This window comes from Lonchura striata, chromosome 2, assembly GCF_046129695.1.
Source record: "Lonchura striata isolate bLonStr1 chromosome 2, bLonStr1.mat, whole genome shotgun sequence".
NCBI lineage: Eukaryota > Metazoa > Chordata > Aves > Passeriformes > Estrildidae > Lonchura > Lonchura striata.
Window position 1 is genome coordinate 7,813,246 of NC_134604.1, and position 72,089 is coordinate 7,885,334.

The window sequence follows — 72,089 nt, forward strand, 5'->3', positions numbered from 1 at the left end:
CAGCAATTTCCTCCCCCAGTTTTATGGTTTTCAAACCATAAGGCCAGCAACAAATGAACTAGCTCATATAGTTGGCAAAGATATGAGATGTTGACAGAATGAAATTCACGCGTAGAATGTATAGAATGTAACAACCCAATTGTCAGTGTCAGCTGAAATCCCAGCTTGCTCAGGTAACACCAGGGGCAGGGAAATTATATTAATTTCTAATAGGCAACAAAAGGGACTGTTGAGTATAAAGGCTGTAACCCTTCTTCCAGCCCTTTCATCGAAGAATAAAGGATTTTAGTAGGTTGGTTGAGATTCCTACCTGCCCACACAGTTCAGATGTGCAAAGATCATACTTAATACACATAAAATACTTCAAGTAACAGCATAACCTTGATTTTAAAAATATAAAATTGCTGTCTAGAACTTTGATGCCTTTCAAGTATGCAGATCTAGTAAGAACACAGCTGTAGGTTATCTGCAATTTTCATTGTCTTGCTGCTAAATGAAAACCAACATACACATTGATGATTGAACTGAAGATCTTTTTTTCCCCTAAATGAGCTGCAAATGAAGAACCATCATTGATGACTTTAACTTCAGTCTGAAAAATACTGACATTTTAATGAGTAGCTCTAAGGTTTGTTTCATACTAGGCAACTGGACAATAGCTGCACCTATTTTTTTGGTAAGTACAAGGGATGTAGAACTATGTACTTCAATCCTAGCAACAGTGTGTATACAGATGATATAAATATAGTGTTTCTCATCGCAACTGTTAAAACCTATCAAAAACTACATTCATAACTCAACTGTACATTTCTAGAGCTTTTTGTTAGAACTTATTAAAAAAAAAAAAGGTTTAACTGATGCAGATTTCTCACCTCAATTACTTTCCTGAGTAAAGAATAAGAAAATAACCATCTGGCACCTTAGAAGATTCCTCAGCTTTCTGTTGCAAAACACTCTTAGAAAGTCACTGCAGAGCACCAGTTGGTCACATTTAGTCACAGAGAGATGGGGACAGAGGCTGCCAAAGCATCAGCCATGGGGGACACTCAGAACTCCCAAAGACAACAAACATTTATTACTCTGTTTCCATACAAAGCACTTATATTTAGCCATATTTTTTTTTTCCAAATGGGCTGAAGACAGTATGGTAATCCACAGCATTTTTTGTTTTTTTAAGTTCTGTGTTTCAAATACAGTGAGTTTTCTCATCTTAAACAGGAATACAAGATCATTAAATTTAAATAGGTTACTTAAAGAGGTCACCGCAACTCAGGTTTGAAGCAAAAGAATATTGCAATGCCTAAGCAACTTCATTTTGAATTACAGAGTGCAAGGATGAAACCAGGGCAAGACCAAACAGCTCATTTCAAGTTGTGTCCTTTTACTAAGTCTGAATTTTTCTCATGTACCAACAAGCAAGAGGAAAGAATATGTAAAAATAAACTAATTGTAAGCTTTATTTTGTATTTTACAGATTAGATGAACAGTTTCTGGTCTTGACAGTTATAGGATTGGAAGTGACGTGGAAGGGCATTTTATTTATCTGGAGAAGATGTGCAGTGCTAGCAGCCACAACATAAGCTTTTTGACATGTTTCACAAACCACCAGCTGTGCCCCAGAATTGGCATCTTCTTTAGCAGGCAAAACAATTCAGTCATTTTATGCATTCCCACCAGTTGCCTTTATTCCTAGTCTAAGGTATCGGCTTCCCTCCCACCTGAGCTATTATACCGGGAAACAGAAATCCTAAATTAATTTTATCTTAATCTCCTACAGCTAAGTAAGGCATAGCATAAGTGTTTTGACTTCAGCAAATAGTTTCTTTGAAACAACACCCACTCAGCTGCCTGAGGAGTCATCTGTGAGTGGCTGGGACTGCAATCAGAGCCCTTAAACATCAGGAACAAATGCTGTGCTGCACAATTTAACTTCCTCGAAATCTGACTAATCCAAATTAGTTTCGCAGGTAAAATATTACCAAGTGACACAAAATAGGGAGATTCAGATCCCTTGATGGGATAATAGTTTCAATTACAAATCACTGACCAGGACAAGTCACAAGTTGTAGAGAGGCATTGTTTCACTTGGACAGCAATGACTGGCCACAAGAAACAAAAGCTCAAGTTGCTTTCCTACTCACACAGAACATAATTGGAAACTATTTACTAATGGCACTAAATAACTTTTATAGCTCTTTACCATCTGATTCAGTACTCCTTCATAGCAAATTCTAACCCAAGTGACCACTGCAACCTTGGAGATATTTGTGCCCAGAGCACCAGAAAGCTGAGCTGGCACCATTTGCCCTGTTTGGAGTGTTCAGGAGAATCTACTTTCTTCTGCTTCCTTATAGAGTACTGCTAGTAATAATATAACCAGAGTCATCACCTGCAGAGATTATGGATGATAGGCAGAGTACAGGTCTCTGCTATTTTGGCAGTGAATGTATGCTGGCTACATAACTGGCAACTCTGAATGTAAAAATGCTTTGTCTAAAGACCCCTAAGACAGACATTGCTACAAAACAGAGTAGGGAAAGGCTTCAAGAAGTTGGAAAGCTCATGCATGCTTCTACAATTCCCATTCCACAGAAACTGATCAGACTCACTGCTTTCCTCTCCCCAGTTTGTAATTAGGAAAAATTCTGTGGGAAGCAGAGTACAATACCCTTCAGGTATTGTACCCACTTGGCTTCTGCCCTGCCTGCAGCTCCCCAGAGCCACAGCATCCAGCTCTGGAAGTGGGACAACTGTCAAGGCATCATGCAGCTCCCTGCGCTTCCCAGCGGACACACTGCCTCCAGAGGTTTTTCCCCTAGGAAAAAATTAGATTAACATCTGAAAGCACATCATTTTATCTTTGGTAATGTCTCTTCTAATATTGCCACTTTTTAAAACTGTTACATAATCAAGTTGTGTAATCAACAAGCTCAACTTCCTTACAAAGCTGCTCCCCTCCCTCCCTCCTCTATCCATCCATCAACCCTGGAATCATGCAGAGCTCCTGTATGAATTGCACTGCTTTGTTTCCCAGATAATATGGTACAATTGTCCTTCATCTGTTTCTCTAGGTCTCTGTTGACCAAAAGAGACTTTACTAAAAATGAGGATGCAAATAGCAGCTGCTGCCACTAAATACTACTGATCCTGCATATCCAAAGCAACCTGACCAGTGCTTCGACAGCTGAAAGCTCAAGTCTTCAAAATACCAACTCATGAGGGTGACACTGACTTTGATTTCCAATGATATAAAAATCAAAAGATACTTAAAGGCTCCCTATTTCCAGAAACTTGACTTTGAATGGAAGTCAGAAGCAGGGACAACACAATCCTCTAGGCCAGTTTTCTGCCAGAGTAGTTATTTTATAAAATTAAAGGTTCATACTCTTCTCCTGGTAGCTGTGCCTGCACCATTCCATAAAAAGCCTAAAGCAAATTAAGAAGAGCAACAGAATCATTGTAACTCAAGTACACACATTATTTTTATATTAAGATGCAAGTCTTCATGGTTTGAGAAATCACCTACGGTCATACACAAGCTAAAAGTAGTTTTAGAATAAGCTTACATTTGGAAGGGTAGGCAACATTCATAGCTTTGTTTCATCCTATTCTTATTTCTGCTACTTAATTAGCTATTTTCTTTACAAACTATTCAGTTTTATGAATTTTACAGATGGGAAACAAGGCTAGGTTGCTGTCATTATCTGCTTTTTAAAAGAGCCTAGCAATTAATTGCCTATCAGTATTATAGAGCTTTGAAACAACTCAACATCAGGGAAACAAATTAGAGACAGTAAGCTCAAAAGACACAGACAAGATGTTCAGAGAAGCAAACAGGCAGACTTTTTATGACACTTTATCCACAGCTTTGTCTAATACACATATAAAGGACCACAGAGGTTCTGTAGAGCTCCCAGGTGCCCTCTTTTCTGTCAGGACACTCAGGAAAGTTCTAGTTGTTTTGCTGGAATTCCACAGACAAGCTGGAGGTGTACTCAGCTTCTGGTTCATGGTCACCTATTCTCCAAATAAAAGACCTGAGGAGCAGCTGAGGCATGCAAGAGCCATCTGTGACAAAACTGCCACCCGAAGTTCAACACTTCCATCCTCTCCCAAGTCTTGACATGAATGTTAAAAAGAGTGTAAGAAAGGTTTCTTACAACTCTATAAATAGAGAAAAATCCAAACTTCCATTTTTATTAGGTTTCTTTTGGTATTTAAGCATAACTCTTAATCTGAAATAAAAAAACTCCTAGAGGTTTATCCACCAGTACTCCTTTTAACTTCACATGCTTGTGCACATATATACTGGGGTTTTTATATACACAAAGAAGTAACTGGAACATCTGGCCTGGCCCAGAACGCATTAATATATGAAGATAGGCATGCATTATAACATATGAACAGCATATATTATGAGCAAACATAAGCTAATTATGCCTCCAATTATATGAACTTAATACATGCCATTAATGCAGATAGAGCCCATGCCAGACTTTGGCTCTCCACCTGAGATGACACTGGAGAAATCACATCAATCTCAGGTAAAATTACAAGGACAGCAATCAGTTGGTTTGCAAGGTCAAGCGGTGCAGATTATCCTGAGTCAGCTTCATCGAAATTGAAAAAGATGCAAAGTAACACATTAAAAATAAAACCCCCGAGCATTTTATCAACATACTTTGAGTGCTGTCAACCTGCTTGTTTGAACTTTAAAAGACAAAGATTAATCAATTTCAGGAATTTTTCGGTTCTACCTAAAATAAAGAGGGATGAAATCTACTCTGAAGTTCCTTTCCAGGCTTATGTTTCAGAGTAACTATACCTACAATTAAAAACCCCACCTAAAAGTGCGTATTTTAAAATATCTGAAGTTTTACTTGCCTTGGAAGGGGGCAGGGGGGAAAAGCAATAAATAAAATTATTCATGCCAGCACGGTACACACAGCCATATTTATTAGTTCACTTCCAATTACATAAAGAAAAAGCTGAAGACATATACAAGTGCTGCTTCAAAATAAAGACAGACTACTGTTTTCTCCAACAGTTTTATTTCAAAAAGTACACAAGTCTGTCATGGAACTATAGCATTTTAAAATTTTGGATTTTGTTTTTTTACAAATCCACTCACAATACTTTTATTTTAAAATACCATTCCCCCAAAAGTGTGAATATAAAACCTCATACTGAAATTCATATCAATGTTCAAAGTCCATGCTTTGTGCATGAGAAATGTAATGTAACATCATAAGATTTTTGATCCCAGGAAGTTGTTATTGCTCTGATTTCAGCTGAGCTATGCCTCAGTGCTAGGGGACTATTCAACAAAGGGCCCCAAAAAGCACCTATCAAGTGTAAAAAACAAGGTTTAAGTGACACAAATAGCATAATATCTTTAGACTGAACAAAGAGTGATCCAGAATATATACACTGCTCAGAACAAAACTAAAAGCTTGTCATGGGAACCAGTAATATACAATATTCAGCATTACATAAAAACTTGCAATTCAGAAGTCTTACTTGCACTATTAAACAGGAAGCATACATCTAATATGAATGAGACTATCAAGAGCTGAGAAAGATGTATACATTGTACATTTCTTTCAAAAGTCACGTTTTACCCCTCCAACAAGGCATTTCTGTGCACCACACAGTTTTGGAAGAAGTATTTGTTTTTAGGGAAGGAAGTTTCACACAAGTATTTTTAAATACCCACTGCAGAAAGTTGATGAAAACTCTTGTAATGTATGGACAAGTGTTACATAACCTCTACAGTATTACAAGTCTAACACTTTATTCACACCATGCTAAAATTGAGGGGTTTCTTTCTATATATAGTAGTCCTCAACAGGCAAGTTTACAGTCATGACATTAACTAGAGGTTTCTTGAGTTGACTTAAGAGTATTTACACAATGGTACCACCCTCCCTCCCCTTCCCCCCCCCTCTTTTTTTTTTTAACAAAATGAGACTTTAAAAATGCCACCTCCTAACTGGTATATCAGCTGCCATTACTTCCTAAAAGTGTTCTGTCAGCAGAGCTCTCTGTCACACTGGACACCTCACATGTTTAACCAGTTCATCTCCCACACAGCTAGAAGTTATTGTTAAAATATAGTAGCTGCTTTTGAGAATCATAATCCAGTGTAAGTGAAAAATCTAGTTACAAAAGAAATAATTTATAGTAGTAGTATTATGTTTTCATAGTAGTGTTGCATCTACCCAAAAAGGCATGATGATAGCAACTTGAGGCAGAGTTTACCCCAAGTCAGAGGTTCTATACTTCAGATAAGGACTGTGTCAGATTCCATTTCTTTCATTTTTCCATGCAATTACATAAATAGACAGACTCTGTCAAGGCTGCTAAGCCTAACAGCCAGGTTCTGAGGGCATACCAGGCTGTCCTTCTGCCCATTTATTATTTTGCAGAAGCTGACAGAGCATCAAGCATGTGTAAACTCTGCTCCGTGTGCTTTACTGAGACAGGTTTCTGAGTTTCAGTGTCCTAGGGCTTACCTGACTGTAAGTTACAGGGTCTCAGGCCAAACCAAAAACAAAAAAAAAAAAAAAAAATAATTAAAAAACCTCAAACCACCAAAAAACACATAGGTCCACAGATGGCTTAGAACCAAATTTAGTAGGTTTGCTGCCTGGTTCCTTAGGTTTATAGCTCTCTCTCAGTCTGTGATTCACTTTAGCCTTGCACTCAACTTGTATTTTTAGGAACTATACCCTTTTCGTTAAGAAAGGCCTTAGTTTCAAGGTAAACAATCAGTGTATGATTAAAATCTTGGAAGTCTCTTCTATCACAATAATTGGATGCAAAAACATGTCTCCTCATCTATATTTCGTCAGAAGCTATGTTTGGCACATTTACCAAGCCTATTATTTACCACATAAATGAAAGTTAATTATCTCTCTCATTGGTCCAACAACTGAAGAGCTTTCAGGAACACACTCGAATCATAATTAGCAATTGAAGGAGTTAAGTGACATTTTGAAATACAGAACAATACAGAGAGAGACACTGAAGTTCACATCCAAAAATAGGCATGAAGAGGTATAAATAGTACATAAGAATCAAGAAATCAGATCACAGTGTCATGTTTTAAGAACTGTACCATCATCTAAGCACCTGTTCATACAGTATGTTTAGGCACCAGAAATTTAATAAAAATTGAAGTTACAATCAGGCAAAGTTTATTGACAAGGCACACATGAAAGATAAAAAATTTGATCTCTAACAGCATCAGTTTACAATCTAAAAAAGTCCCAAATGTGTAAAACTAACTCTATATTACTTAATAGCCACTCAAGTTTCTAAATTCAGTATGAAGGGTATGTTAAAATAATGAAATTGTTTGGGTTGTAAGGAGCTTAAAGATGACCTTGTACCAACCACTGCCATGGGCAGGGGAATTTCTTTACATTAATAGTGCCAGCCAGAAAATTGTGCACCTATTTACAGATAGGACAAACATTTAGTAGCAAGCCAAAGAATTCATCACAGATGTATAGGCAGCTACAGATAAGCAGATACTAAACTTAGAAGTCTGGGGTAATGCTGTTTTCTGTCACTGTTGCTACACACAAATAATCCTAATATCTTTCAACAGACTATTCAGGTATTTTCTTCATCAACATCAGTGCACATACTATAATGAATTTACAGTTTTCCAAAATACCTTGCAGTTCAACATCTCTAGCTAGAACAAGCTAAAAGAACTCTCCCTCACCTGCTCCCCAGCATAAGACAAAGAAGGCAGAAAACTGGAAGAAAGAAAGAATTCACAGATTCAAACTGTACTGAGTTTTAAATTGAGCTTTTGCAGGTATATAACAACAGTCATCAGAAGCTACCAGAAATCCTTAAATACATGTGAAAGTAAGACAAGGAATTGTTGTGTTTCTCCTTTATTGCTTTAAATTTGCAAAATTGGAAAGAAGTGTTTTTAATCTTACAACATGAGATTTGTATCAACAATTCTGGGTAATTGTTTTCTCTCAGTTACATGAAATGCTTGCTCTCCACAGTCTGAACATTAGTTCAGAATATTCAGAGTTGTTAAAGAGGAAAAAAAAAAAAGAGCTTTGAACTCCTTGCAAATTCATACAGTGAGACATTAGCATCTTGAACAAGGACTGACTACTGCTTAGGGACATACGAGAAAAGTTGTTTCCACAGTAGTTAGAGCAAGAGGACAGACATCAAATACCAGTTACTTAACAGAGCTTCTATGTTACTTAACATAGAGCTTCTAGGAAATTACATTGGAAAAAAAAAAAACTAAGAGCACTGCCTTAGTATCTAACCAGGCAATTGTACCATGCAAGGTACAATTAACTTAAAGACCTGTGTAAAGATACATTAACTCATTATTACTGTGACAGTAACAGTGGGTCTGTAGGTTTTAGAGCTTAGATACCTCTACCAAGAATCTGATAGGAACTCTTGCATCAGAAAACGTAAGTATTAAGTTATCTGACAGGACCAGAACTAGTTATTGTAAAAGAATTTGTGTTTCAAAGAACTTGCAAGGTTTCCTGTCACAATGAGTGGAATGTCCAATGAGTGGAAACTCATTGCCCTTTTAAATTCAGAACAGATTAATTAAATTAATTGAACCAAACAAATGACTGTCTGCCCCTGAAATAAGAGCTCAAGTACTCCAAACAAACATCACAGCTTAAAGAACCACATAAATACTCAATTTGAATAGAATTCAAAGTCATCCTTGGTATTTCAGCCCCCTGCAACTATACTAGAAAGTGGCCAAGTTAAAATATTTCTTTTATTCCACAACTGAGAATAAGGTCTCAGAAACTCTGAGAAACTTCATGGTCTACACATGAAATGCTTTTGTTACTTCTCACCTGTGTCTCACTGTTACACATTCAGAACTGCACATTAGCTGACAGTGTCAGAACCTCCTCAGCAACCTACCAGAGGCCCAAATACCTTCAGTGTCCAATATTTATTTATGAACTTCAATGTTTTTAGCAAATAGTTCAACTACCATATATGAATAAGTTTAAAATTAAAATGAGAATTGGTGGCTTTTTAGACTAACTTGTATATTTTCTTCAAGGAAAACTTCATGCCAGTGTTTAAATGAGGGATGAAACACAGTATTTTTCTCTAATACTTACAATGAACACTTTAAAAAACAGCTTTTAAATTAATACTATTTTATACTATCGACCCATCTTTGCTTTGTGCTGGAATCATCACAGGAACAGCTCCCATTCTACTTAAATTAGGTGCAGCTACCTTTGAAGGTGCAAAGGCTGGGTTTTGAGCAGGAGCACGTTCAAAGTCTTCACTTGGGACTTGGCTATATGGAGTTTTGGTATATCCTTCCATGTTAGAGGGAGACATTGAGCCCAGGGAAGAACGATTGCTGCCAATGTAGCTGCGAGCTGTAGAACTGCGACTCTTTGGAGGTGGAACATCTTCTCTGAAATGAACAAAACACCAAAAAAAAAAAAAAAAATCAGTTGCAGAACAAGAGTTCAGTCACCATTACTTTAACACAAATATTCAGTTAGGTTTTTTCTATTCAACGTAGTCAAAAATATCCTTATATTTTCCTTTAAAGTAACAAAAGCCTCCCCAAACCCTCAATATTCATTCGCCCTCTAAAATATTTACTGAAATTAGACAAGCCACAAGAAGCTCTGACAAGCCATTAGTGTTATAATAAACTTTCCAGATTAAGACAGAAATCTCAACTGTTAAGTAAGTTATTTGCAGAAAGACACACTTAAAAGTTAATCTTCCAATAATACTGCTCAGAAACTAGAGAGACACATTGTTGTTACCTGATATCATGATGTACTTCTTTCTCGTATTTCTTCTCTCTGTGCTTCTTACAAAAACAGAAGATGATAGAACACAGTACAGAGAGACCCAGCAGGGTTCCTATAATAGCTCCAGTAATTATACCAGCTGTATTTACGGCTAGAATAGACAAATAACAATACTGTTTGTCAAATGTCAATGTTATAAGACCTTTCTTTAAACATTAAGCCCAGTATGTTTCACATGAGGCAGGTCAATAATACATCACTGAATCAGAGGGGGAGTGCTCAATCACATGCATTTAAAACAGTAAGACTTGAAGTGGCACCCCCAAGTTACATAAGAGTATTGGGGTTTTTAACCACTTAGGAATTTAGAGAAACAGACTGGTCAGCTTTAATACAAGAACTCTGTGTGACTCTTACACCGTAAACACTTACGAGGAGTGACATTCAGCTGAACAGAACATTCATCCGTGCCGACTCTGTTTGTGGCCACACAGTTGTATGTACCAGAATACTCTCGAGAGGCATTTTTCAGAAGAAGCTCTCCTGTATTTTTATCTACAAACAACAGAAGGTAGAGGTTTACCATTTTCCTAAATATAATTCCATATTTAATATCACAGAATTATTAAACCAGAATATACATGCTATCTTAACTTTACAGCATGATAGAACTGTTTTAATCTGTTTTTTTTTTTTTTTTTTTTTTATATAGCATTTTTAAATGCTACTATTTGTAGAAGTCTTACCCCATTAGAAATGTATTCCACAGCATTTGACTTGCTCTATGTGCTGAACAAATTAGATATGGTCTAGATTCTACAGAACACATTCAGTGTCCCCAAAACTACATTCACAAGCCCAAAACTAACATGGTTTTTGTGAATTACAAGTCACTCTTGCATAATGTCCCACTCATTCTTGTCCAGCAGTGATATTGTCAATTTGTCTTTTTGTAATCACAAGACAAATTTGGGATGTGGAGAAAGAAGGGGTATAACAACAATAGCCTAAAGTCTTGAGTGGTACAGAGGACATTAATGATCAACAGATTCACTGTCAAAACAATAAATAAGAGACATCAAATAGGAGACCGGGAGTCAAGTCCAAAATGAAGAACAGTACTAGGTTCTTCCTTTGTAGTTGGTTTTTAGGAATCTGTGTTTTAAAATATTACATACGCTAATAGAATGCAGAAACTTACAAAACACTGGAGATTTTTTGCTTGTTTTAAATCATGTTGAAGCCACATCTGAATTCCCTACTGTCTGCTTAAGCATGAAAGTAAAACCATCAGCAAGCAGGAGAACTAACACATCTGGGCACAGGTGAGCATGATACTGCAGCCTAACGGTAAGAACCTCAACTTGAAGCCTGAAACATTTCCAAGCATGAATTAAAAACCAGAATCAACTCCAGTTTGTTTCAAACTCAGTTTTGTTACAGGCCAGTGGCGATGTTTAATTTTGACTACTCTATAGTAATACTAACCCAGAGATGCTTACAAGACAGGATAAGCCAAAAATAATACTGCAATATTTTTAAGTATTTCAGAGTAATAAATGAAGTTTGACAGTACTCAGCATGGAAGTGGCAGGAAGATTCTGTGTGCCAGATACTCTCCTCCAGTCATAAGACAAAAGTGGGGATCCTTCTTGTGACACGCATTTCAAGGTAACGTCTTTTCCAATCTCCTGTGATCCTTCAATGGAACATTTAGTCCGTGCTGGCTTTACTAATAAACAAAACATCACTGAATTAGTAACAGTCACAATCAAAATGTTTCCTAGTTTTGTTCTAGGAGCCAGTCCATTCTGTGAAAGATTGGACCATTTCTATGAACAGAAAGATTTTTCTACTAAATACAAGTCAGACGCAGAACTTCTAGAAATGCTTATAATTCTAAACATCATTCCCTTCATTTCCCAGAACAGAACTATGCCCATCCTTCCCAAGGCCTCAGTAATGACCATAATCACCACAGCTTCAGTACAACACTGCCCAACTGAAGCTTTAATTTCAGACATTGAAAATAGGGTGGAATAAGCACATAAAAAACATCACTGAAAATTTAAGAAAAGAAATTATCTTACCAAGTACAGTCAACTGTATTTTTTTGCTTTGAACTCCAGGAGCCTTCTTCACTTTGCACTGATATGTGCCAGTGTCTGATGCCTTTAAATTCAGGATATCCAATGAACCATCACCAGATTTGGGATCAAGATTAGTAAACTGCATTCGCCCAGTCAAGCCAGCATAATAATGATTATAAACCCTGTCTACAGCATACATAATTATCTATAAAAAAAAAAGAAATATGATTCAGAAATCCACTTAGGATGCAAACATTTAATATCATTTCATCTCTTTGAATTCTCAAGTTTCTTTCTATAGTTTTACTCCAGAAATAAAACAGAGCGATTCAAATATCTCCACCTTCAAAATATCACCACATACAGCATTTTAGAGTGAATACTCCAACTAAACACTTGACCAAGTACCAATGTCAGCATTGACTTGTGACTAAAAGAAAACTGTTTAGAATTGCTCCAATTTAACTCTACAAAACCTGCCTACTAATATGAATAATCTTACTTATAAGGCTTTCAAGGACAGGCAAGCATTAATAACTAAAAGCTCATATATTTAAAATTAAGTCCTCATGAATCTATTTTCAATAAGGAAGAAAATGCAGGTACCAAAGCAAAGTTTGCTTTTTAGAACTGAAGTGTATTTAATTTGGAAGTTTATAGTGAAAAATGTCTTAACATTTCATCCTTAATCTGTTATTTCAAAACTTCCACTAGATTTCATGTGACTGGTACTTCAAAGCAATTTAAGATCACAAGCATCCCAACCTGAAAAGGTGGAACTTTAAAAAGTTAGTAAAAACCTCATACATTGACCTACTAAAATGACTGAATTAACACTGTCCAAAGAGAAGTCTTTACTTACTATTTCTTCCTTCTTTTGATTATCTGCTGGTATCAATACCCACTCAATATCTAGTGGGCCTATATCTTCTTCCGAGAGTTCAAAAGTACATGGCAACGTAACTTTCTCTCCTTGTGCTTTTTCAAACATTGACTGGTCAACTGAAGTTATAGTTAGGCTTCTTGTCAGACCTATAGAAATATATTTTTAGATTTTGAAAACAAGTCATGTGCAGCTGTTCACTGTAAGTGCTCTATGACATACTTTTCCTGTAGAGAAATCATGCCATCAGTCAGACTTGTCACCTCTAAGGAGATCCTGTGCAGATGCTGTCACCCAACACAGTGCAAAGTCCTGTGTGCTCATCTGGAATTACATCCAACATCTTTCAAGCCATAGTTTTTGGGTTTTTTGGGGTTTTTTTTCCACAATTCGTATCCCACACAATCCTAAGCTAAACATTTTCAGCAGTAGGTTTTCAAGTCGCTATATAATCACCTTACTATTACCCCCTCACTGTAAAATGAAAGTATGGATCAGCAATGAAGTCTGCCAGGATAGACAGAATTCTTGAGATGTCCTGGGTTGCAGTAAGTTACTTTGCCTTCAGTTATAAGGCCTCCTCCATCTACAGGGGGATAGAAGGCAAATTAATATTTTCCAAAAATCTCAATGAGTTTTTTGCATTTGTTTGTTCTGCTTGTCTTACTCTTCTAAAAAGGCTGTGCAATCCTTATCTGCATGCCTCTAGGCAAACATGCTTCCAAACAACAGATTTTCCTCAATTCAACCCTGAAAAAGAATTCATATAGTGACACAAAACGAGCTACTCAAAATGCCTAAAGCAAGATTCCCCATTTCACCACAAACCCAGGCTTCCCTTATATCAAGTCTACAGGCTTGCACATCACAGCCAGGACATGGACAGCATACCCTTTGCTCATGATGGAAACAGGGTTGGCACTGTTACATCCACTGTTTTGTCCACCTTGCTGGGAACCAAGCTCAGATTTTTGGTCAGTTTATGTGTGCAGGTTGCTGTACACACCCACAGATGTGACCACAGCCACGAGAGCTGCAAGGCCACCAGGGGAGCGGACAGTGTGAGGAAGATCGAAGGCTTTGGTGCCTTTTACAGAGGTGAAGTAACAGCCTCAGATGAAAAAGTTTAAAATAATTTCACACAGTGCTTTTATGCTCTAACTTGCACTTCTCCATATAGTAGAGGAGCTCCAGTGAAGTAGAGGAGCTTCCTGCAGTAGATCATTGAATATGGTGAGCTGGAAGGGACCCAACAGATATCCTTCTGCTTTTTTAAAATTTTGCTCTCTAGGAAGTCTTTGCATTCTCTTCCTGGTGACAAAACAACGGGATCTTTAACAGCTATTTTAAAAAATCCTTCAGAAAGAGAAATCACTCAACATACTAAATTCCTAATTCCAGATTACAGCCTGCAAGAAAAGCCTTTCACAGTAGTCAATTACTAACAAACTAGGGAGGATTATTATGTTTTCTACCATTCATGGTATTACTTTTCATGGCATTATCCTCAGGCTGGGGGAAGGAAAAAAAACTAAAGAAACACCAACCAAAAAAATCCACATCAACCTGAGGTAGGAAAGAGATTCATGTGCAATGTCTCTTACCAACAATATACACCTTTGCAAAGACAACTCCAATAGATTTGTACCACCTCTTTTTTGACCACAGTAACTGGATCTGAACAATTAATTCTCTGATACTAGGTTGAATTAATACTGTCCCTTAATTAATAGTGATCTCCATTAATAGTGTTTGACTTGTCACAATCCTATCCCCTCCTAAAGAATCTTTTCAGATTTTCAAACTAGCCATTCTAAACCTCTGAATAAGCAAAGACAACACTAGTACTACCTCTGTTTATGGGTAGATTTAAAGTACATTAATGTTTCTATAACACACAGTAGCATTTACATTACTAATGTATATTCCTGAACTGTTTTTCAGCAACTTCCATACTCTTCTGTTTCCCTGTCTCCCATGGCCTGATTAGGGAACTGTACTACAACATTCTCAAGTTCATCTCCAAATTGCATTTCTGCATCTTCAATGTTACTATATTAAAGAAAAGGGATGTGAACTCAAGCGCAGTTTAAGTAACTGATAATGAAATACTTCATGATGTTACTTCCTTAAAAGCCTCAAATCTGGGAAATCGGAAGCTTTCATTCTAAAGTAAATCACTGAAGCAGAGCTGCTGCTCTGTGGCAGCATCTCCAGTCACAACCACTTTGCTATCTGAAGTTCCACAACAAAGGACCACAGCACACACATTTGCTTCCCCCTTCCCACAAGAGAGGCTGCTGAGAATTTCACAAATGGGACAATAATTCATGTAAGAGCAACACTGTCCCTTTTCACAGCAGATAGTGGGCAGTAGAACTCATACTCTGAAGACAGTGTGACACATCCTTACTACTAAAAAGTATCAACACCTCTGATTTTCAGTTGCAACCTGCTAAACACAACATGGCCAAAACAAAAAAAACTGGACAGATGAGTATCCATTACTGTTTTTTTCTGACTACTTTTCTAAACAAATGGGACTTGTATGATCAATGTTTTATTTCTCTCCCTCTTCAGCTGTTACATGTTCATCTCTTTGACAATTTCAAACAAATACAAAAGCAGAAGTAACAGTCCAATACAACCAGAAGTCCCCCAAGTACTCATTTGTACTGACATACCTAATAAGCATTAGATTCTTCAACTGCCTCTTGTCTCTTCGTTGCCAGACAACTCATGTGAGTATAAATCAAAAGGGACATTACACAGTTTCATGGCAAAACACTGAGAAAGTGACAACTGGGAAGAAAAATTAAAAGCTGGAACTACTACCTTTCAGAGACACACTCCTAGGAATCTAGACTCCAGTAGTTCCACCTATCACTGCCTGGCAGCTTGGTCCCAAGTGCTTTAAAAGCCAAAAATAGTAAATGTTTCAGTTTCTAATACAGCACTCATTTCTCTGATCCAAACATACAAATCAACATAGTAACCACGTGCTAAATAAAAGCAGAACCCAACAGCCTGAAGAGCCTTACCCAAAAGAGAAGATTTAAAGTTTATTTTTGATACTTTTCAAGACCAAGTAGAAATTTCATGCACATTGACTGCTTGCAAACACGTCAATGAAAGCTAAAGCACACAATCCTTAAGATAACACCCAACAATCATTCCTGCACGTGAAGCTTCCAGCACACACTAGCTGCTACAAGAGGTACTCAAACATTAGTCTGAGCCTTCTAATTATCAGAGTTCTCCATAAATCTCAATTCCTTTCTTACTGCACATCTCTCAACACCTCTTTTTCATTATACCAGTGTTCCACAGTATTTTTCTTACAGTAAGGCTGCAAAACCAAAGCTTTTTCCCAGTTTGTTTTTTTTTTTGGGTCAACATCAGTATGCAGAAGCAGCAAGCACCTCAATTGAGGTACATGTCAGAGCTAGCTGGGCTTGGACTGAATATTAGCAACACAAGGGAGGGACAGGTAATACTAGCTGGGGATTCCCTTCTGCAGGGAAGACACGCATCTCCTGCCAGATATGCTGGGAAAGGAGGCTTGGCCAATTTGACATGTCAGAGATTGTCAAGGGTACTCCAACCTTTATTATCATCACCACTAATGCCTTTTTCTTCTCTTTTTTATTCCTTTCTCACTTATTACCTGTAGAGACCTGGATAGAGAAAATCAAGTGTGGCTTCAGGAGCAAAGGAAGACATAGGATCCCGGATGATGCTTGCTCTCCTTGCTCTTTTCCTGGGGAGGTAAAAGGTTTGTAGAGGCACATCCTTGAAGTGAAGAACTCACTACAGCAATGGCACTGCAAGAAGCAACTTTTGTGGCCACAAGTACCCCTGAGAAACAAGGGCTGCTAAGTTAGAGATGGGATCCACTCAAGGAAGCAAGATATGAGCAACCACACCAGAGCTGGTGACGAGCCATGTAAATGAGAGATCTGCCAGAGAATGCCAATTGAACTTGGCAGTCAGGGAGGGAATAGAGACTGAGCCGTGGGAAGAACCTGGGCCAGGCTGGTGGAAGAAGAGAGACCCTGGTGAGGATAAATCATGCTAAAAGGGAAGCCACCTACAGCACCTGTACAGAACTGACCCCAGAGTGAGGCATGTGGGACAGCTTGCATGACTGGCACTTAGTCATGAGTGGACACAAGCTTTTAAACAAAGCCAGGAAGAACAGCAGGTGACCTGCTCTCTACTTGTAGGAGCAGCTGGAACACAAAAAGCTGTTCTACAGGACAGACAGCAGGTTGCCTAAGAGCTTGTGGGTCAGGATTAAAGGAAACATCACAGTCAAAGTTTGTTACAAATTGCCTGGTTGGCATAAGAACCTGATGAAAACTATTTCAGCAGTTCCAGAAAGTTTCTAAAAATGACAAAGACTGGTTATTATTTCACCTCTGTAACATCTACTAGAAGGTCAACATAGCAGGAAACAAAATCAAAGGTTTCTGAAAGATTTTAGGGGAAAACAGTACTAAATGAGTCAGTCCCCATTGATACTTTCTGGAGATTGCTTTCAAGGAAAAAGCCCTAAGAACTTGCCAGGGATGAGATCAACAGCAGCCTTGACCATGACCACTTGGCCATGAAATACTGACATTTAAAATCCTAAGAGGAGGAAGGCAAATCCAGCACAGGCCCTGCACTTCATATGAGCAGACTGACTTACCCAGTAGCTGGAAATCTGTGGAATCCAGTTCTAAAAAGCAAAAGAGCTCAAGAAAACTGGGGAGTATTTAAGGACAATTACTAACCACACACAAGGAGTACATCCCAAACACAGCAAAATAAACAGATTAATCAGCATCTTATCCAAAGGAGGAAGAAGGAAGAACAGCCTATCAAGGGAAAAATACACAAATATTGCCCAGGCATGCAGCACCCCTGCCAGGGAAATCAAAACACAACTAAAGCTGAAAGCAGCATGGGACTCCAGTGCCACATGAAAACCTTCTGCTATTACATGAGCAGTAAAGAATCAGAGAGAAAAATTGGACAGATTATAGCTGATGCAGAAAAGACCAAGGTACTCAGTGTTGCTGCTGTTTGGAGCAGAAGCTTGGACGTGACCAAGGTCATGTCCAACACAAACAATTCTGCAACTGCATTACAGATCTACATGAAGCAAGCACAGTGACAAGATGAAATTTTCTCCATTTTCCCAAGATTTACCCCTTCAGTTTCCACTCAAATCAGGGAGATTATATTTATTTGATTCCCTTAGTATGCTCCTCAAAACAGAAGAGGATCCATTGTGGTATCCAGCTGCTGGTACATGACAGGCAGATGTTCTATCACAGGCTGAAGGAAGGTTTGTATTTGTTTTGGTTCACATGGTTTACTGGATAAAATTTCAGATCCTTCTCAGACACCTTTTTTTTTGTTTAGACACAGGTAAGTGACTCAAGTAATCCATCTCACTTACTCAAAAATGCTTAGCATTAAAATATCTAATTTCTAACTGCAGTAAATAAGTCACTGCAAAGTGTAGACTCAGAAGCACACAACAAGCTCTCAAGAAAACCCCTGAAAGTCAACTTTGAAGTGCACCTGATCCAAATGACTGTATATTGTTTTCAAAGTGTTTTGCAAGGGAACATGTGCCATATTCAGCTGTGGCAAATGAATATATATTTGTGACTGGTTGAGAAGAGCATCCTTCCCTTGTTGAAGAATAATAAGTATTATCCCTTACAAAAGTTTGCATTAGAAGAAGTAAGAGGTCAATACACTATTTGGATTGTGAACATTCATATTTAAGGTAGAATAAAACACTCTTTTGCTGGGGAACTGACCCTAAAGAGCATTGCAAACTATATAATATGAAAAACTCATTCAGTCATACAGATTTCTGAAGGGGTGCAAACCCATAGCAAATCCTTAGAAAAACTCTTCCCTTCTGAGTATCTGAACTTGAAGTATCACTCAAGTAGAACTAGTTTAGCAAACTCCATTATTATTAAGAATAATCTAGGGAAAATTAAATATTTTATGGAATCTGATAGAAGTTGCTTTGTAGTATAAAAGAATCTTCAAAACAGAAATCAGACAAAAAATTAAAATGGAGCAAAGCTTTACTCATTCCAACACAGACACAAGCAGAGCTGTAATATATAATAAATAATGGAAAGCAAATTAATCAATGAACTACTTAGGCATTTAGTATTTTCTTATTTAATTGGGGCACATTGAAATTCTGCATTGCTGGCTTACACAAATTTAAGTGTGCATCTAAATTTGGCATGAATGTTCCTGGTATCAGATAGAGCTGTGCTACAGAAGGGTTATGTAACCTGGCAGACAGTCCCCTACATGGGCAACAGGACAGTTTCTACACAGAGTAAGAGTTGAGTTCAGAGATGCTGCTCTGCTTAGTGTGATCCACCTGCAACTGCATCTTCACTTTTACTAGCAGGCTTTCCAAAACGACTCTTGTTTGCCAATACCTGACTGCAAACAAGCAGAGGCTTTAAATATATAAATGCTTTTTCCCACAGACCGTGGCCTTAAGTAGCAAGTAATGATCACAACCAGAAACGCACAGTAGTGCTTTGAGAACCATAAGCTGTAAAATTCATTTAAGAGACTTCAGCTCAGACTTGTATTTCAAATGCAGATTAGAGATGTACCTGTGATCAAATCTTTCCACCTGGCAGATTTCAGTCTCAAGAACTACCTCCCCAACAACCCCACTTTACTTCTGGATTTGCCTCTTCTCAAGAGTTCATCTCCTACATTTCTCAGCTAGCTGCAATGACTTTACAGAACAAAGCTGCCCAACTCTCCCCTTTCCCACCTTCACTAGGTCAATTCTTCAACATCTTACTTCAGACCTGCACTTTGGAACTCAGGCCCTGTAGGAGTGAGGGAGTCAAGTTTCCACCCTTAGCAAGCAGGGAGTGTGCAGGGAGGAAGGTACACAGGGAGGAGGAGTGCCTGGCCAAGGACACTCCCCGGTATTTAATGCTACAATCTAACACAAACACAAGTCACCAAGGCTGAAATTCCCACAGGCAGCCACTGTCCCACAATCATCTCCTGCTTCCTCACAATACCAAACATCAGCATCCTCAGCAGCCAAGGGAATGCCTGCAAGGTAGGGTCCTGCCGATCAAGTAACTGGATTAAAAACTGTCTTCACAAAGGAATAAAGGGAAACAAATATTTGGCATTGCTTATTTTAGTGGTTTTTGCAGCACCCAGGAGCTAAGTCACATCAGCACAGCTGAGACGGAAACAAAGCTGCAGTTATGCTGTTTTGCCACAAGTAAAAAATAAAACAATATCCTAAATTTATCAGTGAGACCCCTCCCCAAAAGGTTAAAAAAAAAAAGCTGAAAAAGAAAGGCTCAGCGTCAGATTTGGATTCTCAGTTTCTACATCATATCCCCAAGAGCAAAAGGACCCAACACAGTTACAGATTTCAGAAGTTTGGGCTGAAACACTATGAAGATTTGCTGAATCTAACTCTTCATATGTTATAAACTCTGCAACATGAAGAACAGTCCCTAAACAGTATCCTTTAGCTTAGTAAACATTAAAGAAACAATGTCAATAAAACAGAAGTTTAATAGAAGGATGAAAAGAATGAAGTCTTCCTTAGAAAGCAAATTCAATGGACTTGGGGATTTTTGATATGAGAATGAAACTCAAAAATGGTTCATGACAGATTCCAAAACACATATTATTCAATACACATCCTATTAATTTAGCCAGGTATCTAGGTATCAAAGAATACTCAGGCTTCACCATAACCTCAACGCAGGTAAAACAAGCAAGAGGTGAAAGACAGGAACAAGCAAGCAATTGGTCAAGAACTAACAAAAGCTAGGTAATAAAGCAGCAGTATATAAAACAAGAGAAGAAAAAGTCACACAGCATTACTATATCTGAATCCATGTATGTAAAGAGGTTTGGTTTTAGTACATTCTAATTTTAGAACTACACAAAGAAGTCAGTTTTTTAGGATAATCCCATTCTGATAAAGGCAAATCACAAAGCTTTTCCTGACAAAGAAAGTACTATCCTGCTAATATCAAGTGTTAAACAGTTACTGTTTAACATGCTCCACAGACTACATTTTTTCCATGCTTCACACTCTAAGTGTTGTTATCATACAGTGCAGTGACACAAATTTCAGAGATAAGCGCAGTTCACTGTAGTGGAAAAAATACCCAAGAACACATTTTAGCAAAAGGAACAAAAGGAACAAAAGGACCAAGCCTACTTAAACCTAACATTTCCAGGGCTAGTGACATTACTCTTCCAAGAATTCTTCTACTTAAACCTCAAAAAGGCCCAATACAAGAAGGTTAGATAGAAGGTAAAAACTTGCCTTTCTACACCAGCCTAAGTCCACTAGGCAGAACACTGGTTAATCCTCAAAGACAGTAAAATTAGGACAAAAGATGTTCACACCTGCATTTCAGAGTTCCCAGGTCAGTGCTCTCTAAACTGGAGTCACAGATCTTAGTGAAACTCTTCCACTGTGCAGAAAATATACAGTTTATAGAAAGAGTTTAGGAAGTAAACTTTCTAAAATGCAAAGAAAGTAAAGACAGCCCAGGAATAAAATCACTCACCTAAGAGAGACTTGGCTGCACACAGTCTCCTCCTTCCTACTTTAGTCCCAAACTAAATAGAAAAACAGTTCAGGAAATTTTTGTAGAAAAGAGGTAGAGTTTTATACACTTAATGTTAGTAGGGGCAAGATTTTAAAACACTCTTGCATATTTCATCTCGGCCACCTCATCAATAGCTCAAAGAGGCTGAGCGACCAAACCCCCAGTTTTCAGAACACTTTTTCCTCCGACGGTGCAGATAAATAAAAGACTTATATGCATGAAATAAGTTTTTGCCATAAGCTACAACAAGAAGGCTGATGAAACAGCAAAAAAAAAAAAAAACAAGCAAACAACAAAATAACAATAAACAAAAAACTAAACACAACAAAAACCCAAACAAAAAACAACACCACCACAAAATTAAACACACGACAGAAAAATCCCCCTCCAACATCCATTTCTTTTTACATATAAGAATAAACCTGGGAAACTTCTACTACCTGGATAGGCAAGTCTGCTGCTGGGTCTCAAATCACTGGGCTTGTATTTCCAAATTTTACTTCCTCTGAGCAGGTGCGGGAGAAGCACCACTTTTCTGAGGCACATTTACTTGAATCCACAAATCCTCTGTCAAATCACACGAGTTAGGAAAAACAAAAAAAAAGCTAGACAGGAAACTGATTATGCACACTTCTTCAAAGACATAAAAAAAATCTCTATCAGTCTAGATGTCTTCAGACAGCATTAAATTAATAAATAGTTCCAATTCATGTAGTGTAGCATACCATCCCAGTTTAAAAGGCACTGCAGAATTAAGAATTTTTCATTAGATTGAGAAGACGTGTAGTTTGTAGCTTAACTTAAAGGCTCATATAAACAAAACTATCAATAACCCGAACTCTGCAAATACATAGCATGAGCTTGATTTCACTCCCCACCAGTTTACTGAGATCAGCTGAAACAGTTACACTACAATTAAAATCTAAAAGTCACAGGCTAAAATGTGAATTATCTTTTTGTTTTGTTTTACCCAGAACTTTGTTTTTTCCTCAACACACCCTTTGCCTTCATTCTCTCCAACATCCCTTTCCTTTTACACAACTGGCCTTGTGCTCCTTACTTGTTCAGCACATTCTTGAAGCTTTTGGGTTGCTAAACCCAAAGCCACCAGCCAGTATCCTAGCAACTGCTGGCTGATGACCTTCCTGAGAGGGACGTGCTTATCAAGTGGAGAGAGGGGGCATTCAGATCTCCTTACTGAAGGGAAGGATAAGCTTTCGGGAGGCAACCGAAAGGGGGAGGGGATAGTGTAACACAAACTGGGATTAAGATTAGTTTTAAGCAGAGGAGTAGCGTTTAGCCCAGAATCTACAGATCACAATGAGTTCCAAGTTTTCTGTGGTATCAGCTGGATGGACTTTGGCAGCAGCTGCAGGAGGCTGCTCTGACACAAGGAAGGGGAGAAGGAATCCAATGGCACGGCTGGAAGGGGCAATGAACACAGCAGACATTAAGCTACACCACCAGATGTAACCGCATCACATCTGTAATGGAGGCAGGTGTAATGTGACACTGTACCTTCAGAGTCTTTAAGGAACCATCTAGAAACAGTAGTGAGAAATGCAAAATGAAATGAAGGCCAACCTTACAAAGACTTTTTTCAGTGAACACAAAAAATAAAAAGATCAGAGCCGAAATCCTGACATGACTTCCTCACACAAAATCCTGCCCCACCTCTACCAAGTCTAGGCCAGTTGCACATGTTGTTTTGCCTTTAGCTCTGCAAGACACTTTCCCATTACGGAGGGATATCGGAGGCTTACACAGTCACTAAGCAATCAAGCCACATGATTCGATCTTTTTCCTGCCAATTTGATGGCATTTAAAAGGGAGCTGAATGAAGCAGCTCACTGGCAGTGTGAATGCATTGGGCACATCTGTCAGTCGATGCATCAGGGAGTTCACTACAATCCAACACTTAACTGAGCAGCCATATTATTTTCACTTGAGTAAAGAGGCTTTGGCTCTTCTGAGCTATTGAACATGCAATGTTTTTTTCCCAGTATATGCAAGTTCTGCATTAAGATTGACAACTATTTGATTCGGTAGCACAGAGTTGATTTTTGGGCTCTTTTCTTGTTACTGTTTCATTGTTTTTAAATGCAAAGGTGAAGCATCATAATGTCAGAGAAAAGCATCTTGTCTGCCCGCTCTTGTTTCCCTCCCTGCCCCACTCCCACCATGTAACAGGCTGAAAGGAATAAGCTCAAAGAATTAGCCACAAAGTTAACTAATCATTTAAAAAATTAGGGAGACTAAAATATATTTTTTACATATACACACACATACAGGTTAATTTTTACATGTCTTAAAACAACTGAGATTCAATATTCCTTGTAGTTTATAGTGTTAATACATCTAAAATGCAGAACTGAAGGGGCAGGATAAGTGAATACAGCAAACTTCCTTATGCAAACTAATCCTGTACAAGTTCAAACAGTTGAGAATGTATCAAATCCTCATCTTTCCCTCCAACACACCAAATAGTTCTTGTGGGCTAATCATTTTTCAGCATACTAAGCATACAGGCTTTAGCTGTAGGGCATGAAAAACAAATCTGTTAAAAAAATGTAGCAGCAAGTGCAACTGCAAAACTTGCAACCATCAAGTACCCCAGATGCTTCTTGACAGCAGCTAAAGGACATCAGATCACCAGTGAATGGCTGCAGTGTAAAACCAGTAAAGCTCCAAATCTTGCCTCTTTATCACATTTTGAACACATGACCCAGTAAGTAGGTGACGTTTAAAGAAATTAATAAATAAACAATAGAAATAATATATTCCGCACACGTGCATTTCAGGCTCCAGCTGACACCCCCTTGCTATAATTCAGACTTGATGTCATTGAGTTGGATCAGGAAAAGGCAGAAAACTGACTTCACAAAAATTTATTCTTTTTATAACTTTTAAACTCCCCGAACTAGCTCGCTATGGAGCGGATGAATGCCAGGCACAACTTCAAATGGGGTGCAAAAAAAATCTTTGAGGTGACATCTAGACATTTGACTGATTGCCTGATTTAGCCATGTAGTCTTACCCCTCAACTAAGGTCTCTCCAGGCCATTGTTTTACAGATATTTCCCTGCTTTGGGAAAATACTGATCAAATGGAGCAAGTTTCCTCCTAATGCTCTTCTGCCATCCTTCCTGTCACACATTCATGCCCTGTACCAGGACATATTGGTGGCAAAACATTTTCTTGTTTCAAATCATATGACATGATCGTTAAAAATTAAAGTTTTCAGCAACTGAGACTCATTTACAACTGCAGTAAAGGACAGCACCAGCTAGGATGCAGGGGCTGCTTATATTGCAGCTGCTTCTGAAAGAGGCTTACAGAGAACTGTGACTTCCTGCCACTTACTCCTGTGGAAACTGGCTGAAGAGGCTTTTCTCTGAGCCATCTCCTGGAAGGTGCAAAGGAGTAAAAGAGGAATTCCCTAAAAAGGAAGGAGGGGAAAGAAAGAAACAGAAAAAAAGGAATTGTAACTAAATTGCTGTAGTAGAGGGGGCAGGGACACATACATCCTTCCATGCCGGTGAGCCACACAATTGTAAAAATTTCTCCATATTTATAACATTTTACACAGCATCAAAAAGCTTCAAGAAATCAATCAGAAGTTGCAACAAGACCAGAAAGGATCCCTGTCATTACAAGCTTACGAAAGCATGCAAACAAACAATTGATTAAATTATTGTGGAAGTATGTCAAAACAATACTGGCCCCAAAACCAAGCTTCCTAGTCTGTACAAATTTCTGCAGGCACTGTGGCAAAGGAGTTTTAATATGCACCAATACTGAAGCAGATTTAAAGATATTCAAGATTACTTTCTTCAAGTGTGAATGGAATTACAGCAAAGCATACATGTGCTCATATAAAAACATGAGGACATATATTTTTCATAAAGCAGCAATAGAAGTTAACCAGACATTCAGGAGGGTTAACTTCCCTCCTGACAACTCCATCTGTCAAGTGGGCTTTGCTGTGGAAGAGGCAGGAACTGGAAGTGAAAACACCCAGGCAGCTGAAGTTTGATGCAACACAGGGGGCCAGTCAGAGGAGACCAAAGTGATGAGTTATAATAATCTCTGCAGCAGCATTCTCAACACATAAAATACCTTCTGGGAAACAGATTAGCCAAGGCAAAATCGCTAATTCAGATGTCATGGTTGATGTCACAGCAGTTGACTAACAGTTGATTAAGTAATCTCTGGTTAAAGACTTTCATACTTCTTAAAACTCTAAGATGCAGGAAACAGGTCCCAAATTTCAGGTAACTTCTCACATCAATGGACACTTTAGAAGAACCTGAGCCCCGTACCTCATTACAATTACTGCCCAACAGATGAAGTGCCCCAGGTTTAGCAATTAAAAGACTGGGAGTCATCATTAAACTCCTGTGGTAGTCACACTTCTAATTTAAGGTTCTACAAGATCCTATTGCATGCATAAAAACATGAACAGGCTTAAGTTCCTTATTATACTTATTTGTCAAGATGTATTAACCACCAAATGCTGACTTACCATGCCTGCACTGGGTTCTCCTCCTGCCTGCACAATATTGGAATTAGTTTTGCAAGTTTAACAACAGGGCAGTAACTAAAGATTTTCCTACGGTTTACCAGAACTTTAATTTTATTTAAAAGCTTACACTTATATTAATAAAGCATCACACATTGTAGAATTTCAACAGAGTACAAAATTACCAACTATTACCAGTGCAAACAAAAAACCCCAAAATGCACATAAAAAACCCAAAATGCACATAAAACAAGAGCAGCAAGAAAATATATCACTACAGACTAAAGAAATTCCTGCCCCATTATTTACTTTAACACTCTACTCAAACTCATCCTTAATTGCATCATTTGTATGCACAGCATTACTGTTTTGTAAAATCTTCCTCCAAAGGTTAAATGGGCCACTATGCATGGAGTATCTTTTTTAGCATCTATTTTTGTATAGGTATAATCTCTCCATGTTAACATTTTCCATTATTGAAAATTTGTGTTATGACATTACACATTTTCAGAAGCTTAAAAGCTGTAAATTATCGCATTTGTTAAATAGGGGTCACGAGTTCAGCACCTATATTTCTTCTCAGTCATTGAAAACCCTACACAAATTTGAATTTGCACCAAACGGAATGAGATTCCTCCCCCAGCACTGTATACCCAGGGAGATAGTGCCACACCCCATGACCACAGAACACAGCTGGGTGAAGAAGGAAGTGGGGATGTTCAGAGTGACAGTGTTTCTCTTGCAAGTCACCCTTAGGTGTGACAGAGCCCAGTTTCCTGGGGACAGCTGAGCATCCCCCTGCTCATGGGAAGTGGGGAATTAATTCCTTCTTTTGCTTTGCTTGCATGCATGGATTTTGCTTTCCTCAATAAACTTTTCATCTCCACCCACAAGTTTTCTCATTTTTACCCTTCCAATTCTCTCCCTCAACACAAGGGGAACAGTGACCATGTAGGTGGTCCTTAGTTTCTTACTAGGGTTAAACCACAGCCACCACAAATTCAAGTAACTTCAGCACCTAGGAGACGCTTCACTGACAATAGCTCTCACCCAACTGCACAAAAACTAATTTCCTCTAAGTTTAGTCCATATGGAGAACAGCAACTTACTGACATCTGTTCCTTCTGTGAAGGAAGCAATGTCTATCTGCAGCACAGACCCAGAAACAGTAACTCAATGCGATGGGAAAAAACACAAGCTAGCTCAGAGGATATATCAACTCCTACGATACACAGATTATTCAATTATTTCCTTCAGAGGACCATGAAATATATATGCTTTAGAATAGAGTCACTCAAATAACTATATGAAAGAGGTATGTGTGTTTTTATTAGGAGTATTCCTTTATTTATAAATCACCCAATTTCACACTGAGGTCTGAAGACACCTATATCCTTCAGCAGAACTAAAGTGTAAAATTCTGTTCTGGATTGACATTTCCTCATATATTAATTATTCCTAATTTTTATAATCATAGCCTTTGATAACCTATCAGTGCAAGTGCAGTACATATAATTCTACTTTTTTCACAGTTTTTGTTACATGAAGTGTTTCAATATAAATCTTGATGACTGACCTTGTCAACTAAACACTAGTAACTCACAGATCTTACCCAGCATCGACCTTGTTTCTAACTCTGCTGCAGGAAACACATTTAATGCAGAACTACCTATTCCCTTTCATCCAGGAGATCAGAGTTCACCATTCCATTACAGACACACAGTTTTGATCCCATGAGTAATTTCCCAAAACAGCAGTGACATCAACACAGGCATTAACATTTCAATAGGAAATAAAACCTGACCTCCTGACACAACTGATACACATTTTACTGTGAAGCTGGACCTCCAAAGGTGTTTTGTCACCTTTTATAGTTTCACATAAGTTTGGGTCAACTTTATTGAAAACTTACTTTTATTTTAGCGATATGTTTAGGAAACACTGATATGGCATCCAAGTTCATTACAGGAACCTAATAACAGCTAGGATTTGAGATGAAAAACATCTGCCTACTTTTTAGCAGCCGAAGCACGTATGTGTGGGTTCTGTATATGGGTGATTGCTTTTTTTTGTTTGAGAATATCTACTCCTTTGTTTTCTTTCACCATGAAAAACAAATGCGTTTAGGCCCATCCCGTTCAATCCAATCCTTTCCTCCCACCCTCCAAACCCTCTCACGTTTCCTCAGCAGGGCTCAATTGTCTCCATCGGGTACAACAACCGAGGGCTCTCCGGGAGCCACCCCCTCAAAAGCAGAGCCAGCCTGGATGCTGGACGTGCTCCACACGCGGGTTTGAATTTTTCTTTTTGCTCCTCGCACGTCGGTTTTCCCCGACCCCGCCGTCCGTGGGAGCCGCTCCGGCCGGGAGGCAGCGGGCGGGCACGGCGAGCCCGGCAGCAGCGGAGGCTGCCCGGGAGGGCGGCGGGGGAAGGGGAGGAGGCGGCAGATAAAGCTGGGCGGCCGCGCCGAGGGCGAACAAAGCCCAGGTCGGCTCCGCGGCGCGGCCGCACCGCCAGCGCCCGCCCGGGCACCGCACCCCGGGTGAGGGGCTGAGGGGACGGGGAAACAGACGGGACAGAGACCGCACACGGCCGAGAGAGAGGAGCACACGGCGTCGCACACACACGGCGTCGCACACACACGGCGTCTCACACACACACTCGGCGTCTCACACAAACACAGGGCGGAGAGCCCCGCACGCCGGGGATCCCCCGCACGCCGGGGCGGAGGTGCGCCGCGCCCCATCCCGCGGGGCGGACACCGGGCGGGCGGCAGCCCCCTCGCAGCCCCGCCGCCGCCTCCCCTCTCTCCCTCTTTCCCTTCCCTCCCCGTCGGTCCCTTCCACCTGCGCCCACCTGCGGAGCAGAGCAGCACGAGGGACACCCCGAGCAGCGGCAGCGGCGGCTCCATGGCGCGGCGGGCACCCGGCGGCGGCGGCTCCGTGCCCGGGCAGCGCCCCGCGCAGCGCCCAGCAGGTGAATCGGCCCGGCCCGGCCCCGTCACTTCCGGCCGCTCCCCGCCCCGCCGCGGCTCCGCAGCGCCCGCCCCGCCCGCGGCACCTGCGCCCGCCGGGGCCGCCCGCCGCGCCAGCCCGCTGCGCCGCCGGGGCCGCCCGGGCGCGCCGCGAACCGCCCGGCGCCGCCCCGACCGCCCGCCCCGCCGGCAGCGTGCGCGGGACACGCCGTGCGAGCGGCGGCACGCTGCCCGCGGTGCCCGCAGGGATGCCCGCGGTGGCCGCAGGGATGCCCGCGGTGGCCGCAGGGATGCCCTCTGTAGCCGCAGGGATGCCCGCGGTGCCCTCAGGGATGCCCGCGGAGGCCGCAGGGATGCCCTCTGTAGCCGCAGGGATGCCCGCGGAGGCCGGAGGGATGCCCGCGGTGGCCGCAGGGATGCCCGCGGTAGCCGCAGGGATGCCCGCGGTGGCCGCAGGGATGCCCGCGGAGGCCGGCGGGATGCCCGCGGTGCGGCGGGCAGCGCTCCGCTCCCGTCGGGAGCGCTTGTCCCTTGCGATTACTGCGAGCGCCGGGCGGACGTGTCTCGGTCCCCATGGCAACGCGGCTCGCTCCGCAGCAGTGCCTTGTGCGCTCCTTGTGCAGCGCACACGTCTCGCCCAGTGAAAGATCTGGAATTGTGGAAAGCTAGCTCGGGAGACAAAAGGGGGACGAGAGCGTGTGCGAAAGGGCACAAAGCAGACTTTGATTCTGTAGCATGGTGTCCAAAATAGCAGCCCTCGCCGGTTCCAGAAAGACCCGGATCGTTCTTCACGTACAGCAAAACCATCAGATAATGAAAAGTGCACTTGACAAGCTTTATTTTCTATTAATTTATTCCCGTGTGTGTTACATATACTGCAATATATATTTATACTGCAGTATATATGTTTATACTACAATAGCAAAGCTATTTGCCATTGCAGTATATATATTTATACTGCAATAGCAAAGCTATTTGATATAAATGTGCTTCTGACACTTGTAAAGGGTTAAGTAGTTTTGGTACCCTTTGTTATGTCCACAGCTCTGTCTCTATTGGGAAAATGCCGCCATAACCAAATATTTACATAAAGGTTGTGCAATCCAGATTTTCATTCCAAACAAATTTTGAAGGTGTAACCACTTGTTATTTTTCTGTGATGCCCATAATAAATAAATTTGGAATAAATTTTATAACATTCTGTATGTATGAAGCGAGACTTTAAAAAACAAATTTTTCTGCCCTTGTCAAAAGCATTGGATTGAATGAGTATCATATAGGGTTTGTTTCAGATGCACTTAGCTAAAAAGGAGGTGCTACACCTTTCATTCAGTGAAGGGTTCCTAATGCTGAAATCGGCAGTGTCTCCATTTCTGCTGGAATTTTGATTATGTGAACATGCACTTATGTCTTTCAAAATGGTTGGTTGCTCTGAGTAAAGCAGCAGCTTTTACCTGCCAGCTCAGAATTAGTTTTTTGATAAGTAGGGCAAATGCATTGTCATTTTCCATAAAGGTTCAGTTAAGTAGTGCTTACATCTTGTAAGAACAAGACAACTCACAGTGTCGGTTAGATCTCCTTTTAAAAACAAATCTACCCAATAAGATGCTGGATACTATACGTAAAGAACAGCATTTCAATTCTGGAGGTTTCAAGCATTTTATTTAATGATAAAACAGACCTGTCTTTTCTTGCTGTGAGGGAAAGAAAATATTCATGTAATCTGAAGCTAAAGGAACCAGAACCTCAAAGTAGGGGTATTAAGATTTTGCACACTTCTGGTTTTTAATATGTGCTGCAGACTTTAAAGGGTAAGCTGAGTCGAGTATCCCAGGCTGACTGGATGAGTGAGGTTTTTTGCTGTACATCCACTTGTGTCAACACAGAAATTATATACCATGGAAAGTATAATGAGGCAATCACAGTCATTACAGAAAGAGAAAATGATTCGTCATTAGAATGGAGATGCTCACTCTCCTGTGAAATAAATCCTAGCTAGTAATTAAAATTAATACTGTACTGCATCTAGAAAACATTGTGACTTGCCTAGACAGGCCTATTCCATGTCCTCTTTAAATGAAAAGCAACACTCATGCAGTCAAGTTCACACTCCTGAAAATTTTTCATACTCAGCAAATGAACATTACAGGGTTTAATAATTATTAAAAAAAAAAAAAAAAATCCCTGCTTCCCCACTGCAAACATTGGTCCAGCTGAAAAGACATAAAACTAGCAGGTTTATTAGAGGATATGTCATTCTGTAGATTTTTATTGACCTAGACTTCCTGGAACAGTTAACACAATGGGAGAAAGAGATAACTGTGAAAATGACCACTCACAAAAGAAAAGGTCAGGTTCAAAACTTTTTAAACAGATTTCTACTATGCTAGCATTTTGGATCAAGCCCAAAGAAGGCTTCAGGATGAAGGCAGAATCCAGTCAAAAAGGAAAATGTATCCATTAGAGTAGAGGCCTGCAGACCAGACCCACACACAATTTGCAAATGGAAAATTATTTCTCATCTCTCTTATGGATAAAGCTGTCCCATGCTCAAGAATCTTAAGTTTTATTTTAAATATAAGATATCCATCTCATGTGTTTAATGGTAAAAAAAAACCCTTCAGTATTACCCCTACATCACTCTCAGCCTGAACTTCCACATAACTTGAAATAAAATGCAAAATCAATATAATCTTCTCTAAATTTTATATAATTACTTATCTGCCTGATGTTCCATGAAGTGAGATTACTATGGGTTTAGTTTCTTGAGGGGATGGGTAAAAGAGCACCAAATGAAGTTACTCACAGGCTTGACGTACAGAAGCAGTGAAATGGAAATCATCCGTGCTTGTGTTACACAGGTCACACAGGACATGTCCGTGCCATACAAGGAAAACAGGCTTGTTTTCTGTTTCAGTTTCTGTCCTGTACAGGAGGAGCTGCTGTCATCAGCCACTGCAATACCTGAGACAAAATTCCCCAAAGGACTACATAGTTCCTAAAGTGGATACCAGCATCTCTCAAGAAGGGCAAGAGGAAAAAAAGATAGGGAAGAAAACTAAAGAGGAGGAGAAAATAGTACCCTTGAGGCTTTGGGTCTGTATTTCTATTTGTAGGAGGAAGTCACATACGGGACACATATTCTTCTGGAAAAGGGATGGATCAGCAAACTCCATCTCTTTACTCTGTAATCCAGGCCAGAGTAGGCACGAGGGAGTATTTGGCTAGGATTTGGGAATTGAGGTAGGAGGACAGGACCATTTCTGTTGCAGGCTGTTGGTGTTCAGTGTAAGCCTACCTGGAGGTTGGTCATTTAAACTGGAGGTGCCACAGTCCTGCTGTCCTCCAAGCCCCAAATTCCCATGTATGTGTGCACTTGTGCTGGCCCTGGAGTTCAGGACACCAGTGGGTAGTTTGGGAAGCCAGGCTGCCCAAAGATGAAGACCTTTTGTTTTCAGCCAGCTGAGCTCCATGAAGTGTTTTCCTGGTTATTTGCCTGCTATCAGCCAGCTTTAAAGAAGGGGAGTGGCTGGGTGGCAGGGGAGGAAAGAGAAGGACTGAAGGTCAACTGGGTTCAGTTTCAACTGGCACCATATCTAGAGCTGTGTGAACGAAAACATCTAAACTTGTGCAGACATTTTTTTCAAAATAAATTTTGTCATTGCTTATACTGGCATCTGTGCCCAACGTGAGGAACAGGCACTTGTCCTATTAAGCTTTTTTGGCACTAACTGTCCTTATCGGCAATAGTTAAACCAGCCCAGAACAAGTCAGGCTGATATGCTGAAAATAGCTGCCAGAGTCAAGAGATAGACGACATTAAGTTCTCATCAACTCAGGATGGTTACAGCAAAGGATTTGGGAGGGCAAAGTTACAGAGTGCTGAGTATTTGATCATAAAGCTTAGAGTGCAGCTCTCATGTTCAGTCCCAGCCAGCAGAGCCCGGAGCAGTGTGCTGAGAGCAGCTTTCCAACCTCCCTACTGGGACAGGACCTGTGAGGGATCACCACCCCCATCCTCGGCTTCCCCAGGGAGTGCTGCACCCTGTGACCAGGGTTTGCCTTTTCTTTAACAACCTTGGGCTGTTTCCAGCTAAGCTTTCATGCACTTACAGCCTTTTTATAATGATAACTAAGCACAATCCATTACTGGAGAAAATAAGGAGTAAAGGAAAAATTATTCAAAAATAGCTGAGGTTTAATTGTCTTTAATTCGACTTAATGTTTTTGAGAGCCAGTCTTGTTTCTAATTCAAATAACAGCTTTCCCATTTAGCACCTCAGTCAAGTGACAGTTGTACTCAGGGTAAAATTCACACCATGTGTGCTCCTCTTTTTAGAGAGACAATTTTTAGCAAAGACGCTTTAAGAGGGCAGCAATTTACACCTTTGTGTCTATATAATATTAAATCTTGGAAAAATAATTTGCCTTGAATAATTTTTTTCTCAGTGGTTACTTGGACATTTGCATCATTTTGAAACAGAGACAGGAGAAAGAAGGAAGAACTACCAATGGTGGTTAGACCCAGGCTTAAAGTTTTGTATTTTTGCTGTGAAAAGGAAGCAAAATCCATGTAATATAAAATAGATTTGCTTTGTTTGCAGCCCAGGAGTACATCATGTGATTCATTTTTATAGAAATATGAGTGTTATCTTTTCTTAGTTATATATTTGTATTCAAATTTATTTGTGTTCAAATTTTCATTGTCCATGCAGATGGCAGCAAAAGTGCAATGTCTGTTGGCTGGAACATTAATGCAATAGACAATACAGACCTGTACTCTTGTAAACTATTTTGTCTGATCTTATATTGACCACAGTGATGACTGAAGAACACTTTCCTTAAAAGGACAAAAAAATTGATTTGAAGAAGAGATGAGGAAATGCACCATTAGCAGCTGAGCTGAGGATTTTCAGCTTGAACCCATTACTCTTTGTCCTATCAGTATATTTCCTGATGAAAAGTCCCTCTTCATCCTCCTTGTAGTCCCCTTCAGATGCTGGAAGGAACTCTTTGGAGAGTACAATTGAATGGGAAGTTAATCACAGGTATGCCAGAGGCAATGGGATTTCATACTTAATCCTACTCAGGTCAGTTTTAGTAGTGCAGAACTAGTAGCTGATGGTGGCTTAGACTGCATTATGAACTCCCAGGTTATTTTATTTGTGCAAGGCATTCATAAAGGGTACTTTAGCACTCACCTGTCTCTTTGGTGTCTGTACCTACCACTTAAGACTCCTGTGACATTTCCTGAACTGCTACTCAGCTGCCACTGTCCGGATAGGCAGCCAGGTTTCTCCTGGTTGGCACTGCTGACACTGCCTGGTCACTAGCAAGCGATTCAAAGCCCTTTCCTGGGCAGAACCCCCGAGGCAAGGTTCTCTGTAATCTGTGGGAACTACCCCTTCTTAGGAAGCATGAGGCCTGAAGCCTGTATGTGAAGAGAGCTCAAGAACAGGCAGGAGGGTGCCATGTCAGCTCTCCTATGGAGTCAGGAGCTGAGATGCCTTCACTCCTTGTCTCACACTTCACCTCTCACTCTTGACCAGTGTGAGACACTCTGCTCAGCTGGCTGCATTCTGACATGCTTCTTGCGTGGGTGCCTGGCACTCCCTTTGCCTGGGAAAGCCTAGATGGATAGCTCAGGGCTGTAAAATCTGCTCCTCCCAGGAGCTTAGGTGTTTTAGAGTAACTACAGCAGTTCTTACAGCCAAGCTCCTTAAAGGTAGCTCAGAGTTAACTGCTGTTTTTTCCAACAAAATAGCTCAATAACACGGAGGATCTGTGTGCTGGGGCCCACAATTACAGAAATTCTGACAGCACTTCTACTGAATGCCTGTTGTCACTACACATAAGATTGTTGCAGGATGATAATTTTCTCCAATTTGATTGAAGCTTTGTGCTCCTCAGTCTTCTAAATTATCAGCTTCTGCTGTCACGAAAAACAGATCTTTTATTAAAAATGAAAAAAAATATCAGAACCTGTTTGCAGCTGATAGACTGGAAGACTTGCAGAAATCACAAAAATGACCTAAATAAAAGTACTCTTAATTGCATTTGTTTCTATTAGATTTTTTTGTTTGTTTGTTTTAATTCAGCCTAAGTATTTGGGGGTATGTGGAGAAGAATTTGACTCATAAGTTTTTGGTTAGTTGTACTACATAATTTTCCTAGCCCATTTTGAGGTGTATGCCACTTCCTCCTCCTTTTCCTGTACCCAAAAAAGAAAACTGCTTTTCAAATTATGTCATGTACCCTCGGAGCAGGTCCCCTTTACTGCTGCACTGACAGAAGTGTGACAGAAACCACCCTTTGCCCTTCATTCCTTCCTTCACAGCAACCACACCCCGCTGGGCACGCAGAGACCTTGGCACGGGGAACCCACACGTTTCTCTCAAGGTGATGTTTCTGGTTGTCCAAGCTGGATATTCTGAAGGAGCCTTCCCTCACGGAGGTAAAAGTAAAGGTGGAACAACTGTCGGTGCAGAACTTCACCAGTTTCTGGAAGGGAGTGTGTATGATGTGGCTGCTTGAGACAGCAGTGGGTGTTGCTCGCTGACTCAAAGAGAAGCCCTCCCCTCTCACACTTGCAGTTATCCTCTGTGAAAATTTTCTTTCCCTGTCCAGTGCATTTAAACTGTTGTTTAAAGTGTCCTGTTTTAAGCGTGAGTTCTAGTTTGTGTTTCAGGTCCACTTGGATGCATTTTTAGTTGCTGGATCATTTAGCATCACATCAGTGTGAAAATCTCACTTGGTTTGGGGTTTTTTTGGGTTTTTCTTTTGGTTGGCTTGTTGTTTTTTGTGGTTTGTTTCGGTTTTTTTAGGTAGCGTTATGTAATTTCCTTTCCTACAGTATAGGAACAGGTTGGGTTGGTTTCAATGGTGCTTTGTAATTACATTAGCCCAGGAAAAAAATGCTGACAGTGTACAGAATACATAATTTTATGGTTAATGACCTTTGTGAAGTCTTGCGTAACTGTTTACCGTGAAACCTGTTTAGAATGGCTCTCCAGGGAGCCTGTGGAAAGTGTTTGCCCAGGGGAAGTAGCACCTAGCTGGAAGTCTAGCACTGTTAACCTAATGGCAAATAGAACAGTATCACTGCTTATTGTGTGTGGCAAGTATTGCAGAATTCTGGTGTATCTGGGGACATTCTGTGGGTAGTCCTCTATCAAAAAAGAAAACTGCTTTTCAAATTATGTACTTTAGGTTTTTTAATGAAAGCATTTTTCCTCTTTTTTCCACTCTTTCAGCTTATTGCCTCTTGTTAAGTCAGATTTCAGTGACGAATGTCACCCTGAATTATATTTTAATGTTTCATCAATTAGTGAAATGCTCCAGAAGGATGAGCAAAATGTATTCATATTCAGGAGTTCAAAGCTAAATGGCCTGACATGGAGAGGAGAGTGAAGAGCCAGGACAGCCAGAGTCTTAGTTTTGCTGTTAGTTAAAATGTCTGGACCATTTGCTTCATCTCTCTGTTCTCAATTAGCTTCATCTGAATAATTGTATGATTGAATATTTGCTTGTCTGAAAAGGACAGTATGAAAAACTAAAAACACTTTATTTAACCCTCATCATGCAGGAAACACTGAAGTGCAAGAAAAGTTATAGGAGCTTGTAAGGTCCATTTTGTAGGACAATTCAGTGCATTTTATGACCTCTCCCTGGAATTTCAAAGATCTTTTTACACTACAGGCTAGCATAGGCTGATGCTGTGTCTGCAGGGACATGAAAAGCTGCAGTCCTGGCCCTGTGCTTTCACTGCTCCCTGCTACTCTTTTGTTCTTGGGCAGTGTTCACTGCCTTACAGCCACTGAGGAGATGGGATTGGGCCAATCCCACAATTTAGCAAGAGAAAAAGAATCATCAGGACATGAGGGTTGGGACCTTCCCCTCTCAGGCACACGAGCAAACTTTTATATCATCAGTTTTGATGATGGCTCTTGATATTTCACCTTAGCTATACTTCACCTAAGCACAGGCTGCAGGAGAAGTCCTGGCACCTCTGGAATGAAGGGCCGAGATCCCACAGGGCTCAGATAGATCAGAGGGTACCTTTGCAAGGTTTGGCTTCCTGTCATCCCCCAGGCAGCAACCTGTAGTGGTTCAGGAAGCTGTGACACCACCCCAAAAAAGGTCATGCAGGCAGTGTGGTTGTGATTATTCTATCAGGTAAAGTGAACGTCGTCATTCCCCTGTGCTGGGCACTGGTGAGGCCACAGCTCAAATCCTGTGTTCAGTTTTGGGCCTCTCATCACAGGAGGTGCTGGAACGTGTCCAGGGAAGGCAGCTGGGGAAGGCTCTGGAGTACGACTGTGATGAGGAGCAGCTGAGACATCTGGGGGTGTAGCCTGGAGAAAAGGAGGCTCAGGAGAGACCCTATCACTCTCTACAACTCTCCCACAGGAGGGTGCACCAGGTGGGGGTCAGCTTCTTCTCCCAGGTAAAACAAGAGACAGGACAAGAGGAACTGGCCTCAAGTTGCACCAGAGGAGGTTTAGATTGGTCATTAGGAAAAATTTCTACACAGATCACCAGAACAGGCTGCCCAGGGAAGTGGTGAAGTCACCACCCCTGAAAGTATTCAAAAGATGTGGTTATGACCCTTGAAGACACTTGACTGTTTAGCAGTGGTGGTAGTAGATTGGCAGCTGAACTTGATCTTAGAGGTCTTTTCCAGCCTTAACAGCTCTATTATTTTAGCTAAACTGTTTATTAAAAGACTGTCAGAATGATGAATACTATTGTCTGTGCCACACTGCAGTCTAAAAGGTTCCAGGTATGAGTCATGGCTCTGTTTCATCCAGTACATATGCATAACAAAATATTGATCTACGCCCTAAGTAACATCTACCCTGTTCTCTGAAGCAAGTGTTTCCTTTTAGTGCTCTAAAAGGCGTGCAATTAATCGGTCATCGTGAACCCAACTAGATAAAAGCAAACTATTAAAGATAAAGTGTCTTAGTGGAGATGCAGCATTTTCATTTTACCACAAAGTAACATTACTCCAGTGATAATTGACCTGACATTACAACCTCATAGCAGGTCAAACACAATTCATTTTTAGCATGACTTTATTATGTAATAGGACTTTCTTAAGGGTGTAGCCACCTGGTATGTTTTTTGTCTGTCATTTAAGATGGTACTATTCTGAATGCCTTTATTTTCTCTCTGTTGGAGGTTACTACCCCAATAGCAGAAAAAAAAAAAGCAAAACAGGAAGTGCACCCACAGCTCAGCTTCTCTAGTTTACACCTTGAAATCTGCAATATCAAAGTGTGCTTATCTTATCAGCTTCAGGGTGAACAGAAATGACCAAAAAAGGGAAGGAAGGAGAATAGCCCTTCTTTTTATCCCTGCTTTTTCTGTGTGTTGTAACTTTTGGTGGCTGAAGGCTGGGGTAGGGGTATCTTAGTGGGTGAGCAGGGCAGGGATGGTCTATAAACTATCCCTTTTTTTGTGATCAGATTTTTATAATTTGATTTAGCTGGCCTGAAGTATTTTATTTATATTATCATTTAGCAGCACAGACAAATCAGTACTAAACCAAAGCATTTTAAGTCTTGACCAGATATACAGAGACCCTGCTTTTGTCCCTGCAAATAGAGAATACCTTCTTTTGGGAAAAAACAGCCAACAAAACCAACCAAATGTATGGAACAGATTTATTATTTAGATAATGCATACAAAGAATTAAACAAAGTAAGTAAGGGAAAATACTAAGTGCCTCTAAGGTGGGTATGAAGCAGATGGAAGAAGATGATTATGATACAAGTAATAACACATAACTGCCTACTTACTAGTAAACTGACATGCTTTTTGGGAGAGACAGCCTTTAAGCAAGGATGTAGAATAAATTAGAATAAATTGACTTAGTGGCCTTACTTTTTTTTTTTTTTTTTTTTTTTTTTTTTTTTTTTTTTTTGGGAGGGTGTAGTGGTAGGAGTCCTGTGATGCTACTTTGATAACCAAACAATGTCCTTTGATAATCAAACAAGAAAGCAAAAAGGTGTTATGTGCAATAAAAGATGAAATCAAATGCCATCTGAAACGGCAGAGACCAAGAAGGTGAATTGAAAGGATGTAAGAAAATATAAAGTCTTGACCAATGCAGAACCAAAATAAGTAGTATTTATGACATGTTAGGAAAAGGAAGTAATGGAAAGACACAAAAGGAAATATGCTGTCATCAAATTGATGAAGTTGGACCTAGGATGTGTTAATACATGGAATTAGAAAACAAGATTGTGTCTGCTGAACTGGGGAAAAAGCAATGGCAGCAGCTTATCCACAAGATTTTCCCATAACATAGGAAGCAAACACTTCACAATTTAAAACCTTACCACGAAGCTCCACAACAATTATTTAAAATAAAATAAATAAATAAAATAATAAAGTGAATCGAATAAAGCAGTTGCCTTTCTCTCTAGGTGTAAGTCTCTCAGAGCAGTTTAGAAATTACTTCAGTCAGTCAAAACAACTTATGTTTTGCATCGTGGATTTAAAGTGAAGATCACAAAACCTTCCCCTCACCAATTCATATTCGGATACTTCTGCCCCTGTCATGTTCTACTGTCTCTTTGCTCTCACATAGATGGGAACTGGGAGGCCTGTTTTGAATATTACAGTATTTATATACATCCCAAGCACAGCAGTTCCCCTCACCAACCTTCAGTTTCTCCTCTGACACTGCAGTCTCTCACTGCCATAGAGAGTGTTGTTGCCTTTAGGAAAAAGAAAGATTTTTTTTTTTTTCTCAGGATCTAGTTCAAGACTCATCCCAGAAATATTTCAAACCTGCCTACACTGGCACAAACATAACCCTCTTTTTTTTTTTTTTTTTTTTTTTTCCCGAATTGTTTCTTCAAGATCACAGGTGAGCTACACATATACTAAAAAAAAAAGAATAAAAAACAACAAACCGAAGAAAAATTCTCACATGCTATTCTTTCTTGCCTGAAAGGGCAAAGGTTGGCCCAGATGCTGACTCTTATGTTTCCACTGCTTGTCTCTTATATTTGCTATCACTTATATTTGTTAATGGTCATAAAACTATCAAATAATAAATGCTGCAGCATAAAACTATCAAATACTTCAACGCTGAGCAGAACACAGCTTATAAACATCAAAGGCTGCTCTGACTGGAAACAGACTAAGAGATTATGACACTTGTTTTATGTGCTTTAGAAGTGCACTGTGACCCTGTGAAACATCCTGGATGGAGAAAGGTGCCCGTGTGGCTGCTGTGCCACCAGCTGAGAGCAACCCTGGGAGAGGGCAGCCTGAAGAAGCAGAGCAAAGCCCGTCCTGGGATTTCCAACATCCCCAGGGATGGCTTTCTCACCCTCTGGCTACTGTAATTTCAGGTGTAGAATTCAGGAGGATATTTTAGAAGAGGCAGACTTTGCCACCTGGAGGTGGCTCACTTTGGGTGTGACAGGGGAAGGTGCAGTTCAGCGATGCTGAGCAAACACTCCGGGACTCTGTACCTACCACATCTCCCTCTTCTTTGGCTCAGGCCTTCTCAGGGAATTCTGTTCCCACACAACCTCTTGCTATGTGTAGTAGATATAATTCGTGCCGTTTCTAGTATGATATATGTGGTATTGAATATTTGTTGGAGTGTACACGTTTGTATTAGGAGTCCTCCCCACCCTCGCAGGCGAAACCTGGTGTGTGTTGAAACCTGATTTACACAAAAAAGGATGTGGCTCAGCCAGGAGATGGGGATGGGCCATATCTGGAGGGATAAAGGGACACCCAGGTGCTAGTCACTGCGTGAGTGACCCAAGATGGATCTCATGGACATCCTCGGGCAGATACATGTGAATGCAGCGTTCCCATAAATTTCAGCAAGGGATTCAACAACTCTGGACACTGAATTGTTCTTTCCTCATCACCAAAGAAAGAAAATCTTATTAGCCTATGGACTCTGAATGGAAGAAAACACTGACCATCGAAATCTTGGCCTCAGGTGGAATTTTCCCCATAAAAACAGCTTGTACCAGAATGGTGGCATGTGGGCATAAAGAGAAACCTCTGCTGAGGCTGACTTCTTGTTGTACACCCAGCACCAGCTAGATAGAATTTGATTGCAAAAATAAATATTTTATTTTTTCATTTTAATTTGGCTGGACAAATTTTCATTTATACCACTCTTAAGAACCTGCTAGCACCACCATGGGGACAGTGCTGGACACTGGGAGCAGCATCCAGTCAGAGGGAAGGGGGCAGGTGGGACAAGGAGGTTCCTCGGGCTCGGCTGGGGAATGTCCCATGTCCTTCCATTGCACTGGGGAGGAATACACTGGGATGGGCATGGAGAAAAGGCAGCACAGCTTGGGAGATGGGTTTGTCCCCATTAAACAGTGTCAGTGACATGTTGTAGTAGCTGTGGAGGTCAGGTACCCAGTTAGAATCCCTTGGATTTGGAAATGCTGATGGCAGGCAGCACAAATGAGGGCTATATTAATAGGAGCAAATAAAGGCAGACAAATAAGTTTTGACACTTCCCTACATCCTCTGCTCAGCTCACTCGATGCATTTCCTCATTCAGAGAAGCTTCTTGTTAGGGATACATGGGGAACAATCACAGCACAAAATGCTCCAGGTAAAATACAATGATAAAGGCAAACTGTTCGACAATTTGAGTGCATTTAAAGCACTAATAAATTCGTAAGCACTGGTGAAGACATAATCTTTTAACAAAGTGAGGCAAGTAAACAAATACAAGAGCTAGTTTTGTAGTTGCCCTCCGGGAAGAAATAATAAACAACCGAATGAATAAAATAACCCTTTGAGTTAAAGAGCCTGCAGGGACCATTTAAATTCAAGCCAACACAGATGCCAGCTTCAGTTTTGAAAGACCAGGAGGGATGCTTAGAAATGCAAACAATTTTTTTTAAAAAATATACATTATAATATTCAGAATAATTCATTTAAAAAGCTCCTTTTCTGAAGGTCTTCAAGTTCTTAATTGTCTCTAAAGCAAGTGAGGCTGTTTAAGGAAAAATTAAGAGGCAGAAGCAGAGAAAAAGAAGACAATAAAAATGCAACCTTTAAAAATATAAAAGAAGCCCATCCTTCCAAGAAGAAAAAAAACAAAACAACAGCTAACACAAATGTTATATTGCATACAAAACAATAAGATTCTCTGATATATGAATCAAAATGTGGTTCTAGTTATTTTATAAGTGTAACTTTCAAAACAGAAGGATGCCCTAATGTTTTGGGGTTTTTTGTTTTTATTATCACTACTGACATGGGCAGAGGGATTTTTTTAAATTATAAATGTTTATTTTTATTACATTAAGAATTGGCTGACTCCTTCAGATTTTCAAATGTATGGTCAGGAGTTCAGAGCAAATACTGTTTTAAAGTCCTTTTTCTTCTAAGAATTAGTCAACACTTTTGTCATTTTATAGTGACACCCTAATTATACTATCTTGTGCCCATGTAACTGCATTCAGACAAAAAGCTTCAGTGATGCAAATGCTCCTCCCCCCCCTCGAGTGCATTCAAAAAGACAATTATAGGCAAGATTAAAGGCAGCGGAAAAAGCAGCATTTATACATTTTTTTAATTAAATAAAAGATATATGTAAAAATGCATGCTTTAGCTATATGATACAAAAGATTCATAAAAAAATGAATACATATAAAAATCCAGTGTTTTTATGATTCTTAAATGATTCAAAGAGTGTTTCTAGCATGAGCTACTTCTGTTATGAACTACATATAAAAGTGAAAGGTGAAAGCTACAGCTGTCTTCCAGAGCAACTTTTTTATATATACTGGAAAAAAAAAAAAGTTTTGTGTAGAGAGGGGCTTTTTTCAGCTAAAACCAGAAGTCATAAAGTAGAATCAAACCTTCAGTAAATCAAAGGTTAAAAAAAAATGTAGGGCACCAACAGTAAAAGACAATTAATATAACGGATGGAAAGGTGTCATCAAGCATGAAAAAAAAAAAAAGAAAAAAAGAAAGCTGAAGTGATTTAATTTTTCCCCTTTTGTTTCCCTTCTTTTCTGAATGGGATTAGCCTAAGTATTCCATTTATTTTACCAGGCAAAATCAAACACAAAGAGAGTGCAGGGCAGTCAGGAATGTAACACTTTCACACTGAAATCTGATACCACCAAGCTGGATGAAGGCTCCGTAAAGCACTTTTTTGGTCAAAGGAGGTCTGATTAGCAAAATGAAGCGTGAATCACGTTTCATTGTGCAGGGAGAAAGAAAACCCACCACAAGGGCTGGTAACTAACAGCTTGGTGGAGAAGAAGAACAGAGTGAAGAGAAAATATCCGTGTTGTCTATGGGAATGAAATAAGCAAGTTTCCACATTTTCCCCACTATATTTTGTTTGTTTGTTTTGTATTTTTTTTCCACATACACAAAACCTCGTTGCGAGCTCGGTGCGCTGCACGGGGCTCGATATACAGAGAGGGAGCTGGCCACACCAAAAATCTTCCACCGCCTGCCAAAGCAACTCGCATCCTCTAGGAAAACAAATGGAACAGCCCGAAACCAAAGGACTGAAGGCAAATCCTCTCCCCCCACCCGTTTCCCTGCACACCTAGACACAGCCTCGGGCTGGCAATTCAGCCGCTGAAAAGGTGCAATCCACGGAATAACAATATAACAATGCCGCGATTTGCCTCTGGTGCTGATAATGAGATGTGAGCCTTGCTGGGAATTCTGATTTCCCAGCGGGGTAAACAATGGTATTCCCACCTCAGCGATTCATGAACGAGCTAGCTGATCTAAAAGAGTGACCCGTCTCTGCCGTGTTTTTAGAAATCTACAGGGGCTAAAAATAATCCGCTAAAAAGGCAGGGAGTGGCTCTGGCAGCGCGAGTCTCTGTGAATCGGAGCAGAAGCAGGCATGGGGGGTAACCCAGCAGCTCATTACCACCCTCAGCCCCCTGTCCCTCCTCCCGACACCGAGCAAAAGGAGGGCAAGGATGCAGCCTTGGTCTGCGACGCATTAATTTCCATCTATTAGCGGGGATCACCGTGCATTCAGGCTGCCACTCAAGGCTTGTGTCTAGGATCACACCCCTGAGCCCCTCGCCCTCACTGGCAGCAGCTGCTGTGGCTTTCCCACTCAGGTACCCGTTCCCGCGATCCGGCTAAAATAAGCATCACCAGAGGAGGGGCTGCTCCTGTCAGCCTCTTCCACGCGGCTGGGCTGTTGGCAACGACAGGAACTCCAGGCATTTGCTCTTTACAACATCATTAGCACCAGATAACAGGAGCAGAGCCAGGGTTGGATTGGTTTGGTTTTTTTTGTCTTTTCCTGCCCTCCTGCCCCTCCTTTTTTTTTTTTTTTTTCTTTCTTCTTCCTCTCTCCTCATTCTTTCTGGCTATACTGCCCAGAACATCAGGAGAAGAGAGAATCAAAACGTGAAAAAGTGAAGAGAGGTCGGCGATCAAAATGTACAGGAAGAAAACAAAAGAAGAAAGAGACAGAGGACGAGGTGCCATAAAGAATTAAAATTGTTAAAAATTTTTGCACTTCAATCCTGCTGGATGGGGTGTTTCTCTAGAAAGATTTAGTAGGTTGCCTACATGCACCTCTGTCTCCCAGTGGAAAACTGCTGCACTGAAACATAGTCCTGTCTCAAAAAGTAATGATGAAGTTGTCCTATTAGTTAGATTCATATTTCACAGTGCAATAAACTGATTTAATCTATTTAGGTTATGTACGATCATGTAAATGCTGAAAGTAACCCAGGCTGGGTGTATGCCTTGATTTCATTTGCCTACTTCATCATACGGTGCTGCTTATTTGCTGTCTTGGTCTGGGTGTATCCTGTTAGAACAGGTTCTTTCACAAACTTTTCAGTTTTGCTGCTTGTGAAATGTGTGTAACTCATCATACATACACATCTACTTTCTAAATATACCTCTGTGCCCTTTGTTATTCATTCTAACCCGGCAAGAACTTCCTCTATTTGTCAGACTGGTAATGTGATTTTTATGTCTAATGGCTATTTCTCATGTTTACAAACTTTCCCAGACAACCTTTATGAGTCAGAACCAGGTATGAAACAGCGAAGTGCAGTTCTGCTGAGCTACTGGTGCTCGCCCTGCCAGCCAAAGGTTCTGATGGGGCAAAGAAAACACAAAACAAAGAGGAATGTGGACTTTATTGGGTGGTGGGGTTATCTATTAAGAGAGTGCTCCAGCAGTTTTGCATAAACACATCTTATTAAGGTAGAATTTTACAGGCTTGTTTGCTTCTCACGAAACACTCTTTTTATGTTGAGAAAAAACGCTGGAGGAGAGATAGCTGCTGGTGGTATTTCGCAGCTCCTTGTTTGTTGTGGTTTATCGGGTCACTAGATCAACAAGGAGCCCTTCTGTCTATTGTCAAAGTGACTTCAATTACAAAAGGACTTGCTATAAGGAAATGAGTGCTAATGTTTGGGACAGAGACTGTTGAAACGACCAACTAAACTCATCTTTGCTCAAAACCGCCTGTTTTTTATTAGTTGCAGGACCTGGCTAATTCCCACTCAGCAGAAGGATAAGAATTTAGCTTATATTAGGAAAATGTACAAAGTTACTGACTGACATGACAGTATATCTTCTGTATGGTATCAGAAAAGTGGGAATAAGTTACTTCAGATGCAAAGAAAAGGAATGTGTCTCACTAAGTTGACAGTACATCTTGTTTTGTTTAATCAATATATTCATCAGTGGGTAGGAAAGGGATGGAGCAGCTCTGCTGTGGGGAAAGGCTGAGAGAATTTGGATTATTTAGCCTGGAAAAGAGAAGGCTTTGGGGTGACCTAATTGTTGCCTTCCAGTCCCTGAAGGGAACCCACAGGAAAAATGGAGAGACAATTTACAAGGATCTGGAGTGACAGGGCAAGGGGCAACAACTTCAAACTGACAGAGAGTAGGTTTAGATTAGAGAGTAGGAAGAAATTCTTTACTGTGAGGGTGGTGAATAAAAACTGCTCCATTAAACTTTATTTTTATAACTTCAGTTAAATGCTTTTATCATTCATCTATTGAAATGTAGTTTTTCTTCAGTCATCAAAACATCTGAGTAATTAATGATTATATTGTCATTGTTTCAGACTTCTTTTTTGATTTGACCAGTCTAATATTATTTTGTCATTATTTTGCTCATTATTCTGACCAAGATTTTGTGGTTATCTGTGATTGCCCATACTTCCTCCTCTCATGGTGTACTGAAGTGATATTGCAGTATATGTGCCCACACCCATGCTTTTGACTCGTTTCATTTCTTGCATCAGCTCCATGATGACTTTCCAACCGAGTTCAGCTGTAGGCCACAATTTGCTGTAATAATAATAATCATAATATATGTCAGGGTCAGAGAGTTAGATGAGTGTGGAGTACAGGATTCAATGTTTTGAGTGCTCGACACCAAAGTACAAAGCTAGGGGAGGAGACCTGTGATGGATCTGAAACCTGACACATTGTGAAAGAGCAGGAGTGCAAATGAATTTTTTCTATCAGCAGAGAGCATCCATTCCTGGAGTAGGTGTAGGTCTGGTGTGGGCGTCTGTGGACCAGAAGTTCTGATTTTTGTAGTTCCTTTTGTTTCCCAGTAATTAGAAAGGCTGATTTGGGAAGGCAGTACTTTGCAACAGTTATGCCTCTGGTTAGAGCAGTAAATGTTGGTGAAGGCCATTCATGAGAGGGAGCAGGTTAAATTAATCATGCAGCAAAATGTATAACAGTGCAGAAGTCAATGGAGGCACTTTGCATGTACAGCTGTGCTGCTGACAGCACATCTCTCGCCATTATTTATAAATGAAGTGGAAGATTCCCCTCCAGCAGCTTATTGATTTAACAGCCTATAAACACACACAATACAATACACTCTGTTGCTCTCAGCACACCATCAGAGGAAGTTCAAGGACATAAATCTCAGGTATTATCAGCTAGGTTACACCAGTGAATTTATACTATAGCCACTAGTAAACTTGGTCTACTCAACTTTGTGCAAGTTGGAGCAGTCCAGGGCAGAGTCACATAGAAAGTTCCATGGCAGAGCTATGGGCCTTGACTACTGCCCACAGCCACCAAACAACACATAAGCCAAGTCAGACCAGCCTTTAATCCTGCTTGATAGGCACTGGTGTCTAGGCAGTGTACTGGGACCAGAAAGAGCATCATGTACACCTACAGGCCACCCAAGGAGCCCCAGAACTAGGGCAACTTGTATTCCTGCATATTTGTCATGTGCATGACTGATGTGGGCGCTTTTCCTGCTGCTGGAGAGTCCCGCCCTTTGTGTCTCTTCTTTCCCAGGTAAACTCAAGTGTATTGTAAGGTCTGAGCTCACACAGCAGTCTCAGAAGTTAATTATTAGAGTCTCTATATGTTGTAATGACACTTAAACTACATGCTCTGTCTTGGAGACCTCTACATGTATCTGTGAAATTAAACTGGCTCGCATATCCTGAACTACTGAGGAACAGGGAGGACTCACAGGTACAGGTATACAGGAATTTCAAATATGATAACAAAAGGCTTGTTTCTGTAGAAAAACAGCAAAAAATAGGCAAGCTGGGTCAGTAAATCCCTGAATTCAAGTCTATTTTTATGGTAAAATGATGCCAAAATCATCAAGCTATCCCAATGTACGTATCCGTGCGGTCTAATTCAGGGAAGGCTGTTTCTGGCAATTTGAGAATTTCCCATGGCATTGATGCAACAGCAAATTAATTTTCATTCTGAAATGACACTAGAATAACATGGTCAAAACCAGACATACACATTTGAAAAAACCACACACAAATGCATGTGAAATAATATAACTTCATAGATGGATGTATTACTAGGAGTTTCGTTCTGTTGTGATTAGTTTGGAGGAGTTAATTTATCTTTGTTTACAGATGGGACCAAGATTATTGAGTTAAAAGCAAGGGAAACAAAAAATCTTTTAGTATAATTCAGTTTAACAAATAGATTTACAAAATATTTCACTCCAAAGCCATTCTTATAGATGATTCCATCTCTTGATTAAGATACGGTGTCTCATTTTTCAGTTTTTTAAACAGTAATAGAATTTTAAAGGGTAAGGGTGGTGTTAATTCAGCTGTTAATATTAAAATGTTAGGGTCTGTATTTCTAAATATGTGAGGGGTTTAATGGAGGTCAGAAAGAGGAATTGGCAAACTTGAACTATCAGTAGGCAGACCGAGTTTGAGAATCTAGTTTATAAACTCTTGGAATAGTCATCATTTCATTTACTACTTGAGATGTCAAATGCAGTCCCAATCCAAAATTCTTGAAAAAATTCCCAGAAATGGCCTTTGCTTGTTAAGCAGAAATTGTTTGCTGCTGACAAAGTCAAAATCTGTTTTGCAAACAGCTTCTCCCCACCTCATGCCAATCCCCAGCAAAATGAGGGATGAAAAGCAGGAATAAGGGATATCAACTTATCCTAGAAAGTCAGTCTCCCAAACAAGCTGCAGCAGTACCAATGCTGTATTTATTTTATTATGTCTCACAAGCTCTCACGAAATTACTCAGAACTGATTGTTTGCATAAATAAATTAAACTTTGATAGTTGCAACACAGAGGCAGAAAGGCCTGAGATTTAAGAAGGCAAATTTCATTTATACAAGTCAAAAAAAAAAAAAAAAAAAAAAAAAAAAAAAAAAAAAAAAAGCCACAATGTGGATATAAAGCATAACTGCAGATCGCCATTAGGGAAGAATGTGGTGATACTTCTAGTTTCTAAAAGCAGATGATGTTTTCTGGTAGGTTTGACACCAAGCTAAATTGTATTTTTTTAAAGAATGAGGTGCTTTGGTTGTATAGAAAAGGTATTTTGGTTCACTCACCCAGGGTTGCACTGTTGACTAATAGCTGAATAAAATTCCTGAATAGAAGTTTTAGTCCTCAGATTTCAGGTTTAGATGCCTGATGGTGCTGCCTGAGACTGTTTGTCACATATGTCTCTCCTCAGCTCTGTTTTAGCAATTAGTATTTATGCACAGATACATTTTTTAAATATAAAAATCTCAGCGTATACACATGAATGGTTGCCAAAGTGACCTCGGCACAGTTCTGCTGCTGTCAATTGCATTATCTGGATCTTTTCCCTTAGCCTGCACCCTTTGGCACATTCTGCACAGGCTTCTAACAGAGGACTATTAAATGTAATTAATAAAAGCCTGCTAGCAAATCTATTCAGCTGCAAAATGCTGGAAAATAATCCAGTTTGCTTACAAAAGGCATGATGGCAAATTGAGAATTTTAAATTCCCATCTGGGAATTTAAAAGCATATACTCCGTTTATTTTTTTCACTACTCCTACTTTTTTTGTCCACAGTAAGAACTGGTCCATTGCTAAAGGCAGATAGCAGATGGTAAATCTCCTCTGCCATATGACTCTGCTATTATTCCATTCCTCTGCATACCTAATCTAATAAATTGAGTGTAATTGACTGTAAGTGTTCACCCTACATGTGAACACATCCCAGTATGTTACAGCTTTAGCAGGAAGACTGAGCAGACTCCTGGAGCTGATATGCTCTTCCCATGTTTATTTATTTACACATCTAGAGTAGCCAGGATAGTTTACATGTGAGATTCAATGGGGAAAGTAAACTTCTCAGCACTGGGAAGACCCCACTTCCATCAGCTCTTCCAATCCCAAATTAAACAATTCATCAGACATACCCAGTTCTTGGGTTAAAAAAGACAACAAGCAAACAAATTGTATCATCAGAAAATACCTTGGGATTAATTGATACAACTCATATAATTTCACTGGGATTCTCAGAGTGCAGGGGCCAATGAGCACATTGGAGCTGAGCTCCACCTTCCAGCCTTTAATGCTGCTCTGCACAGGGAGGAGGGCTAGGCCATAGTTCCCAAAGCTAGCATCCCTCTTTGGAGAGCTGGTAGCTGCACAATAATTTGTTCATTACTCAACCTTCAGTTATATAACCAATGCATTTCTGTGTGTGCTCTGATTAGTGACTAGTCCATCGTACAAAAGCAGTCTGACATCATAAGGTCCCTTCCCAGGCATGTGATTTCTGCCAGTTCTAGGTTACCTTCGGGCAACTCTGCTCCTTTCTCCCCCACATCCTGCTCCAGAGGTGACTCATCTTTGCTGACATTAGCGAGTTGGGAAGGATGGCTAAATATAATTATTCATAAATAATACAGCCAGGATGAGAATGGTCCTGTCTGCTGGCTGGACAATGCCCTTGCCTACGGATGGGTCCAGGGGTCAAGTGGACTGTTCCATCTCACCCCCCAAAATGTATGGTTCACCCTGCACCTGTAACCCTCCCCTAAAACATCAAGTGCCTGTAGCCCCATTGGCCCAAGACTTGTTCCAGCCCACCTTGAAGCCCCCTGATAAGGGGGCTCTGAGGGACCACACGCTCTCTTGGATCTTCCCCCTCTTAGGACCTCCACCCTCTCCTAGAGAATCCTCTTGTCTCTCCCCTCCCCCATCCCCTCAAGCCTCGCCATGTGCTGTGTCTGGCAGCTCCAAGCAAGACCTTTCCTCATCCCTAATAAACCTGATATCCCAAGAGCAGCCTTCAGAGATCTCTCATCTCCATTCATCCAAACCATCCTGGAGCCCAGCACTCCCTCCATTAGCGAGTTTCTGTCATTCCTGTGTTGTCTCACTGTGATTCTCCACTTTGAGGTCCACAATTTTCAACTTGAAACATAATAATCCAAAGACTTCCTTGGTTTTGAAGTTTTAATTTTATTTCATTCTTCAGCACTGCCTTGCTGTCTTTCAAAAGAAGTTAACTTGCATGGTTTGCAGCCTTTAAATCTGTGTCCCCCATGAAGGAAAACATGTAGGACTATGTTTAGTTTTAAGCTCAAACTTGAGTCCTAGTGCTTTTAGTGAAATTCAAGTACATGCTGAAGTGCTTTTCTGAGTGAGGGCACTTTCCTCAACCACAACTCATCTTCCTTGGGGTTAAAGTGGAACATTCATGTGAGCACTAAGGGACAGTGCTGTGCTCCAGGCTGATCATCAGCTGTATCCTAATCAGTGCTGATTCTCCTTACAGTCCTCATTTATTTGAGCAGTACTGAGAACTCATTGTTTAATTCTCTTGCAGGCCTAGTTTAGATGATGGTGCTATTTTGTTTGGGTTTGTGTTAATGTAAAACCTATCCTTGGATTCTCACAGCTGCAGCACCATTGTTAGAGTACTCTGAAGCATTTCCTTTCAAACAAATTGATAAATACATTGACAAACATATTGACAAATATAGCTGTCCTGAGAACAATATTAGAAGAAAATAAACTTTATTTTCTTTATGCAAGAAGATAACAGATTTGTTGAAAAGAAGTCCTGGTTTTTTCTTTGCCCAGATAGCTGAATACTCTCTTCATCTCTTCCCCTCTCAACCCACAGCTCTGCAGTGGGACCTATGGGCCTGGGATTTTATTTAAAGGGTTTTGTCTTGGCACTGCTTTTCTCCTCCAGCAGTTTGCAGACATTTCTATTGCAGATTTGGCTGTCCCTGTTCCAGCGGTGGCATAAGCCCAACCTTGGAATATTCTGTATTTGCTTATTATTTGGGAGCCTGCCAGTGTGTTTCTCTGGCATGCAAGCTGCACAAGCAAAACCGGAATGCAGCTTTATGAAATTGAGTTAATTAAATCATATGCATTTAATTCAAGTTTATTAGCAGTGAGGGGGCACTTTTCTAGCCCATGGGCTTTCTCTTTGTTAAATTGCACAGAGCTGTTGTAACAACAGCAATGGAACTTTGTGGAATGGTTATACATTGTTTTGAATTCAGAGTTTTTTATACAGGTCACTACCAGCACACATTTGGCATAGGAAACAGAAGTCACCAACAGCCACCTCTGTCATAATGAACATGGTTTTTTTTTGGAAAGTTATCACAAATAGATAAAGTATACCTTCTCTTCTCAGCAGTTCATTTTACAGTGATTTTTTTAGGAAAGGTAGATCTTGAGGAATTATCTTAATGGACATATGAATCCTGTCAGGAAGGGTTTTCTCTATGTATGAGCAGCCTTTGCTGGGTTAATTTATGTAACTGGTGAGGGCAGCCATGCCAAAAGTGCCACAGGAGTTACCGTGTCAGCACTTGCTGGGATTTCTGGGGATATATCCCACAACTATTTCACTCCATTAAGGTGAATTACATTTGGATCCCAAAGAACTGTGAGGTTTCCTTCTGAACAGCTCTAGAAGACTGTCTGCACTGGGGTTGCTTTGTGCTCTTCCAAATCCCAAAGAGGTACCTTGTTCTGCTGATTGTTTTTTTTGTTTGTTTGTTTGTTTGTTTTTTGTTTTGTTTTGTTTTTTGTTTTTTGTTGGTTTTTTTTGCCTGGTCCTTGGGGCAGGTTAGTGAGCTGTGTCTGAGAGCAGCATCATTCAGGTGATGGAATACTGCCTGGGAAAAGTGTTCAGGGGAAAAACCTGTGAAAGCTTCATGTCATTTCAGTGTAATTCATCCAAGTAATTCTTGCATTTGTGTTTCTATGAGGACATATCTTGGTAAGCCTTGTCACTGAGGAATGAACAGGAATGAACATCCCCAACAGGAGCACAGAGGCTGTGGCCATGGCATGGAGGGAAGCAGGCAAGGAGGAAGAACTAAAGGAGGGAAATACAGCTGCTGAAACAAAATGCATGCCAGCATTGGGCAGGGTGATAGCTGACCCACCAAACCATGCTCAGCAAAGTGTGTGCTGGGTTAACCTCTCCCTGAAAATCAGGGAATCACGGTTTCATTGGCATCAGTGCATGCCTCTGATAGCAGAAGAATGTATACATAAGCCCAGTTCTGACCTGAGTGTTAACAGACACTGCATTCCAAGGAGAAATGCAGGGCTAAGATCAGGCCTAGTGTTGCTTAGTAACCTCTAATCAAGAGACCAGACACAAATCAGAAACCCTTCTGCCTGAGTTTGTCTTTTTGCCTTACATGATACTAAGTGACCATTTCTTTTTTTTTTTGTAATAAAATGTAGCTATTCCTCATATTTTTTAATCAAGGATTTTGTAGAATTGGCACTCACAGTACTTTGCAAGGAAGCCAGAACAATTAATCTAATTCATTAAAAATTCACTTCTTACACATTCCTTGATTAGAGAGGGAGGGATGAAGGAATTCTCATATAATCAGTTTCAAGAGAATCAAAGACAACTCTGACTTCTACCCACAAGGGAAATGATTCTGCCTCTCATTCCCATCCAGGGTTCTCCTAATCTGTTTCCCATACCTGTGTATGGCAGTTTGCTGTATCTGTTCTGGGATGAGTGTGGTTGGTCTGGTAGATTTCAACTAAGTATTCAGTCTCACTGTTTTTTTCCAAAATTAATGTGGGTGGTGTTTTGTGGTGGTTTTTTTTTTGTTTTTTTTTTTTTTTTTTTTTTTTTTTTTCCATTTTAGGGTTCTGACTTGTCTGCAAAGAGGATATGAAGAATACTCTTTGTGAATCTCATAGTTGTATGAATTTCTAGAGCAGTAAAATAAGTGTAAGGGTTTTAAAAATAAGTGTAATAATTTTGCAATGGAAAATTACAAAATTAAATCTTGGTCACCTCAGGAAACTGCCTTATTTCTTACCTGGAAATAAGTGCAGGAATTGGAAGGAGAAGAGCCTCTCTTTATTACAGCAGTGCCAGGATCTTGTGTCAGTGACAGAGAAAATTTTGAAGCATACAGATAAGGATTATTCTTCCTAATCCCTGCCTAACCAACTTCCATACAGAAGATGACAAGAAAAATGGTCAAAAAATGAGCAACTGTGAGCCCAAACCTGTCATGCTGCAGTTGTGCTGGATTTCAGCTCAGTTGCATGCAATAGATCTGTGCTCTACATCTTTCTTATCATCCAACCCTGCTCATGAGATAGCCAAGGAAAATTATTTACTGCAGTGGACATCCCTTATAGAACAAAAAGGAATGACACAGGCTTTATTCTGTAATATTATGTCCCAATATCTTTGTGTTCTTTGCAATATATGTATTGTGTAAGTTGTGGGGACAGAAAAGAAGATTTGGGATTTGTTCTTACCTTCCAGATTCAGATCTTTCAAAATGAATGTGTAAACACACACCTCAGCTGCACATAATGAGGAATTCCCACTAACACCCAGATGGATTAAGTATTCCACTAACTTGTCCAGGAGATAAATTGCCTGAATACTTAAGAAATTTTAAACCTTAACAGACACTTATCTAAGCAAGAAAGAAAAGAAAACAAACCAGAAAACTTCATTGCTGTCTCGGTTTAGGGCAAATTTGGGAGAAAACTTCAAAAGGGGTTTCTCTAGAAAGCAAATTTAAGTGGCTCTTCTCCCAGCTGGTTTGGAAAAAGATTTCCCTAGAGAAAAGTGGAAAAACCTTGTTTATTTAACAGGCAAAGCATTCACCAGCACACACAAAAAAGATCAATATTAAAGAATAAACTTCTTGCCCTTCAGAAGAGATGACAAACTCAAAAAGTCCCTGTGTGGGCTGTAGCTCAGCTCACCCAGTCTCTGATCAGTCCCTCTGGTGCTGGAAATGCTGGGGACCAGACCCAGCCCAGTGGGCCACAGGTATGAGCTGCTGCTGCTCTTCTGAGCTTTCAGTCCAGAGCAGGTTTAAACAGTTCCAAGAACAAGAAAATTCACAGTCCAGGGAACTTCTCTGCCTCAGCTAGCTAAAACTAACTAAAAGCAAAGAGGGCTCTGTCCCCCTGTCTGTCTGTTCTGCAGATAACACAGCCCAGGAGCAGGATGTGGGGGAAAATTGCACTTTCTCAAGTCAATGCATTTCTTCCTCCCCCTCTTTTGCTTTCGAAACAATTTTTAAAGGTGCAGAACTTAATATCCAGAAGAAACAGAACAGATGACTGGGGATATAAGCATCATAAAGTCACCCAGGACAATTGTTTAAAACTATTTTTGCCGTCAATAGATCCTCAGGTATGAAACTCAGGATTTATGGCTGATCAATGAATGATAAAAACAGGCCAGGAAGGATTGTGAGAGGGTCTGTTGCCCTCTTGCTAGCCAAAGCAGGATCATCTGTGTCACAACCATTTGTCTAACTTGCTTTTTCCAAGTTGAGCACATCTCAACACGTCTCCTTGCTTTCCACGGAAAACTTTTTCTAGTTCTCAACTTTTTGCATGCAGTTCAAGCCTGTTACTGAGTCCATGCAGAAGAAAAGACTAATTTCCTCCTTAGCTGCAGTGTTTCTCCTCACACACCTCCTCTGTGGGCTAAACTGCCCAAATCTTCCAGCCTTTCTCTTCTTGGCCAGGCTTCATCCAGCTGCTGTCATCCATTTCCTTCTCCTCTGGGCTCTCCATGTGCTTGTGAGAGTTTGTGTGTCTCCAATGCAGCTGTCCCCAGCCAGGCAGCCAGATTCTGCTGGCAATCACCTTTACATATTTTAGTACCCTGCTGTGTACCTTTGAAGGGACAGCTTGCACTTGTACTGTGCAGTTGTAGTGTGTACAGGGAACTTTTCTCCCTTTCACTCCAGGTCCATGTGAAACTGAAAGTCCAGCTCTCCTGGCACAAGCACATGCAAATGCTGACAGGCATTTAGCAAACTGGATAAAACAGCAGCTAAGTTTTAAACACGTGATTTCCCCTCCTATTTGAAGGTCTGGGTTTCTGGCTTGGTTTCAGTGTTACCACATGGCCTCGCTTACGTACTTTGTAAAATTTGTCTGGATTTTGGTGGAATCTTAAAACACACAGTCTTTAGCTAAAGAATACCATGAAAAGAGGCTGATCTTCACTGCATTCACACAGGATGAGAAAATTGCATTCACAGGATGAGAAGCGTGTAGTTAACCTAAAAGAGCCACATTGATGAGCTGCCTGGCTCTGGAGACACCTGAAACCTGCACTCCATCCCAAAGGCTCTGGAAAGTTTTGGTCAGCTCCAGCAGCACTTCTGCTGTGACAAGGCTGAGTATTGAGGCTGAACAGCTCCTGCTGATGTTCCTGGAAGGATGGCGAGAAAGGAAACGAGGTTCAAGGGAGACACTGACCTCCGCCGGCGCCTTTCCCAATTACACCCGGCATTGCCGCACTCCCGCCTGGAGTTGCATCAACCATTTCATCAGGGCTGGGATTCCCAATTCTCTCCCGAAGTTTGACCTGAAATGCCGGGAGAACCCGGGATTCAACAGAGCAGTGATTGACGTATCCTTAGACAGTCTTAGTTTTAGTGCCTTTGGCTTGCTTTCACCTAAGCAGCCTTGGGAAAAAAATACCAATCACAAACTATTACAAGTCCAAATCCAAAAACACCCTTGCCTTTAATAAACAGCTCCTTTGCCTTTAATCATTACATTAATAGTAAAAAAAAAGGCCCACGATATTAATAGTAAAAAAGAAAAATAAATCACAGCCACATCAAACAAATGTTTGGACAATGCTCTCACATACGTGGTGTGATGCTTGGGGCTGTCCTGTGCAGGGCGAGGAGCTGCACTGATGATCCTTGTGGGCTCCTTCCAGCTCAGCATATTCTATAATTATATGATCTTATGCTTTACTCATTAGGCAGAAAACATATTTGTATTTCATAAGAAACTTGCTTAATAGTTGCATGTGAGAAATACATATTTTTGCACTATGGTGATTCAGGTGTGTGAGAAAGAGTGTGATGCTTTATCCCTGAGGATTTCAGAGCACGATATGAACATATAAAACCATTATGCAAAGCCCTCTAGTTCTACCTTCCCCACAACCTTGCTCAGGTGAACCCCTTTATCAGCACCCATGTTCAAGATGGGCAAATAAAGGTGCTTGTGCTTTCACTGCTACCACTTACACAGGAGAAGCCACAGCTGCCAAGACTGTGACTCTGGTGAAATAGGAAGCCCTCAGGTACCAGCTTTCCCTATTGCCCTGACATGAACTCCTGAACTGTGTGGGATTTACTGGTACATCACCAACAGAGCAAGCCAAGCGACACTGCTCCTCCTCCTGTGCTGCCCTTTGCCAGCATTTAGTGGTCAGAGCAAATGGGAACTGAACAATCTGATATTATGGAAGCCAAAAAAAGGGTTCCTACCAGAAGGCTTCTGTGGGACACTGGAATCACTGTACTCTGTCCTTGCAGTCTGATGTTCCTCAGGCAGAACAGCATTTTTTTTCTGCAGTGACTGTCACAGTACAGCTGGCAATTTGAGCAAAATAGGAAGAGGAAGTAGATCACCTGCATAAAAATCCATAGCAACCAAACATCTATTAAGGCTTCATTTACACAAGTGAGCATTGTCTATTCCTATCATCCATGCACACTCCCATTCTCCTGAGATGTACTCTATTTTCTTTACAGGAGCTCACTGTCTGTTCTTTGGTGCTTGATCAGGTATTCCCACATTTTTTGTAAGTGCCCCACTGATCCTCTATTATGGGGGATCTGCACAAGATAGCTCTCTGAGTAGCAGGACATAGAAAGCCTCCTCTCTCCCATTTTTCCTCCCCCGTGTTTTATGGATCTTCTATATCTTTTGTATTGTTTTCCTCTTCTTATCCCATAAAGCCAATGCTGCAGTGTTCCCTTTTCCCCCTCCTGCTAACCATCTCTATGCTCCATTTTCTCCTGTGCTCTCCTAAGTCAACTAAGACAGGTAGCTCCCTCCTGTATTGCCTGAGGCCTCCTGCTACACTAATCTCAGCTTTCATACCTCCTGTATCTCTCTTGTAATGTTTTTTGAGTGTTTTACATGAAAGCTAGGCAAGATACCTTATATACCATGTCTGATTCAAACTCTAGGTGTGCTACTCACTCAGCAGCCTGGCATGTCTTCCAGAAAGAGGAACAGCTTTGTATCGCTGAGCAATAAAGCAATGTCTGCTCACCAGTTTCCAGGGAACCCGTGGGGCAGGAGATTTTTAAGATGTAACTCTATCTCTGACATTTTAAAGGGTTTGTAAGGGTGGTGATGACAGTGAGGCTGCACAAGCCTTGTCTCTGTGTGGAATCTGACTGGAAACCAAAGGCTGTTCTGCAGCAGCAGACAGCAGTGAGAGTGGGTGCATCAAATCACAGCTGGGGCAAGGCAGGCTCTGTAGCTGTCATTGCTGCTGGCAGCTGCTGCGTCCTAGGTATGGGTATTCTACCACAGCAAAGCCTGAAATTATGAGGCTACTGAGAAGTTCTGCCTTGAAAATCATACTAATAACAGAGTGGGAATATTAATAAAAAAAACTTGCTAAGAATTAGTCCACCATGCCCAAAGAGCCTCAGAAAATTTGATGTGCTCCTTCCCAACATGGATAACCCACACATGACAGATCATTCCTCAGACTAGACAATAGGATCTGCCTTCTCCTTGAGACCTGAAGAAAGGGATTTTCCCTCTGCTGTGCAGCAGGGTAGAGCTGATTCCTTTCTCCTGAGAATCCACATGATGTGAGAGCCTGAATTCTCAAAGGATGAGCATTGCTGACATACACAACCATGGGCTCAGAAAGACCAAAGTTGTGTTTAAAAAAGAAATTTCAGCTCATCTAAGAACTCTTGACAAAGTTATCTTTATGCCTATCTCTGTCTTGCCTAAATGAAGCTAGTCTTGAAAAACAATTTGGTTGTGTTCAGAGCTTCAATTTTTTTCTTCTGTATTTTAATATATTCTTTGCAATAAATTTTATTTAATAGTAAATTATTTAATCTTTAATATATTTAATCTTACATGTTTAATTTTCTAAATCTTTCAAATTGTTATCACTTAGGACTCAAGAAGGAAGATTACTGCAGTTGTGCATAATGTCTCCACATAGAAATGTGTAACCAGAGCCAGTCTAGCTTTACTTTACAGCCACAGAGAGAACTAAGCTTTTTTACCATAGGACCCATCTCAGTGAGAGAATTTTTCAATGGCCAGCTCTCTGAGCTCTATAATTTTTCCAAACTCAGACATAGCTGTCATTGACAACTGGCAGGATATGATATATTTTCCTCCTGTTAGTTCCTGCTGTGTTTCTGAGCTAACCTCTCTCCTTCCTTGATCAGTTCAGGTTGTGTCTGGAGTCACATAACACCTCCTGATCTGCAGGCAACCAGAAGAGTCACAGTGCTCTTGCTTCTGATGTGTTTCTTCTCTCAAGTGTTTGAGTTCTGAGTTTCTAAGCTCTCTTATAGATGGGAAGTAGGAAAAACAACCAAATAATAATGATGAGAGCAGCAGGACCAATGCAGCCTGGTTTTCTGTGGATTAATGTTGCAAGGTGTGGGTTCTCTGCTGTGTAGTAAGGCAGTAACAGGGATGCCAGCTTCAGGCTTTCCCTGAGCTGTAGGCTACTGCAGCCTCTTTCTGTATTAGACTATCTCCACAAAACATGCCTAAAATTATTAACATTATTAACATTAATAACTCCTCTGACCAATTACCTGAATTGGTCAGAATTGAACAGATGTGTTTATATATATACACACATATAAGCACACAGCCCTATCACTTAATCCTAATTTTCTTAGACAATCAAGCCAAAAGCTGCAAGGGCTGAGTTACACCAAAGGCACAAACCATTTGGCTGTGATTATCAAAGTCAGTTGCATACACATCATTTTTTGTGATCTGGCTCAGCAATCTAATTCGAATGCTGCAGATCCCAACCTGAAATTGTCCACTGAAGATAGAATTGCTTTTATTTAAATTGAGGCTTTATGGAGATATGAACTCTGAGACACTGCCCAAGGATGCAACAGCTGCTGTTCCCAAGGCGGGCAGGCAATCTGCTCTCTCGAAGGCTACAATCTCATCACCAACATCTGTCCTTACAGTACATGCTCTTTACCCCTGGAACCAGCTGGGCTAAGGTTCTATCTCTCTGGGAAAAACAGAGGCAAATCTGTAGGCCTAGGTGTGCTCAGAGCAATTAGCAGCCTTGAGAAAAGCCAAAACCTTCGTAGGCAAATGCACAGAAGCCTCAGAGCTAAATTCAAGTTAGATCGAGCAGTGCAGCGGTGCAGCCAGCAGGAAGGGCAGCACCCGCGGAGCGTGTGCGAGCCTGTCCGAGCCGCGGCAGCAGCAGCAGCGGGGAGCGGGGAGCGGAGCAGCGGGGAGCGGGGAGCGGAGCAGCGGAGCCGCGGGCGCGGCCGCCGCCTCCCGGGCGAGCTCGCAGCGCTCCCCGGCGGCGGAGGGACAAAATGGGAATGTCGGCGCGGAGCGGCGAGCAGGCGTGAGGGGGATAGCCGGGATGGGGATGGCGCGCAGGGGATGGAGTGGGTGGGGATGGAGTGAGTGCCGGAGGATGGCGTGGGTGGGAATGGAGTGGGTGGGGATGGAGTGAGTGCCGGAGGATGGCAGTGGGTGGGGATGGAGTGAGTGCCGGAGGATGGCGTGGGTGGGAATGGAGTGGGTGGGGATGGAGTGAGTGCCGGAGGATGGCAGTGGGTGGGGATGGAGTGAGTGGCGGAGGATGGTGCGGGTGGGGATGGAGTGAGTGGCGGAGGATGGTGCGGGTGGGGATGGAGTGAGTGGCGGAGGATGGTGCGGGTGGGGATGGAGTGAATGCCGGAGGATGGTGAGGGTGGGGATGGAATGCGGAGGATGGCGTGGGTGGGAATGGAGTGGGTGGGGATGGAGTGAGTGCCGGAGAATGTTGTGAGTGGGGATGGAGTGAGTGCCGGAGGATGGTGCGGGTGGGGATGGAGTGAGTGCCGGAGGATGGTGCGGGTGGGGATGGAATGCGGAGGATGGCGTGGGTGGGAATGGAGTGGGTGGGGATGGAGTGAGTGGCGGAGGATGGTGCGGGTGGGGATGGAGTGAGTGCCGGAGGATGGTGAGGGCGGGGATGGAATGCGGAGGATGGCGTGGGTGGGAATGGAGTGGGTGGGGATGGAGTGAGTGCCGGAGAATGGTGCGGGTGGGGATGGAGTGAGTGCCGGAGAATGGTGCGGGTGGGGATGGAGTGAGTGCCGGAGGATGGTGCGGGTGGGGATGGAGTGAGTGCCGGAGGATGGTGCGGGTGGGGATGGAGTGAGTGCCGGAGGATGGTGCGAGTGGGGATGGAGTGAGTGCCGGAGGATGGTGCGGTGGGGATGGAGTGAGTGCCGGAGTGCCGGCGGTCGGTGTGCCGGGCGGTCGGTGTGCCGGGAGCTGTCGCGCTGCGGGGCGGGTGTGCGGAGGCGTGGCGGGCACAGGGTGCGGGGGATGATGCGATAATTGCCGGGGGCGGTGTGGATGGAGGCGGTGCCGGGGCGCGACCCGCAGGGGACAAGCGGAGGAGCCGCCGCGGAGCGCCGGGAATGATCGGCGGTGCTGGCGGGCTCTGTGCGCTGCTCGGCGCTGGATGCAGAGCCCGAAGAACCAGCCGGGAAAGCAGCTGGGCTCGGTCAGGCGGTTCGGGTCCGAGAGGGTTGGCACTCGCTGCCAGCGCGTCCCCTCGCCTCCGTGTGTGAACTGGCCGCGCATCCCTTGGGGAAAGACACAGCGACATCGCACTGCTCGGCGCTCCTGTTGGGCTCGGCGCTCCTGTTGGACATCCTTAAAAGAATTCACAGAATCATTTAGGTAGGAAAACACCTCTGGGATCACCGAATCCAAGCTTTGACCGACCATCCCTCATCAAACAGAATCAATTGTAAAAAGAATTTCACAGAATCATTCAGGTTGGAAAACAGCTCTGCGATCACCGAATCCAAACTTTGACCCGCCACCCCATGTCAAACAGAATCAATTTAGAATCAATTCTAAAAATAATTTCACAGAATCATTTAGGTTGGAAAACAGCTCTGGGATCACCGAATCCAAGCTTTGACCCAGCACCCCTTGTCAAGCAGACCATGGCACCGAGTGCCATTTCTTGAACACCTCCAGGGGTGGTGGCTGCATCAGCTCCCTGGGCAGCCCATCCCCATGTTTAACCACTTTCTGTGAAGAAATTCCTCATCATATCCAACCTCAACCTTCCCTGGTGCAGCCTGAGGCCATGTCCTCTTGTCCTGTCGCTATTTGCCTGGGAGTTTAGGCTAATCCCCACCTAGCTACAACCAAAAAGGAAGATGAGGAATTATTGACTGGCATATAGACAACCCTTGGTTGTTGGCCCCAGTTCACACATTGCCCTCACCAATGTTAAACATTTTTTTATCAGTCTCTAAGGGAGGAAATTCTAACTCAGCACACTTAAAGAACACAAATTTATCTATGTTCATGCATAATTTCTGTGCCCAAAAAACCCCAAGTGCAGAGAAAATACAAAAAGAGGGGAATTAGTAGGGCTGAGGAAAGGTCATTAAAGTAAAACAAAAGCATAAAAGGACTGAAAAAATGCTTATTAAAAATCATAGCCTGACATCCAAAACCTGTAAAACATAGCCAATATTTAAAAAAAAATCCATTTCTTGAAATAGGCAGAAAAATAACCATTTCTGAACAAAAACATCAGTTACATAAAAACCAATGGAATAATTTGGTAAACAAAAATGTTTAATTTCCCTCTTCTTACAATAGATTATTTGAATTGGTACTTTAAAATATTTATATTAATGTGAATTCATTCAAGTAGAGCAATCTCCCCCAGTAGTAGCTATTTTTGTCCTGAAGTGACATATTTGAGGTTCTACCAGTCATACAAGTATCTGCAGAGGCACATTCACTGTTATACCATTGGGCTTCATCCTGAAAAAAGATGTTCTGTGTGATGCAAAGGCAATAAGATCAATGGCAGGAAAGCCAAAACTAAGGCACAGTACAGATTAGATTGATGAAATCAAAATCCAACTCGACTCCATCAGTATTGAACACGGATGGAAGGCAAGCAGGACGGTGCTGCAGTGGCAATCTATACATTGTGCTACATAAACTAATTATGCAAGGGCTTTTCATCAAAATCTAGTGGCATTTCCTCATAGATTTGCCCTGTAGTATATTTTGGTTTCATATTTTACAATCCACTAGTCCATTATCTGTTGCTGCCTTTGGTTCAGTCATTCTGAATCTCTGGACCAAAACAGCCCATCAGACCTTGGCTTTGCTGTCTCTACTTTGTTGACTTTTGGTGCCAGGCTTTCCTTTACTTCAGCTATTACTCTGACTCCTGAATTAGATTAAATGGCCCTGGGGACATTCTTCAATGCTCATATTGATGTTCTCTGCAACTTTACATGGTCCTAATCTATCATCAACTAATTACTAGAATTAACCTTTTGTATTCAGTACCTTCCACCTAACAAAATCCCTGACACTGCAGCAACATTCTCTGACTACAGAAACCTGTCATGAATGCTGATAGTAATGAATGTGTGATATGGCAAGGGCAGGGACCTCTGTATTATTCAAGTTGTCCAGCATATCTGTAATATGAGTTTGTACCCAGGTCTTTGAGTCAAGAAAGTTTGTCATCTGGGGAAGTTCAGAGTGAAAGTGGAAAATTATTTTAAACAAGATTTTTTTTTTCCCAGTTTTTCACACTAGTTGGGTTTTTCTTGTTTCTTGTCTGACATCTTGAATTCTAACCTGCAGAAACAAAGAGCACACAGCATTAAAATGAAGTTGGAGAAAGCTGAATTTAGTATTAACTCTAAATCTAGGTATAATGCTTAACCTAATGTTAAATACTACACAAAATAAAGCCTTACAGGCATCAAAATTGGGTGAAAACTTTCAAATCTCAGTGACTCAGCTTACCATCTGTAAAGTGGACATAAGCCCCCTCTGCCTGTCAGCTCAGGGAGGTTTTGTAAAAGTGGAATTAAAATTATTGTGAACACTAATAGATGGAAGAGCTAGTGCATTGAAACAAGACCCTAGGTTAAATAATACATTAATTAAATTAATAAAAATGAACATTGATTTGTGTTTTAGAAGAGGGTTTGAAAAGAGTGCATAATGAAGATCTCATCTTGTAAACTTAGCAAAAAAACAGAAAACATCAAAGAGTAGTGAATTTGGCCAGTTCTGGGTAGCCTGTGAACTGAACAAAGAAGGCCAAGTACTAAAACAAACAATCCCCAGTGACTGCACAAATGAACATCATGCAGCTTTCCTGTTATCAAAATCTTGCAGATAATTTTTCAAATTAAGTCTCCCATGTCATGTGTAAATACACTTTTCAAGTGTGCAGTGTTTTAGTGTATTTTTCCTTCACACACAGAAGTTACCACTCTTCTTTTCTTACTCTCTAATTCCTATAGACATAAATGTTTACTGTTGGTGGTAGTCCTCCACCACATTACATTTTACATTATTCCAGTGTTTTTTTCTGAAAAACTTTGTTTTAAAGACCTTTGCACCAAAGTGCTGACTAAACTGCAGGTAACTGATTAAACCTACCAGTAAGCAATGGCAAAACAAGTCTTATCAGTTATTGAAACAATAATAAAACTGAGTGTGATTTATAATTCTATATCAGTAAATGATCAACTGCAAACACACTACTTATTACACTTAAAAAAAGTTCTAGCTCACATCTAAAATCAATACTATCAAAGTAAACAGAAGGAAAAAAAGATATCAATAAAGGTGATTTTTGGCATCATTAAATTGAAACCTTTGTGCAACAGAATAAAAACAAACTAAATTTTTATTTAACTTGTAATTTTGTTTTAGAAGCAAAGCTGTCTTTTTCAAAAACTTTTGAAATCCTTAGATTTGACACTTTTTAGAACCCAACTGTCTAGGCATACTATAAGACCTTGTGATGGATTTTTTCTACATCAGTATAAAAACCTTCCAGAATCCTGCTAAACTCAGCATCTCAGCAGCATCCCATCATCTAAGGCATTTAAGCTGGATTTTCTAACATAGTTTAATGCAAAAGCCTGAATGTAGACATATAAACTATACCATTAATATGCACTAATTGAAGAAGGACTTTTGTATCTTTCCCTATGTTGTATTTGAATAAACTCATATGCATTAAATAAAATAATTAAAAATAATGACATTTCAGAATTGTACTGTCAAAAGATATTTCACAGATATTTTCGGGGTTTCTGCTTTCCAGTATCCATTACTCATTCTACAGTTCTTCCTGTGAATGGATTAATTAATATTTTGTGTATCTTCATTAGCTTCTCTCATTTTCATTAGCTTTTCTCATTCTCACATGTAAATACATATAGGAATGGAATTCTTTCTCTTCTGTGCTTGTAACTTATTTGCTCAGTTCATGTTACCAAATTCCTTCGGTTGCACTTCTGATAACTCCATGAAAACAAAAGTAGCAACATTTCCTACATCTGCCTGCCAAGGAAACAATCAGTCCCATAGGGAATGTTTGAGTCTTCTTTCAAAAATTTAGTCTTACTCTTCAGTTTAAGAAGAAATGAAGAAAGAGATTCAAATTTGCCTCCAGAAATTATTCTGCAATGTCATCTCTTCTGTTTACAGCCTTGTGATATTATTTATGTGAGTGCTGAGCAATGGTATTGGCAGCAGCTTGGAAGAATTTATCTGAGCTGGCAGAAATACAGTGGAGCTGGTAAAATCTGGAGATTTGTTTTTTTACTCTCAATGAGAGGATTTGTTCAAGAGTTCTGAATGCAAGAATTTATTCCTCTGGTCAGAAAGTAGCTCAAGAAGCACACAGCAATAACCACAGTGAAGAATAAGATTCAGAAGTAGCTCATTCTGATCAGCCTCTAACACATGCTTTTAGTTTTTAGGCTCTCTCATTATTGAGAATATATGTATATATATTTTTTATTCAGTCCATGGTCAGTACTGCTGGAAAAGTTCTGCATTCCTGAAATTTGGGATGGTTTCACAGTCTTTCCAGTCAAAGCAGATTTCAAGGCAGTAGAGGCTAACATACCTCATGTAGCCTCTTTGGGAGACTGTTCACCATCTCACCTTGGCTTCTTTTTTCTACTTTATGCAGGACAGAATTGAGTTCATGTCCTCTTTCTCCTACTCAACCTCCTGCAAAATAAAGCCTTGTGCTCTTATGTGGCCCCTCTGCTCCTTTTCTTCTTTTCCTTGAGCTGCACTTTGTGTCAAGTGGACCTCCTGCTGCACTCTTCTTCAAAGCATGGAGGCAATTATCAAACACAGGGAAAAATCTCGTGCCAAAAGGGGCAGAAAGGACTGGGCTTTTCTGCTTTGTAAAGGTAAAAAGAGAGTGAGTGAGAGAAATGAACACAAAACAATGCCTGGAGTAGAAAGGGTGAGAAAGAGTCCATCTGTTTTAAGGCATTCAATGATGCAGTGAGACACTGACTGATATAACTATCAGCTAATGAAAATAGAAGGCACAAATGTAAAATTAAGAAAGAAAGTTTTTCAAGTATTATTTGGCTGTTAAACATACTGACAATGGAAGCCAGTTCTGGAAGCCATTTAGAAGGACATGAAAGGACTGACCATTTTCAGCAACAATAAAGGTATCCAGAGTTATTGAATGCAGACACATTATTTTAAGGGTTTAAAAAATCCTTTTACTATGCCCTGACTATTAGGGAAGGCATGAAGCAACCTTTGTCAACTGTGTGGTTTTTGCACCTTCTTCTGACATGTCTGGTACTATTTGCTATTGTAGACAGACTACCAGACCAGATGGATCACAAATCTGATCCAATATGGTAACTCCTTATGTTCTGAAGTGAAAATTTTACCAAAAGCATATTGGGAAAGCTTTTGGAAAATCTCAGAAAACTGACACAAAAAATATCTAAGAAATTGCCACCTTCTGTCTGCTAAAAAAAAATGTCAAAGAGTAATAATTTTATTGATGTCTAATCCAGCATGCTCTCTGCTTTTCAGGGCAAATACAGTCTTCAAACGAAACAGTTCCTGAGCTCTTGGGCTTTTTTAGGAATTACTTCCATCTGTCTTTGAATAAACTAGCTCTGCTCTGTGTTCTGCATGTTAGGTTCCATCTCCAAATTATTTCCCTGGTCACATTCTGATGCCCGGACAAAGTGTTTTCAAGGTAGCTATAATTCAATGCTTAAGTAATGTATAAGAAGAAATTTTTGACTCTTCAGTATCACTCATGCTAGATTAATATTAAAAAAAATCAGAAATCCAGAACAGGAATATTTATCTCACATAGGAGGAAAACAGGTATATTTTTCAAGATGTGTTTCCATTCTCTTTATCACATTTCTCTTTCAAGATGGTAGTGTGGATCAAATAAACCTGATTTCTCCAGGTAAAGCTGATAAAGTTTCTCTGCAATCTCCAATTGCTCTGAGTCCTGTAACACCCTCATCTAATGTATTTTCCTTCATCCTGTCTCAATGGTAGCTGCATTATTGAAGCCCTGTATAAGTGCTGAGTGTGTTATATGTGGACAAGACCTGGTTTATGCATTTCACATGGCTGCAGTTATGCTCTGTGGCCATAGCTTTACCAATACAACTAAAGAATTGTGGCATGTCCTGTCTGTAATTTAATGTAGAGGCTGCAGCCCCATTCTACCATCTGATAAAGGGTCTGCACCCTGAATTATTTCTCCTGGTTATATATCACGCCCTTATCCTTTGTTAAGGTCTTGTAGTTTTGCTTCTCTAGGTACAGAGGTATTAAGCATCTCAAATGACCTTTGTGAAAAAAAGAACAAAATTTAGAATAATTGCTAAGAGGGAAAGTTCTTGGATAATGAGAGATATGGAATTTGTCATTTAAGCATAAATCCTAAATAGAAAGCTTGTGTTGTTTTCCTGTTTGATCTTGCCACAGCCTCCTGTTAAAAAAAAAATCAATATATTGATTCAGACAAATATAATAACCCAACATACCAGAGCTTGCCTTTGTGAGCTAGGTTATAGATAGGGTTGATAAAATAATGACATCTCTGAATTGCTAAGTTAGTGCACAGCAATTATTAATAAGGAAGAGCTACAGATTTAGATGTTAAAAACTGAGAAGGGGTTTGGGAGCAGACCTACAAGGTGGGCTGTGACTGGCAGACCCACTAATTTCTGAGTCCAGCTGTTACCACTGCCTGGGGAGGGAGGAGCCAGATGCTGAAATGGTCATGATTGTACACCAGAGCAGGTCAGTTCTACAGAGCTAAAGACCTGGATAAAGCATCCTGAAAACATGGGGCAGCTGAAGGGCAAGGTAATGCTTTAGCCCCTCTGAGGCTGGCTGGGTGCAGGAGATGTGCTGGGACTGCAGGAGGCAGGGGCTGGGAGGAATGGTGGCAGAACCAGAGCAAGAAACACATGGCTGGGGCTGAGAGATGAGGAGACAGGGCTAGAATAAAGGTTGGAAATTGTAGGCTGGCAACAGAAGCACAAGATAGGGAAGGCCACTTTAGGCAGGGCAGAGCAGCTCACTGAGCTGCTTCAGCCAGCTGAGAAACACGTCCACAACTCAGAGGTGAACCTTTGCTGGTTTTCAGGGTCTGATGGTCATCAGCTGTCCAGCTGCAAATCTATAGCAGGGTGGGGATGCTGCAAAAATGACATTTCTATTTCTTGTGGGCAGTAAGAAAGTAAGTACTTGGATTCTTGGATTTGCCAAGGGAATATATAAATAAGAATAGAGAATACTGGAATGGCAAGATATCCTGAATAGCTATTTACCTTGAAAAAACCCCAAAAATGTAAGTTACTAGAATGATTTATTTCTATTTGGCAACAAAGATTCTGTTTACTGTCTTATACACATTAATGCATATGACATGATAGTTCAAAGAGCAGAGGAGTGGTACAGAAATCAGGGGGACCACTAATTCAGAGTTTCATCTGCATGGGAATTAAAAATGAGTAAATAAACTGAAGAAGTAATTATCCATGACAAATGTGATACACAGAAGATTAAGTTGTGAATTTAACAGTGAACAAAGGATTACAGGCAGTTCCAGTTAACAGGGTCTCACTACTGAAGGACAATAAGAAAATTCATTTGAATGGCCAGCTGGTGTGAGCTGTCACCACCTGGGCTATTTCCTTTAGTAGCACACATCTATACTGTGAGAAATGGATTTGTAAAGAATTCTCAGAATCTGACAGAAAGCTCACACAGTCTTGTCCATGTGTATGCAAACACTGAGATAAGGTGTGCCGACTTAGGAAGGCCACGGAATAGAGATGACCTTGTTGAGAGAGAGATTGAACTAGAAAAAAGTTTCAGTAAGTTTTAAAATATGGTCTTGCAAAAAGACCAGCTATTTTAGAGAATTAGAACTGGGAAAGATGCATTGAAGCAGGACCACATGGGGTAAATAATAGGTGATTGGTGTGAGAAGTATTAGCAGCATTGTTTGGCAGCAGCTAATAGGTTGAAAAATATTTATATGTTACCAGGAAATAAGTTGGCTTCTATAGAATGGTGTTGAGTTTTACATCTCTTATGTCTCACCCATCAAGGAGATTGGTAATGGAATAAAATCTTTTAAAATGCTTCTCAGTTGCCCCATCTCTGTAAAAAAAAAAACAACAACTGAGAATAATCCAACATTATACCATCCAAGAGACTTATCCCTAACCAAGAAAATAAAGAAAGATAAAGCACTAGGTGACAGGAGCTTATTTAAGCAGAGGTCAAGAAGGCCGTGTGTGTACCTGTTCCAAGCATATCTCCATTTCTGTAAGAGGGTGAAGCCTTCGGTCAGCAGCCACAAGAGGAAATCAAGCAGGGAGTAAGGAAAGGTCCACTCAGCCATAAGGCAAGAAAATCCCATGGGCTGGGTTGGTTGGGAGGTGGGAGCATCTGTCAGAAGGGATGGTTGGGTAGAGGCAGACAATGCACCCTGGAGCAGACCAAGCCAAATCAGCTCCAGCAAGGATGTGGCTGGGAATGTGACAGGCACTCTTGCTGGCTTGTTCTGCTGTGAGGAGGGCATGCTGGCCCCTCTAGGAGCACCACACAACCACGGCTATGCTTCTGTGGGCTGAGCCCAGCCATGGAATATCCTCACCAGCTACAACATAGTCCATCAGGCAGGCATTTAATAGTGTCTTCATTTGCTGGGGGAAACAGCTTTTGCATGCAGTTTTTAATCACCAGAAGTTATTCCACCATACTGGAAAATGAAGAGGAAGAAAAGTCTGCAAGGAGAGGGATAGCTGATGTTCCTCCTGTCCTTTCTCTCACACCCACACACCAGCCCTGTGGCTGGAGCTCCACCCTGCCAGGGCCATTTTGTTCTTCTGGGCAGAATCTTCTATGTGTGTGTGTTTTATTTTTTATAAATATGTTTTCCTGCCTGTTTAGAGGCCTCCTGTAGTGACCCAGGATCAGCATGGCCATGGTAGAGGAGCAGGATGCACCAGGAGCCTGGAAAGCCTGGGAAGACCACTGAGGAAGCAGGGCATGTGTAGTGGCCTCAAAGCTCTGGCCTGCCTTTGTTAAGCATTACAATTGTGAACTGGGGTGCCCAGGTGGAGTCACCATCCCTGGAATTGTTCATGCTATGGACTTGATGATCTTGGAGGTATTTCCTGGCTTTAATAATTTTATGATTCCATGACTGTGTAGAACTCCTGAGCCACTGGGACACTTAGTCCTCAGTGAGCTGCAGACTCCCTTCATGGGAGGTCTGGCAGGATGACACTGCTAGGCTGTATTCATAAGTATTAATTTAATCTCCCTTTTGGCTGTTCATTATGCTTTTACTGCTGACTGGAACGTGGTGATCAGGTGCAAATACTGTACATCAGTTGATCTCCGACTGTGCATGTTATTGGAAAACCATAATCCAGTGATAAAATAATAATAATAATAATAAAAATTAAAATTTTAAAAGTAATTATCAATAATGAATCAAACAAGGAATTAAATAGTGATAAAATAAGAATTTAAATTGTGCCAAACAAATATGCAAAATTAAAAAAAATTAAACAATAATTAAATAGCTTATCTATTCTGTTGTGCAGTGTGATTGGATTTTACCAGCATAAACTGAGATGTATAAAACAAGATAATGAAGGGGAGGCTTCAAAACCAATTTCTCATTCCCATGAAAACTTCCCAAAACAACACAGTTGAGGTTTACAGGCACAAAACCCTGAGAATAACAGGATGAAAATAATGGTGCAAGAAAACTGAAAGGGAAATACTGCAGAGGCTTTGGGAAATACTGGCTCAGCAGCTTCAGAGCAAGCTGTAACAATGCAAAGTGCAGCTGAGTTGTAACCATGGCACTTGCTGAGCTCAGGGACCTGTGCAGCACAAATACCAGGGGTTTGTGAAGGGGAGATATGGAGTGATAACATTGCTCAAGGTTCTCTGGTGAGGGGTCTTGATGGAACCATGGCTGCACATAGAGGGAGATTGAGATCCTCAGGGGCATGGAGGAAGCAGCAGTGGAGTACAGACCTGGGGGCTCAGGAGAGAACATTTCCTCCTACCAGAGGTGGAGGAAGAACACATTCCAGGAGAATCATACATCTACAGAAAGAAATGGAAAATGGACAATTTGGGGACCCACAAACAAGTCAGCTTCACTTCAGTTGATGACAAAATGATGAAACATCTTCTTTGAAGCTCTCTCTGGGCAAAATGAGTGAAAACAAGATGAGCAAGAATAGTCAATATGGATTCATTAAGGTTAAATGATGCTTGACCAATCTGATTTGCCTCAGTGCTAAAACAGATGAATCACTGCAGAAGGTAAGACAGTGCTGTCTGTGTAGACTTTAGCAGGGCTTGTAACTGGTTTCCCATACTAATCCTGTGCTTGAGGAGCGCTGCTCTGGCTGGCTGACTGGCTGGAGAGAGGAGCTCTGGCTGGCAGGACAGGTCCAGCTGGCTGGGCAGGGTGAGCTCTGTGCCTGGCTGGGCTCAGGGTGAGCTCTGCTGCATCTCCCCCTCGAATCCACGGGGATAGAACACCTTTGGAGCCTGGTCAGCTGGGCAGAGGGGTGAAGTGCAAGGCCTCAGAGTGACCCCAGCCAGGGTCCAGTTACCTGGTGACCCTGGGGGAAGGATATGGACAAAGGGGAAGGGTCACCAGGTGATGGACACATCACCTGGGAGGAGACAGGGGGATGGGTTGGGGTTTGATGGACATACAGGTACTGATGGGGAAGCTGGGATGAACCAAACAGGTACAAAGAGGGGATATGGAGGGACAAAGCATTATGAGGGGTTATACAGTGCAAACAGAATTCTACAAGCTCTGTGCCTGGCTGGGCAGGGTGGGCTCAGGGTGAGCTCTGTGCCTGGCTGGGCAGGGTGGATCTGCTGCTGGCAGGCTGGGGCTGAGAGCCTTTGGCTCAGTGACCAGCTGAAGAAACAGGCTGGGGAAAAGGGCTGTAGCTGTCCAGGGAAGAGACTGTGG

General features: G+C 41.1%; 1 protein-coding gene across 1 annotated transcript; it reads right to left on the reverse strand.

Moving 5' to 3' along the window:
• Positions 1-4,934: 4,934 nt before the first annotated feature.
• Positions 4,935-28,943, reverse strand: CXADR (CXADR cell adhesion molecule). The gene is made up of 7 exons (XM_021532396.2): positions 28,809-28,943; positions 12,762-12,931; positions 11,900-12,104; positions 11,386-11,541; positions 10,242-10,364; positions 9,822-9,960; positions 4,935-9,457 (listed from the first exon to the last, which is right to left on the reverse strand). Exons 1-7 carry the CDS (start codon positions 28,861-28,863, stop codon positions 9,190-9,192), a joined length of 1,116 nt encoding a protein of 371 aa, XP_021388071.1. The 5' UTR covers positions 28,864-28,943; the 3' UTR covers positions 4,935-9,189.
• Positions 28,944-72,089: the final 43,146 nt, after the last annotated feature.

Coding starts and splice junctions, on each gene's coding strand:
- CXADR (XM_021532396.2), bottom strand. CDS start 28,863: ATGGAGCCGCCGCTGCCGCTGCTCGGGGTGTCCCTCGTGCTGCTCTGC. Junction 11,542..11,899: donor AATACAGTTGACTGTACTTG/GTAAGATAATTT, acceptor TTTGTTTATTAG/TAAAGCCAGCACGGACTAAA. Junction 10,365..11,385: donor TCCTGCCACTTCCATGCTGA/GTACTGTCAAAC, acceptor TGTTGTTTGTAG/ATAAAAATACAGGAGAGCTT.